Source organism: Hordeum vulgare, chromosome 4H (assembly GCF_904849725.1).
Source record: "Hordeum vulgare subsp. vulgare chromosome 4H, MorexV3_pseudomolecules_assembly, whole genome shotgun sequence".
In the NCBI taxonomy this organism is placed as follows: domain Eukaryota; kingdom Viridiplantae; phylum Streptophyta; class Magnoliopsida; order Poales; family Poaceae; genus Hordeum; species Hordeum vulgare.
The window spans coordinates 497900533-497972621 of record NC_058521.1 but is presented as its reverse complement, the minus strand read 5'-3'; the positions used below and the strand labels follow the sequence as shown (position 1 = coordinate 497972621).

At 44.5% G+C, this 72089-nt stretch overlaps 1 protein-coding gene across 1 annotated transcript; it reads right to left on the bottom strand.

Annotated features, from left to right (window-relative positions):
• Nucleotides 1–23436: 23436 nt before the first annotated feature.
• LOC123449138 (phosphomevalonate kinase, peroxisomal) lies at nucleotides 23437–29127 on the bottom strand. The gene is made up of 10 exons (XM_045126237.1): nucleotides 28994–29127; nucleotides 28717–28867; nucleotides 28540–28637; nucleotides 28307–28419; nucleotides 28170–28222; nucleotides 27023–27412; nucleotides 26664–26765; nucleotides 25815–26042; nucleotides 24484–24606; nucleotides 23437–23986 (listed from the first exon to the last, which is right to left on the bottom strand). The coding sequence occupies exons 1-10, from the start codon at nucleotides 28999–29001 to the stop codon at nucleotides 23720–23722; spliced, it is 1533 nt and encodes a 510-aa protein (XP_044982172.1). The 5' UTR covers nucleotides 29002–29127; the 3' UTR covers nucleotides 23437–23719.
• Between the last annotated feature and the right edge of the window lie 42962 nt (nucleotides 29128–72089).

Here is a 72089-nt window from a genome sequence, read left to right as displayed (position 1 = left end):
TCTTATTTTCATTAAGATAAGCATATTTCAAAGTATGAGGTAAGTTCTTTAGCTCAAAGACGAGATCTCCCTTGGGTGGAGGAGGATCCCCTAAGATTTCAATAGGCAAGTTGTGTTTAAGAATAGGTGCTTATATAAAGAATATATCATCTATTTCATTTCTTTCATTCATATGCATATCATTTTCATGGTCTAGCAGATATTATTCTAAAGGATCGGTAGGAGACACATCAATAGATGAAAGACCAATTATTTCATCTTTATTAGATAATTATTTATCATGTGGTTGTCTACTAAACTTAGAGAAATTGAATTCATCAAACACATAACCAAAGCTTACAAATTAATTTTAGCATTAATGGTATTTAAGAAAGGTCTACCAAATATACCGGGACAAACACTATCTTGTTGTGAACCAAGTATTAAGAACTCAGTTGGGTACTTTATTTTTTCACACAAGACCTGATCAACATCTCTAGCAATCCCAAGTGGTGAAATGGTGTCTTTGTTTCCAAGTTTAATAGTGACATCAATATCTTAAATTTCAGTGGGTGTTAAGTCATTCATAATTTCTTGGTATAAAGTAGAAGGTATAGCACTAACACTAGCACCCATGTCACATAAGCCATGATAACAATGATCTCCAATCCTAACAGAAACAACAGGAATGCCAAGAACTGGTTTATTTTTAACTAACTCATCCTGCTTTTTCTAACACGTTTTGCAATTCTAGCAGCTTCATCGCATAAGTAAATAGCATGTCCATCAATATTATCAACTAGGATATCTTTAATCATAGCAATATTAGGTTCACATTTATTTGTTCATAGGGTTTAGGTGTCTTAATATGACTTCTATTAACCATAGTAGTAGCTTTATCGTGTTCCTTAATCCTAACAAGAAAAGGTTGTTTCCCAATGTAAGCAGCAAGAACAACTGGATCAACATGGTTAATAATTATTTCTTCCTTAACCTTAATAAGTTCCTCATGTTATTTTTCAATAGGTGGATGGTATTCAAACCACTTATCCTTAGGGAAATCAACAGGAATATCAAATGATTCACACAAAGAAGCTACTATCTTAGAGTCAAGCCCATATATATTCCTAAACTTATGAGAAGTATCAGTTTCCATAAAATATTTAACACAATAAAACATAAGATTTATACCTGACTCTTTACCTTTGTGGAATTCCCAATCTTCAGAGTTGCATTTAATTCTTTACAGAATATCCCATTTGAATTCAATAGTCCTCTTCATGTAGGAACCAGTAGAAGAAGAATCGAGTATTAATTGATCATCATGAGAAAGTCGAGCACAAAAATTTTGTATAATCATTTCTATTGAGAGCTCATGGTTGGGGAAAGTCTTAATCATAGATTTAATCCTACCCCAAGCTTGAGTGATGCTTTCTCCTTAACGAGGCAAGAAATTATATATAAAGTTTCTATCATGATCGACTAGATGCATAGGATAAAACTTCTAATGAAATTCCAGCTTCAAGTGATTCCAATCCCATGATCCCATGTCATACAATAGCATGTACCATATCATTTATTTTCCGTCCAAATATAAAGGGAAAAAAATTCTTAACTTTTTCTCCGTGTAAACATGCAAGCTTAAATAATCCACAAATCGCATCTACATATATCAAGTGGTAATCAGGATGAGTTGTACCGTCATAATGATTAGCTAGCAGTTTCTCTACCATACCCGAAGGAATCTAATATTAAATATTTTTAGTAGGTCCAGTAAGTTTAGAGGAAACTTTCTCCACTTCCGTTCGAGGCGAAGATGCCCTGAATAAGCCACTTAAAGGGTGATCCTCCATAGTGACAAGCAACAGTAAATTTCAGCATGTACCGAGAATGTTTCCTTTCCAAGTTCCACTTACCAAAGGCGCTTCACTCCCTGGCAATGGTGCCAGAAAAGAGTCTTGATGACCCACAAGTATAGGGTATCATTTGTAGTCCTTTCTATAAGTAAGAGTGTTGAACCCAACAAGGAGTAGAAGGAAATTATAAGTAGTTTTCAGCAAGGGGTTCTCTTCAAGTGTTGTGAGTAACAGTGATAGATAGTTTTGTAGCAAGATAATTCATAACAAGTGACAAGTAACAATAGTAGAAAGTGTGCATCAAGATATCCCAATACTTTTTATAGCAAAGGACAATCCTAAAAGTACGCTTATATGAAGCAAACGCTCTCGAGGACACATGGGAATTTTTGTCTAGTCATGTTCAGCATGTTGGTTGATTCGCTTTCGTTACTTTGATAATTTGATATGTGGGTGGGACGGTTCTAAGTGTTGATCTTAATTTAAGAAACAACCAACTTATGATTACCACCTCTCACAAGCATCCACAACTATGAAAGAAGAATTAAGATAAATCTATAACCATAGCATAAAACGTGTGGATCCAAATCAGTCCCTTATGAAGTAACACATAAATTGGGGTTTAAGATTCTACCACTCTTGCAACCCATCATCAACTTATTAATCCACAATTCCTTCCCTTAGGCCCACATGGTGAAGTGTCGTGTACTCGACGTTCACATAACACCAGTAAGAGAAGCAACAACATTCACATCATCAAAATATCAAACGAATACCAAGTTCACATGATTACTTATAACAAGACTTGTCCCATGTCCTGAGGAACAAAAGTAACTACTCACACATCATAAACATGTTCAATATAAGAGGTATAATAATGGTGATCAAGTATATGAACATAATATCTTCCACCAAGTAAACCCACAAGCATCAACTACAAGATGTAATCAACCCTACTAGTAACCCACATGTACCAATGTGAGGTTTTGAGACAAAGATTGAATACAAGATATGAACTAGGGTTTGAGATGAGATAGTGCGGGTGAATATGTTGTGGAATACTGGTCCTCCCACCAACGAGGAAGCATTGGTAATGACGATGGCTTCGAACTCCCCCTCTTTGAGGGAAGTTTCCCCGAGAGAATCTCTCTGTCAGAGAGCAAAAGGGGCTTTTCCCAAGTTTCTGCCTCCAGATGGTGGTGATTTGTCCCGAAAGTATCTTCGTGGTTATTTTCTAGGTCAAAACACACCTTATAGGAGAAGAGGGGGGTCGGGAGACTTGTTGGGTCCCTACAAGCTAACAGGGCGTGCCCAGGGGGCGCACCCTGTTGGCTTGTGGCCACCAAGTGGTTTCCTCTCGTATATTTTTGGCTCAATAATTCACATATATTCCAGAAAAATTCTTCGTGAAGTTTCAAGTCATTTGGAGCATGATTATTTTCAGCCTTTTTCTTGGTTTTTAGGTCTACTGTTCTAGTTTCCAGCAATTTCCCCATTTGTGATGTACCTTGTAAATTCGGAGGGAAAGACATAAGAATTGTATAATGATGAGAAATAGTGGACAAGAATAATCATAAATATCAATAAGAATTCATGATGCAAAATGGACGTTTAAAGTAACATTCTTTAGGGATCGTATATTTTGAAAGTTGGTGATCTTGGTACTTATGTTTATGGATATTACTATGTTGATGTTTATTAGCTCATCATTTCTTAATGATCATACCTGAATAAGATTACATGTTAGGTAGCGTGTTACATCAAAAAATCTGTTTTTATCATTTACCAACTCGAGGACGAGCAAGAATTAAGCTTGGGGTGTTGATATGTCTCCAACGTATCTATACTTTTTTATTGGTCCATTATATTATATTATCAATCTTGGATACTTTATATGCATTTATATGATATTTTATATCATTTTTGGTAAGTAAAATTTTAACCAAGTGCATGGTGTCAGTTGTTGTTTTCTATGTGTTTTTGTATTTTCAGGAAATCAATACCAAACGAAGTCCAAATGTAATGAAACTTTCTCATGATTTTTTCTGGACAAAAATAAGACCTTAAAGCTTTGGAGGGAGACCGGAGGCTACACGGTGTGATTCCAAGACAACAGGGCACGCCCACGGGGCTGGTCGCGCCCTGATGGCTTGGGACCACCTCCCGCAACCTCCTGAACTAACTTCGCATTCTAAATCCTAGTATGTTGGGAAAACACCAGAGAGCCACCCGAAATACTTTTTGTGCCACCGCAAGTCTCTGTACTGCGTGATCCCATCTGGAGCCATGTTTCGGTGCCCTATCGGAGGGGTGATCAATCATGGAGGGCATCTACATCAACCTTGTTGCTCCCATGGTGATGTGTGACTAGTCTACCACAAACCTACGGGTCCATGGTTAGTATGTAGATGGCTATCCCTCTCTTTCTATGATGTTCGATGCAAAGTTCACCCCGATTCCCGCGGTGATTAATTCGATGTAATCTTCATTGTGATTTGTTTGTTAGGATCCGATGAATTGTGTGCTTACGATCAGATTATTTATGTTAATATATTAAGTCTTATCTAAATTCTTTATGCATGATTGTGATAGCTTCATATTTCTCTCTAATGTATCAGTTTGGTTTGGCCAACTAGATTGATTTATCTTCAATGCGAGTGGTGCATTGTGATGGATTCAATCTTGCGATGCTCAATCCCAGTGACAGAAGGGGTCATGACACGTATTGTATTTCTGCCATTATGCTTGAATATATGGGATTTATTCTTATTAATTGATTTTACTTTGTCTACATCATGTCATCTTGCTTCAAGCATTACTCTATTTTTACTTAATACTCTAGATGCATGTTGGATAGCGGACGATGGGTGGAGTATTAGTAGTAGATGCAGGCAGGAATCAGTCTACTTGCTTATGGATGTGATGCCTATATATATGATCATTTTCATGAATAAAAATTTCATAGCTATGTTATTTTCTATCAATTGCCCACGGTAATTTGTTTACCCACCGTATGATTTCTTCTAGAAAGAAGCCTCTAGTGACAACTATGGCCCCCAGGGTCTTCACAAATCATATTACAAAAACACAAAAATATTGCATACATTTAATTTTTGTTATTTATTTTATATTTATATTATCTACCTATCACTACTTATTTCTTGCAAGTAACGAGTTCAAGGGGCTTGACAACCCTCTTGCTCGGGTTGGGTGCAAATGTGTGATCTTTGGTGTGTAGGCGCTAAAGACGGGAATTTGCGTGGTTCTCCTATTGGTTCGATAACCTTGGTTATCACTGAGGTAAATATTTATCGCTTCTATGTTGGATATCCTCTCCCCTTCGGGGAAAATCCCAACGCAGTTTACAGGTAGCAATAAGCTTTCGAACACACTAAGTCAATAGTCAACCTACCATAAAGTTTTTGAGAGTGTTTCATCTCAAACAGACTGGGTTAGTAAAGTTACTCTACTTAGTTCACCATTGGCTTGTTTTACCAGGTCCTACTTTATGGGATCTCCGATCACACAGGTTGGTTTAGCATCATGGCAACTCATGTTGGTCTCAAAACCATCTCCCTCGATACATTATCTATCACAACACGCGATAGCCCTTTAGTAAAGGGATCTGCCAGATTCTTAGCCATTTGGATATAATCCAAAGCTATCACTCTCGAGTTTCTTAAACATATGACAACTTCCAATTTCACTCTTATATGTTTGTTGGACTTCATGTTGTCCTTTAAACTCTTACTTTGACAATAACTAACGGATTGTCACTGATCATAAGGATAGCCAGAACCGACTTCTCAACCATTGGCAAGTCCATCAAAAGATCTCAAAGATATTCTGCTTCGACACCAGACATGTCTAATGTTGTTAGTTCTACTTCCAGTGTAGATCTCGTTAAGATCGTTTGCTTGCAAGACTTCCACGAAACAGCACCACCTCCAAGAGTAAATGTGTACCCAATTGTGGCAATCATCTCATCACCATCAGAGATCCAATTTGCATCACTATAGCCTTCAAATATCGACAGGTATCCGATATAGTGAAGTAAATAGCTCATAGTACCATAGTAACTTTCAGATAGCACATAATTCTTTCAATAGCATGTCAATGTACATCACCCTGATGGGAAATAAATCGACTCAGTTTGTTCACACCAAATGCGATGTCGGGCTCATTGCGCTCTCTAGATACATGAGTGAACCAATAATTTGAGAGTATCTCAATTGATATTCTGATGTGCCTTCAAACTTTCGAATCAACACATTAGGATCATATGGTGTTTGAGAAATTTTGCACTACGAATATCAAAAATGACTCAAAATTTTCTCAACATAATGGGATTGTAGAAGCGTAATCCCACCCTCATCATCTCTCAATAACTTGATGTTCAAGATAACATTAGCCACCCCAAGGTCCTTCATATGAAAGTTCTCAGATAAGAATGACTCAACATCCTCAATCACTTTGAGATTGGTTTCAAATATCAGTATGTCATCAACATACTAGCATAGTATAACTTCTTCTCCCCCACCATGGTGATAGTATATACAGTTTTCAGCTTCATTAGCAACGAAGTCGGCATATGTCAAACTTGTATTAAACTTCTCATGCCATTACTTAGGTCCTTGTCTCGGGCCATATAAATATTTTAGTAGCTTACACACCTTTCCTTCCTAACCATGTATTACAAAGCCATCTAATGGTTGCATGTAGATTTCCTTGTCTAGCTCTCCATTCAATAAAGTCATCTTAACATCCATCTGGTGGATGAGAAGAGAATGTGAGTATGTACTATGTGTAATACTCGAATGGTGGTCAGTATGGCCACAGATGAATAAGTATCAAAGAAATCTTCCTCTTCTTTCTTGGAATAACCCTTGGCCACAAGCCTAGCCTTGTACTTTTCAATTGTATCATCGGTCCTAAACTTCTTTTTGAACACCCACTTACATCCCAATGGTTTTCAACCATAGGGACATTCACTGTTTTCTAATGTCCCGTTAGCCACGATGGAATCCATCTCACTACGGGTTGCTTTTTCCAGTAGTCGCCATCTAGAGATGCATAAGCTTTTGAAATAGAAGTGGGGGTATCATCCATAAGGTACAAAAGGAAATCATCACCAAAGTACTTTGCACACCTATGTATCTTGCCCCTACCAAGGGTTTCCTCGTCATCCTTCTCGGCACTTTCATAATGTGTTCGTTCATAATGTTCCATAGTAATAGCAAGCTCGTAAGTCTCTTCATATTCCTATATTCAAAGAATTATATCCTCAAGGAATGTAGCATCCTTAGAATCCATAATTGTACTAGACTTCACGTCATGTACCTCAGGAATCACTACTAGAAATATATAGCAAACATTATTCTTAGAGTAGCCCAAATTAACGCAGTCCACGGTCTTTGGTCTAAGTTAACGCTTTTGGGGGATCGGGACATTGAATTTCGACAAACAGCCCCAAATACGTAAGTATCATAGTGTCGCTCTTCTCTTCATCCATTACTAATAGGAAGTTATATCATTATATTTTGTCAGAACTTTAGTCAGCACATGACATGAAGTCAATATAGCCTCCCCTACCATGCCTCGGATAAACCTGATGTATCTAACATGGCGTTATTCAAATTAGTTAGAGTACGATTTTTCTGTTCCGCAACCCCATTTGAATGGAGTGAATAGGGATGGGTCCTCTTATGAATAATACAGTGTTCCACACAAAAGGAAGAAATTTCATTCGAGAAGTAGTGCCACCATGATCTGACTAGATTCGTTTAATTTTCTTTTCAAGTTGATTCTCAACTTCTACCTTATAGATTGAAAAGTAGTGTACGGGCTCGTCTTTAGTATTTAACAGATACGCATAGCAATATCTAGTGGAATCATCTATTGATGTCATGAAATATTTGTTTCCACCTTTAGTAAACACATAATTCATCTCAGAGATCAGAATGTATGAGTTCTAATGGCGCCAAGTGTCTCTACTCTATGGCCTTGTGAGGCTTGCGAGGTTTCTTTGCTTGCACACACGAATGTCACTTAGGACCTTTGGAAAAGTGAAACTCGAGATTAAATTTAACTTAGCTAGCCACGTCATAATAGCAAAACTAATGTGACAAAGACGTGAATGCCAAACTTTAGATTAATTAACACTCGAATGAATATTGTTCATGACATTCTTACAAAATTCATGAGGGAAAGGCGGAACAAACCTCTTAACTCATAACCTTTTCCAACAAATTTTGTAATACTACTTTATTAGACTCGAAGACCGACTTAAACCATTCTCTACATAGAAGGGATCCACTAATGAGATTCTTCTTGATGGGGGGACATGTTGCATGTTCTCCAGCTCCACGATCCTCCTGTGAGTAAACTTCACGTCGACCGTGCCAACACCAAGAACAAAAGCACTTGCCCCATTCCCCATCAATACACACCCATGACATGTGGCCCGATAATAAGAAAACAATGAAATCTTAGCACACACATGAATGGTTGCACATGTGTCAACCCACCCATCGGTAGACTCACAAACTTAAAATATAGTAAACAAATTATTGTACCCAGATGCACCACTCTCATTGTTTCTCACAGTCATATTCGCAGACTTGGAGTCCTATACTGGTTTCTTGTACTTGTTTGGGCACTTGTTGGCCCAATGTTCGTGTGAACCACAAGTGAAGAAGCCATCTACATTCTTGTCCTTATTGAAGTTCATCTTACCCTTATTCTTAAAGTCGGTATTCTGTTGGACACCGTTATTTCCCTTGAACGTGTGAGGGTTGGAGCCCCTATGTACCATATTGGCAGCAGAAGTTCATCACTCCCTTTTTTGTGTGAGTATTTTGCTCTCGAGTTCTGCTCAACACTCAGATGACCTAAGACATCCTCAACTGAGAATTCACATCTCTGATGTTTCAGAGTTATAGCAAAATTCCTTCAGGAATTTGGGATCTTAGCGATGATGCAACCCGTCACAAATTTGCCGAGTAAAACACACTTAAGAAGCTTGAGCACCTTAAGAATGCATTGTATCTCATGAGCTTATTCCAATACAGAATGGTTCTCGGCCATTTTATAATCGTGGCACTGCTCGATGGAAACAGCATCAGTTGCGCCGAATTTAGATCCGAGCGCCTCCCACAAGTCCTTGGCAACCTACATATGTAAATATGCATCGACCAACTTATCTCCAATCACACTAAGAACTACTCCTAGGAAGAGTATGGTGACCTCCTAGTGACCCACAAGTATAGGGGATCAATCGTAGTCCTTTTCGTAAGCAAGAGTGTCGAACCCAACGAGGAGCAGAAAGAAATGACAAGCGGTTTTCAGCAAGGTATTTTCTGCAAGTGTTGTAAGTACCAGTGATAGATAGTTTTGTAGCAAGATAATTCGTATCAAGTGACAAGTAACAATAGTAGCAAAGGTGCGGAAAGGTAGACCAATCCTTTTTGTAGCAAAGGACGGGCGTGAAAGTACTCTTATATTAAGCAAGCTCTCCCAACGACACATGGGAATTTCTGTCTAGTCATATGCATCATGTTGAGTTGATTCCCGTTTGGTACTTTTACAATTTAATATGTGGGTGGACCGGCGCTAAGGTGTTGTTATTACTTGAACAAACAACCAATTTATGATTACCCTCTCGCTTAAGCATCTGCAACTACGAAAGAAGAATTAAGATAAATCTAACCATAGCATTAAACGTGTGGATCCAAATCAGCCCCTCATGAAGCAAAGCATAAAGTGGGGTTTAAGCTTCTATCACTCCCGCAACCCATCGTCTACTTGTTAATCCACAATGACTTCCATTAGGACCATCACATGGTGAAGTGTCATGTAGTTGACGTTCACATGACACCACTAAGAGAAGTAACAACATACATATCATCAAAATATCAAACGAATACCAACTTTACATGATTACTTATAACAAGAATTGTACCATGTCCTCGGAATAATAGTAACAACTTGCACCTCATCAACATATTCAAGATCAGAGGTATAATAATAATGATTAAGGATGTGAGCACAATATCTTCCACCAAGTAAACCAACAAGCATCAGCTACAAGATGCAATCAATCCTACTAGTAACCCACAGATAATCAACCCTACTAGTAACCCACACGTACCAATCGTGGTTCCAAATGTCAGTATGTCATCAACATACTAGCACAGTATAACTTCTTCACCCCCACCATGGTGATAGTATATATATTGTCATATTCATTAACAACGAAGCCGGCATATGTCAAAGTTGTATTAAACTTCTCATGCCATTACTTAGGTCCATGTCTCGGGCCATATAAATATTTTAGAATCTTACACACCTTTCCTTCCTAACCATCTATTACAAAGCCATATAACGGTTGCATGTAAATTTCCTCGTTTAGCTCTCCATTCAATAAAGTCATCTTAACATCCATCTGGTGGATGAGAAGAGCATGTGAGGCCGCCAGCGAGAGTAATACTCAAATGGTGGTCACTATGGCCACAGGTGAATAAGTATCAAAGAGATCTTCCTCTTCTTTCTTGGAATAACCCTTGTCCACAAGCCTAGCCTTGTACTTTTCAATTATACCATTGGTCCTAAGCTTCTTTTTGAACACCCATTTACATCCAATGGTTTGCAACCATAGGTACATTCAGTGATTTCCAATGTCCCGTTAGCCATGATGGAATCCATCTCACTACGGATCGCTTTTTCCAGTAGTCACCATATGAAGATGCATAAGCTTTTGAAATATAAGTGGGGGTATCATCCATAAGGTATATAAGGAAATCATCACCAAAGTCCTTTGCAGACCTTTTCTCTTGCCCCTACCAAGGGTTTCCTCGTACACATCCTCAGGATGTTCATCATGCATTCGTTCATAATGTTCCATAGTAATGGCAAGCTCGTGAGTCTCTTCAAATTCCTATATTCGAAGAAAAATATCCTCAAAGAATGTAGCATCCTCAGAATCCATAATTGTACCAGCATTCACGTCGGGTACCTCGGGAATCACTACTAGAAATACATAGAAAGCATTGTTCTTAGAGTACCCCAAATTAACGCAGTCCACGGTTTTGGTCTAAATTCACGCTTTTGGGGGATCGAGACATTGACTTTCCCCAAACAGCCCCAAGTACGTAAGTATCAGAGTGTCGCTCTTCTCTTCGTCCATTGCTCATAGGAAGTTATATCATTATCTTTTGTTAGAATTTTAGTCAGGACATGACATGAAGTCAATATATCCTCCCTCACCATGCCTCGAATAAACCCGATGTATCTAACATGGCATTAATAAAATTAGTTAGAGTACGAATTTTCTGTTTCACAACCCCGTTTGAATGGAGTGAATAGGGAGGGGTCCTCTTATGAATAATATAGTGTTCCACACAAATGGAAGCAATTTCATTCGAGAAATACTCTCCACCATGATCTGGCTAGATTTGTTTAATTTTCTTTTCAAGTTGGTTCTCAACTTGTACCTTATAGATTTAAAAGGAGTGTATGGCCTCATCTTTAGTATTTAACAGACAGACATAGCAATATCTAGTGGAATCATCTATCGATGTCATGAAATATTTGTGTCCACCTTTAGTCGACACATAATTCATCTCACGGAGATCAGAATGTATGAGTTCTAATGGCGCCAAGTGTCTCTCCTCTGTGGCGTTGTGAGGCTTGCGAGGTTGCTTTGCTTGCACACACAAATATCACTTAGGACCTTTGGAAAAGTGAATCTCGAGATTAAATTCAACTTAGCTAGTCACATCATAATAGCAAAAATAATGTGACAAAGATGTGAATGCCAAACTTTAGATTCATTAACACTCGAATGAATATTGTTCACGACTTTCTTACAAAAATCCGTGAGGGAAAGGCGGAACAAACCTCTTCATTCATAACCTTCTCCAAAAAAAAATGTAGCAACTACTTTGTTAGACTCTAAGACCAACTTAAACCCTTCTCTACATAGAAGGGAGCCGCTAACGAGGTTGTTCATGATGGAGGGGACATGTTGCATGTTCTCTAGCTCCATGATCCTCCCCCGAGTAAACTTCAGATCGACCATGCCAACACCAAGAACATAGGCACTCGCGCCATTCCCCATCAATACAGACCCGTGACCTGTGGCCTGATAAGAAGAAAACAATGAAATGTTAGCACACACATGAATGTTTGCACATGTGTCAACCCACCAATCGTTAGCCTCACGAACTTAAAATAGAGTAAACAAATTATTGTACCTAGATGCAACACTCTCATTGTTGCTCACAATCATATTAGCAGACTTGGAGTCCTATCTTGGTTTCTTGTACTTGTTTGGGCACTTGTTGGCCAAATGTTCCTGTGAACCACAAGTGAAGCAGCCATCTATCATGTCCTAAAGTCGGTATTCTGTTGGACACCATTATTTCCCTTGAACATGTGAGGGTTGGAGCCCCTATGTACCATATTGGCAACAGAAGTTCATCACTCGCTTTTTCATATGAGTCCTTTGCTCTCGAGTTCTGCTCAACACTCAGATGACCGAAGACATCCTCAACTGAGAATTCTCATCTCTGATGTTTGAGAGTTATAGCAAAATTCCTCCAAGAATTTGGGAACTTAGCGATGATGCAACTCGTGACAAATTTCCCCGGTAAAACACACTTAAGAATCTTGAGCTCCTTAACAATGATTTTTTACTCATGAGCTTGTTACAATACAGAATGGTTCTCGACAATTTTGTAATCATGGAACTGCTCGATGGCAAACAACATCACTTGCGCCAAATTTAGATTCGAGCGCCTCCCACAAGTCCTTGGCAACCTACATATGTAAATATGCATCAACCAACTTATCTCCAATCACACTAAGAACTACTCCTAGGAAGACGATGGTGACCCAGAAGTATAGGAGATCAATCGTAGTCCTTTCTATAAGTAAGAGTGTTGAAACCAATGAGGAGTAGAAAGAAATGATAAGTGGTTTTTAGCAAGGTATTCTCTGCAAGTGTTGCAAGTAACCGTGATAGATAATTTTGTAGCGAGATAATTTGTAACAAGTGACAAGTAACAATAGTAGAAAAGGTGCAACAAGGTAGCCCAATCCTTTTTCTAGCAAAGGACGGGCCCAAAAGTAATCTTATATTAAGCAAGCGCTCCCAAGGACGCATGGGATTTTCTGTCTAGTCATATTCATCATGCTGAGTTGATTCGCGTTCGCCACTTTGACAATTTGATATATGGGTGGACCGGTGCTAAGGTGTTGTTCTTACTTGAAAAAACAACCAACTTATGATTACCCTCTCGCGCAAGCATCCGCAACCACGAAAGAAGAACTAAGATAAATCTAACCATAGCAATAAACGTGTGGATCCAAACCAGCCCCTCATGAAGCAACGCATAAACTGGGGTTTAAGCTTATGTCACTCTTGCAACCCATCATCTACTTGTTAATCCATAATGACTTCCATTAGGCCCATAACATGGTGAAGTCTCATGTATTTGATGTTCACATGACACCACTAAGAGAAGTAATAACATACATATCATCAAAATGTCGAACGAATACCAACTTTACATGATTACTTATAACAAGAATTTCACCATGTCATCAAGAACAATAGTAATTACTCACACCTCATAGCCATGTTCAATATCAGAGGTATAATAATAATGATTAAGGATCTGAACATAATATCTTCCACGAAATAATCCAACAATCATCAACTAAAAGTTGTAATCAACACAAATAGTAACCCACAGGTACCAATCTGAGGTTTTGAGGCAAAGATTGAATACAATAGATGAAACAGGGTTGGAGATGAGATGGTGCTGGTGAAGATGTTGATGAAGATTGGTCCTCCCACGAAGGAGGAAGCATTGGTGATGACGATGGCTTCGATTTCCCCCGCCCGGAGCAGAATTCCCCCGACACAATCTCTTTGCTGGAGAGAAAAAGGGCCTTTGCTCAGGTTTTCGCCTCGAGACGGCGGCGCTTCGTCCATAATGGTTTCTTATGATTTTTCTAGGTCAAAACACACCATATAGAAGAAGAAGGGCATGAGAGGGCCAGCAGGGGGCCACAAGCCATCAGGGCAAGCCGAGGGGAGTGGGCTCGCCCTGTTGGCTTGTTGCCCGCACGTGGCCCCCCTCTGGTATATTTTTGGCCCAACAATTCTTAAATATTCTAGAAAAAATCTCTGTGAAGCTTAAGGTCATTTGGAGTTTGTTGATGTTCTGCCTTTATCTTGGTTTCCCGGTCCAGAATTCGAGTGTCTAGTTATTTCCCTCTTTGTGATGTACCTTGCATATTCAAAGAGAAAGGGTATAAGAATTGTATGATGATAAGTAATAATGGAAAATAATAACGCAAATATCAATAAGGAATCATCATGTAAAATGGACATGTCACCTCCCTGAACGCCTTCTCCTTATCAAGAGCAATCGTTCCCGCGGGAGTTACACGGGGACCGAGAACATGTTCATAGTTGTGAACGATAAGGTGGTTTTGGTCAGCCAACGCTTAAAGTATGTACAGGTAAAATTATCCGGTTTTAGTGGAGAGGCAAAGCCATGGGCCAAAAATTGCCTACACAAATTGGTTTTTTGGATTGTTGAGTAAATTAGCAATTTTTTGTTCAATTTAATCCACCTATATACCATGAGCATGACGTAAAAAACAGTAAACACATATTGATATTGGATCATATTATCACGTACTAGACAAATAGTAGAAACATCTACGCAAATAGCTCGTACTGCACACAAGGAAATAAACATGAGTGGAGTAAACATGTTATACCCTTTGGTAGGCGAGTTGGTTGTAGCAGCGGCGATAGCCACGACAGTGTGCTCGGCCGCCTTCTAGTTAACAGCAGCCTTCTTTGCTTCGTTGGAGATGGTAATGATGAAGGCGAAGTGGACGTAGATCTGGACAAACGGCGGCGAGTAGTCGTGTAGGAGACACTCCCCAAAAACCTAATTGCCCCCTCCCAAACAGGATCTGGAGAGGCGGAATTTTGGAGGCCTGCTCTCCTATCATTCGTGTACGTGGTGGACGGGATAGGATCACCAGCGGCAACAGGAGCAAAAGGAATGACAATGGGCATGGAGGTAGAGCAGATGCAATCTGTTCGTGGTGGCTAGGGTTGGCCGGCACCTCCAATATATAGACGCGGCTGCGTGGAGAGACATGGGATGGACCCACATTTGAGTCATGACAACCAACGATCTGATGTCTCAGAACGTGACCCTCTTGTCAAAAACTCACTGTTCCTGACACGCAAAAATAAGTGCATAGGTGTGAGCTGGACTCGGCACATTCTTGAAACTCTCGACACGGAGCGGCGTGTCATGACGAGGTACGCGGGTGTCACGCCCAAGATGCGACCCTATCCTCAATTTGGCACGAAGGCCTCGTCAGGGATAGAAGCGCATCGCGTCGTGTCGCAAGAATGGATATCGTTACAAGTACATGTACTGAAAAGATGAGATTATATATAGAATTGGCTTACACTCTCCACAAGCTACATGAGAGTCACATCAATACATTACATAATCATCAAGAGTAAGAGCAGGGTCCGACTACGGACGAAAACAAACGAGAAAAATAAGAACGGCGTCCATCCTTGCTATCCCAGGCTGCCGGCCTGGAACCCATCCTAGATCGATGAAGAAGAAGAAGAAGCAACTCCAAATGAACAATCAACACGCTCGCGTCAAGTAACCTTTACCTGTACCTGCAACTGGTGTTGTAGTAATCTGTGAGCCACAGGGGACTCAGCAATCTCATTTCCAAAGGTAGCAAGACTAGCAAAGCTTAATGGGTGAGACATGGTTAAGTGGTGAGGTTGCAGCAGCGGCTAAGCATATATCTGGTGGCTAAACTTACGAGTACAAGAATAAAGAGGGGGGAAGATCTACGCATAGCGGACGTGACTACTGATGATCAAATGAATGATCCTGAACACCTACCTGCGTCATACGTAACCCCACCGTGTCCTCGATCGGAGAAGGAACTCACGAAAGAGACAGTCACGGTTACGCACACAGTTGGCATATTTTAATTAAGTTAACTTCAAGTTATCTAGAACCGGTGTTAAACAAAGCTTCCACGTTGCCACATAACCGCGGGCACGGCTTTCCGAAAGATTTAACCCTGCAGGGGTACTCCAACTAGTCCATCACAAATTACCACAAGCCGCATAGAAATCCTCAATCACGAAGCTCGCGATCTCGTCGGATTCCCTAGTGGAAAACCTCAACTCTGAGATTACCCAAAGCATCACCGGAATCCCGATGCACAAGATATTTCGTCAAAGGTGAAACTAATCCAGCAAGGCCGCCCGACGTGTCGACGATCCCGATAGGAGTCGCGTACCTCGTTCTCAAGACACGACGGATGGGTCACACTAGGAGAACCAAACCTCGGGTTGCCCCGCGGTGGCCCCGTAGTCTGCCAATTTGGACCAACACTCATGAGGAGCACTGGCCCGGGGGTTGATTAAATTATCCTCGGGGTCCGGAAAGTCCCTATGCAATTTTATTAGGTGTTTAGGCAAATGTAGTACCAAAGTTGGGCCTTGCCAGACCAGTCTTAATCTAAAACGAATTATCAAGGGGGTCCCCATAACAACCCCGATCGTGTTAGGAGCGCTCATTTATGGAACATAACACCGGTAGCCGAAAACTAAGGGGGCAAAGGTGGAACAACACACCAGGCTAGAAAGGCCGAGCCTTCCACCTTTTACCAAGTATATAGGTGCATTATATTAAATAGCATTTAATATGGTGATATAACAAGGAACCCATGTTTTCACATGGAAGCAACTGCACCTGCAACTAGCAACGCTAACACAGGGTTAAGCAAGCGGTAACATAGCCAATCAGTGGTTTGTTAGGTCGAACGGGTTGAAGGTTAACATGGCATTGATGAGAGGCTGATATTTAACAGGTGGTAGGGAACGCGACATAATCGATAGAAGCGATAAAACTAGCATGGCAATGATAGTAATGGTATCTGGGGAAATGATCATCTTGCATGAGATCCCGCTTGGAAGAAGAATGACTCCGTGAAGCAGACGAACCGACGTAGTCCAACGGGTCCTCACAATCCGGCACGCTGCGGAACTCTATCGAGACGAAGCAAACCGGAAACACAAATCAACACACGGAATTCACCACACGATGCACAACACAAATGATGCATGATCAGCTGAATACATGCAAGTCACGGCATGACAATTCACACAAACAGACACTACACATTAAGTGAAGTTCAATATGCAACGAGTTGCATATTGACGAAACTCCACGTTAATTATTCAGTTCTATCCCGATTAGTTACACGGCAATATTAAATGTGGTTAAACATGGCAAGAGGTGAAGCGTAATTAATCTACCTATCTAGGCATTTTAACTGAGGTCGGAAATGACATATAGCATCTCCGAAACGACCTCACATGTTAATTTACAATTCTGTCCAGATCTGAACTAACACATTTAATTAGTTGTTAAACAGCAGAACAAATAGGTTCACGTGATTCTACGCGTCAAGGAAAGCAATTTACACATAGAGAACCTCCCCAACGGAGCTACGGATCAAAAGTTACAAGCACCGCAAGATATGATGGCATGAATGCAATATGTGTGCAACGGCGGCTACGAGCACTTCAAAACATACAACCAGCAAGAGAAAATGAAACTACACAGATTTTAAGCAAGTTTCATGTAGGACACGATCCAATCGGAGCTACGGTTCAACATCTACAAGCAAAACAAGAAAACACTATAATCTGCCAAAATCAGCCACATAGCATTTTCTACACCCCACAACTACGAGCTACACAACTCCGATAAACTCAAGCAAGGCATGGCACGAAAGAGGGCAAGAAGCACTACTACAAACGACTAACAACAACTAGCATGGCATCATGGATCACTAGGGAAAGAAAACACAAAATGGCATCTCACTCACTATTTCAGACTTAGTGAAAATTACACCTCATGAAAGTGCAGTTTTCGATCTGAAGCAATATTGACAGCAGCAAAACCTATAGCTACAGGACTCCAAATGGCATGAAAATTCACATCATGCTAGAGAAACACAAGGGTTACAACTTACTCCATTGGACCAACCTCAAAAGAGCTACAGATCTAAAGATAGGAGCAAAACAAAACAGCAACAAAATATAACAGATCCCAGACTTAGAAATATTTCAGCTCCTCAAAATCAGCACTATTTCTAGCAACTTGAGGGCAATCAAAACACCCCTAAACATGCATTTCTATTGCAACTAAAAATACCAGGGGCTAGTATAAACATCTAAGAAGAACTCCCTAGTTGACAACTAATTCAAACGAGGCACGAAATAAATCCTACGAATTAATCAAAAGGGCAACATAGCAAAATATCTCGCGAACTAACTTACTCAAAAGCTAAAACTAATTGCACAGAAAAATCCCAGGGATTTTTCTACCCCGAAAACATATAAAATATATGGGGTTGCAACACAAAATATAGCCACACATAAATGCGGGAAAAATAAGCTATATACGGGGAAATAAACTAGAGGCAAATCCCTACACGCAAAAATACAAATGACCGCTCTAAAATGCATGGAAAAATGGTCCCTAAAACATGGGCATTTCTAATACGGCATACGGGCAATCTGGACACGCGCGAAAAATAAACTATGGGCAAAACATATTAGGACAGCAAGTAAAACTATGCATTCGGCACACTAAACGGTGTCAAACAAATGTGCAAGTTGCGAAAACGTGTTCTACTCGCAAAACTACCCCAAAACCATATAAAATACACCTCGATCCGACTTACGGAAATAAAACTACACGCGTTCTAATATACGGATATTTCTGGAATTTATATTAATTCCGAAAATTCCTAATATGCTACACGGGCCGAAACTAATCACTAATGGGCCACGGGGGCAAGCGCAACATAACTATACAGTGCATGGGCGAAAAAAATAGAGGGCTCGGGGCAGCTCACCTTAGCAGGCCTCGGCCTGGTCGATGGAGAGCACCGGCTTGGGCCGGCTGCGGGGGAAGGAGGAGGCCGAGGGCGCCAACTGGGCCTGCCTCGTGATGGCGCTGTTGGGCCGAAGGGGGGGCTGCGGCTGCTGCTGGGGCACGCCAGCTGGGCTGCTGCGAAGGCCGGCCCAGGCGGGGCGAGGCGGCCAGCTGGCCCACGTGCTGCGAGGAAGCGGGGTGGTTCCCGTCGGGCTCCTCCCGAGCGGGAACCAGGGCGACGGCGGCGGGGATCCCGGCGAGGCAGGGCTCCGCGATGACCTTGACGGGATCCGGTGGTGGGGATCGAGCTCTCGGCCCAGGAGCAGCGATCTGGGCAACGGGAGCCGAAGCCCCTTTCGATCTGGACTGCTGCACGTGAGTTCTGCGATGGGAAAAGGCACAACTCCGGTGACCTTTGGCCGGCGCGGCGAGCACTCCGGCTGGTCGGAGCTCTAGCGACGGGCACGAGGTCGGGGAGGCTACGCGGCTCAGGCGAAGTTGCGAGGCGTCGGCTAGGGCGCGGGGCTGTTGGCGCCATGGGAGGGATCTGAGAGGAGCTCGGCATGGGGGATCGGGAACAATGGCCTCGGCTGCAAACGGGCTCGGGCGGGCCCAACGCGGGCCCCACGGGCCCGGCAGCTGGAGGTGGGAGGAGGGAGCAGGATAGAGAGTGGGGGGATTAGGGTTAGGCACGGATTTCGAGGAGAGAGGAGAGGGGGCTGTCTAAAAATATGAGGAAGGGGTATTTATAGAGAAAAGAGGGGGCTAGGTTACCCGGAATCGCGTTCCAGATCCAACCGCGCCGTCGGAATTGGACGATTCCGCACGCGGGAACGGGTACGTGGCCGTGTAGAGGGGATATCCGGAGATGAGAGGGGTAATGGGCGGCGTGGCAACAATTTTTAAAACACCGACAGACGTCCGACGGTTGACCGAATACGGTGCCGCTACGGTCGACCGTTCGGGTACCAGACGAACCCCGATTGCGACGAAATTCGACAAGCGGCCTAGCTATATCTAATAAAGACCGCGTGTCAAATATCAACCCGATCAGAGAAAGTTTTACGCACACTTTAAAAACAGGGTTTTGACGGTGCCGCGGGCGCGTGCGTGTGCGGTCGGGCTCAGAACGGACAACGAAGCGAACCGGCAACTAACAATGGATGCAAGTTTTGAAAACGGGCGGCAACGGAGATGCCGATGCAATGCAGATGATGTGCATGATGCGATGATGATGCGACAAAAGAAAATAGACACACGACGAAAACGGAAAGAGAGGGGAATCTTCTGGAACGTCGGCATCGGGTTGTCACAGCGGGGGAGGAGGAGCGTCCGCGGACCACTTATCTTCTCAAGCTCCAATAGCATGTGGAAGAGATACCGTGATAAGGAGATCCAACTCCTCTCCAACTAGCAATGTGGGACTAAACTTTCCACCACACCCATTGCTATAAAACCCAAAGTGGCCCTCGTAGATTTTCTAACATTATTAGATGGCCCTAGGCCAACCCTCATATTTCAATGGAAATTACCCCCTTTTGCTTCAACTAGAAGTGTTGCAACCTACAAGATGAGAGTGTTGTTATGATTTTCACTCAAGGAGAACTGACCACTTTTTTCAACTAGATTCTTATGATTTCCTTCTTTATAACTATAGAACTTCCTCCTAGCACTCCGATCATATGGGATCGTTGATCGGGTGATGAGCATCGAAGCCTTTGAACCTGGACAAAATTTCATGACTCTTTGATTTATGCATGTTTTGCGAGCTCCCCATGTGCATATTGGATCGGCAATCCAACGGCCCAGGAGCTCCCATATCATGGAAGCATGGGGCTGGGAGCACTTGATATTTTTCCGTTCTGTATTTTTTTAAACACACGCAAATGATTTTCTCTATTCATTAATTAAGAAGGAGAAATATAGTGTTCACATATCAGCTCTACTCATAGTTTGTGAGTCCGTTATTACATAAACCAATTACTCTCGCGGTATGATATTGCTCAAGTGACAAGAGCCCATCGTGACCCCAAGCATGGGCTCGTCCTGAATAATCTTGAGAATGTGGAATGGCGGCGTCGATTTCTCCTGAAGACCCTAGCATTTTTCTCGTTTCATATTTACCAACTAACAAGCATGGTGAAGGACGTCATGGCATTCCGGTGAGGAATATTGGGTCTTGACATGTTTATCCATCAAGGATTTCCAAGCCAAGTTAATCTTTAACCAATCTCCAAACTCGAAAGGTCTACATTTGTTTGTTTTTACCATGAAGACTGCAGGGCTTACGCCCCACAACATTTTATTAAGATATGAAAGTGAAAAACATATGTACAAAACTCCTCAAGAGAGGGAAAAGAAAACTAGGACTAAGGCTGGACTAAAAAAGAAAGAAAGAAAAGAACATGTCTACATTTGTAGAACAGGTGGGGCACCGTTTTGTTTGGCGCACATGCAAAGGGGTGCAAAGCTCGCAATTTTCGCAACCCATCTTTTGAAGTCGGTCTTCCATCCAGTGTCTACCTTGCAAAGCCATCCATGAGAATAACTTGACCTTGGAAGGGACCCACACTTTCTAAACTTTTTTTTGAGAAATGCCCACACTTCCTAAACATAATTGTTCATGGTGGTGAGTGTGGATCCAAAGAATTGGGCCTCATAAGTCGAAGCCGCCGAGTACCCTCTGTTGGGAAGGAATTTCCCAAGTGGTGTCATCTTCAACTTCTGTGAGGAGCTGCACGTGCTCAAGATGCACCCAAAGGGCAACAAAATCGACAATGTGGACCACCATGGACACAATGAACGGATTGACGATAAAGGGTTTCCCCCCGCTTTATATTATAAAGCAACCATCCGATACATCCAGCTCACTGGGGCCGCTGCACAAACAAGCCCAAAAGAAAAAAAAACAAGAGAAAGAAAAGAGAAACAAATGTCGACACCGGCAGATCAACGAAGCCAAGAAGACCGGCAACCGTTGCACCCTCCAGAGAAATACCACCCCGATCCTAGCATTCCAAAGCGTCGCATACCAAGCAACACCTTCAGGAAGGAGTGCGATGACGATGATGTTGTTACCCGAACAAGTCCTAGGGATTCCCCGGTACGCAGAGGGCGGTGGGGAAGGGGTATACCCGACGCCCTTTAGGAAGGTCCGGCGGCGCGTCGGTGCCGGAAGAGCGGCCCAGAATTTCTCCCGACCCAAAACCACCACCACCACCCCGGACACTTCGGAATGCACCACCCAATCAGCCGCCCACCAGCCAGTGCCACCACGGTCACCTAACCAACATCGGCGTCTCACTGGAGCCGCCAACACGAGACCTGGAGTGAGGGAAAGGAGACAACGGCCACGGGAGCAACCACACCTCGACCGGAGGGAGGGGGCATGCTCCACCGCCTTTGCATAGGCAACCGGACGCAACGACAAGGACTTGCCAGACCCTGGCAGCCCGGCCGGGCCCAAATGGGCCCGGACATTCCTTGTCACCGCGCTGTAGCACGTTGGCCGACAAAGTTCTCACCGTCGCAGACCATCGATGCCTCGCCACCACCACTAGGGAGCAACGCCTCAGCGCATCGAGCCACCTGCCCTCCCAACCCAAATGGGGCCCAAACAGGTCCAGATCTTGGCCAGGCGCCACCGCACCATCACACGACCAACTGTCGCGTCGCCGCGTCGAGAGAGACTGTTTCCCACGGAAAAGCCGTCGTCGGGCCACACCATCGCTAGCCGAGGAGCATCGCCGCCAGCCGTCACCGCCTGAGCAGATGCACCACCCGCGTGGGAAATCAGGGTCGCCGCCGCCAGCACCACATGGGCAAGGCCCGATGGCGCCCGTTGGTGGCAGCGGGAAGGGGGAAGAGGGGAGGGGGCAGTGGAGGGAGGGAGGAGGGGAGCTTCCGGTCGCCTCGTTCGGGGAGGCGACGCGGGGTCGAAGGGAAGTCCTGCTCGCTTGCTTCCACAATGAACGGATTGATTATGTGGACCCAAACATTGTCCCGCATGGCCTCCCGTACAGTCCATGCATTGCGTCTGGAGGTCGCAAAAATGAGGGGGCGATCTCCTTTGGCTTCCTCCCTTCCAAGAGGCCTCCCAAAACAGTATCTTCCCTCCATTACCGACGACGGTGATGGTTGAGACGTAGAAGAGGTGCATGTCCTCTTCGTTGCATAGGCTCCCATCCAACCCATAGCTTGGTAGGATACTTTTACTCCAAGTACGACCATCTCAAAGAGAGCGACTTCCGGTGTGTCAAATAAAAAGGAGCAATTTGTTAGTGTCACTTGGTTGGTGCCGCCTCAAGTCTTGATCACTGACCTATGCAAGTAGCAAAGATCTTCATTATTATATGAACAAATTGGCCGGTGAATAATTTTTGGCCGGTGAATACTTGGCCGAAGGAAGAGTACTCTATGAAAATTCCATGACCCTGGACATTTCCGAAAAGCCAAGCCAACTTTATTAGATAGTTCCTTTGTCGTGATCCTTCCACAAGTATGTTCTCATCCTTTCCACAACAAAAGCACGCCTATCAGGAAAGAATAAAAATTACATTTGCCACAAATTACCACCATTTCCAACACATAACATGGCGAACTGTAATAACGAGTTTCAAAATGTTTCAAAATTCAACTCCCGGGTTTATTGAAAAGGCTACACACTGCACCACGTACAACAGCTTCCCATTTACCACACTCTTGCACTGTCCTCAAACTACATCGTACCATCTTGCTCCGTGCTCAGCACTTATTCTAACCATGGTAGGTTTTAAAATTTGTCTGGTAGAGCTACTCCTAAATGAATGAGATACCAAAGATACATCGTAGAAAAATTACTGAATTTATCGACAAATGGTATCAGCTAATCTGTATGGACGACACAGCAGTTGACACCTCCTCTGTTCTTGGATCACCAGCTTCCAGTGAAACACCCCGAGAGTCTTCTCGAACAAGTAGTGGGAGGACACCGACCGAGCTCCAAGCATTTGCTACAGCGCGGCTTGCTTCACCCAAGGTCACTGAGAAAACTGCGTCAAAGCCACCGGCTCCAGGAACACCAGCTAGTAGAACACCTTCCATGTTCATAGTGGCATCCAGAAGTTGCGTTTGTAACTCTGGCTCAATCTGCAAATGAGAGACATATATATACACATAAAAGAATGTACAAGTAAATCGTGGCCACTATCTACAGTTCCATGATTACAACTATGTAATCTATGTACACGTAATTATGTCATCGTCACAAGGTTACTCAGCCGTGCGTTAGTCAAGCAGCATATGGTTTGTAGATGCAACCGTTGGGAGACGGTAACACGGAATACCTACAACCGGTTTGGATGACGGTCCAACAAAAGGATAGATATATAGTCATCTAAGTCCTATTTTTGCCAGTTGTGGCAAGGGATTTTTCTGTTTAACTCATTTTGAGTTCTTGTATCGTACTACATACTTGGTGGATATTTTGGTTAATAATATGACTGCATGCATCATTTTGATGCAGAGGTCGGGGGTAATCCTCCTTTCCCAAAAAAAACATTGAAGGAACTTCTGTGAAAACACTACACTACAAGTCTACAACAGTCAAGTCTACAACGGTCATAATTTCATCAATGGAGCCTTACTGGAACACCGGCTGCCATGCCCATCTCTCGCATATGAAGCCTTATTTCAAGGAAAGCATCTCTCGCAGCCAATAATGATTTGGCAACCAATTCTTGCTGCTGATTAGTAGCCACCTCTGTCCACTGAAGAGAACACAGAAAAAACGTGTTAGCACAGAGCAGAAAAGACTGTTTTTCTCTTCCTGCGGATGCACATGATGACAAATTGATGACTAAGAATTACTCCCTCCGTTCCTTAATATAAGTCTTTTAAACGATTCTACTATAGACTACATAAGAAGCAAAATGAGTGAATCTACACTCATCTAAAGTATGTCTATATACATTCTTATGTAATCCGTAGTGAACTCTCTAAAAAGACTTATATTTAGGAACGAAGGAAGTAGTAGCATAAAATAGGTCAATCTGAAGACTACACGGTCATGTATGCCAAAAAATCCGGATAGTGCAATCTCCATTACATACAACAACAACAACAAAGCCTTTAGTTCCAAACAAGTTGGGTAGGCTAAAGGTGAAACCCATAAGATCTCGCGACCAACTAATGGTTCTGGCACATGAATAGCAAGCCTTCACACGCCCCTGTCCATGGCTAGTTCTCTGGTGATACTCCAGTCCTTCAAATCTCTCTCTACGGACTCCTCCCATGTCAGATTTGGTCTACCACGACCTCTTCTGACATTATCAACATGCTTTAGCTGTCCGCTATGCACTGGAGCTTCTGGAGGCCTGCGTTGAATATGTCCAAACCAACTCAGACGACGTTGGACAAGCTTCTCATTAATCGGCGCTACAGTCTATCTCGTATGTCATCATTCCGGACTCGGTCCTTCCTTGTGTGGCCACACATCCATCTCAACATGCGCATCTCCGCCACACCTAACTATGGCACATGTCGCCTTTTAGTCGGCCAACACTCGGCGCCATACAACATTGCGGGTCGAATCACCATCCTATAAAACTTGCCTTTTAGCTTTTGCGGCACTCTTTTGTCACAGAGAATGCCAAAAGCTTGGCGCCACTTCATACATCCGGCTTTAATTCGATGGTTCACATCTCCATTCCATAAGCGGAAACAAAAAAATGCCTTTTCTGGATTGACATTTGTTTGCAAAATTGATATGATCTTTGCTTATTCTGTACCATGACCCTTGCTCTGGTCGATCATCTTAGTCTACAACCATGATCCAGCTTATATACTCCCTCTGTCCCAAAATAAGTGTCTCAACTTTGTACTAGCTCTAGCATAAAGTTGTACTAAGCTTGAAACACTTATTTTGAGACAAAAGGAGTATATATTAGTACAACTAATGAGAAGTTACCAAGGTTACCTTCATGAATGTGAGACGACTACAGGACAGCACTACGGATTCATAGGCATCCCAATGATCTTCAGAAAGTTTGCTTAAGCTTCTCAATTGGTTCTCCAGCACTGAATTAGCCATTCCCAACTTGCTCCATGTATCTGCAGATTTCTGAGGGTCAGACTTCTGCCACTGTTTCACAGATCCAACCATTGATGGAGTAGATGATCCTCCAGTTCCAGGTTCACCCAGAAGCTAACAACAACCAACACACTATGTTAAAATTCCAAATTCAACTTTATAGAAACAAAATCCCATTAATCGACAAATAGACATAATATCAAACAATAGTATCATACGGAAAAAAGAAATTAGGTAAGCTTTTTGGTTTAAGAATCTTACAAAATAGCATTCCCAGAGTTAAAGAATATTTTTTATCACCTATAGTACATAACTCATGAGGCTAAAACAAGAAATTAGGGCAAATAAACTTAACAAATACAACATGTCATTTTAAGCGAAGGCTAAGCTAGAAAGTAAGTCAAAGTCATGACCCACTAGTGATGATGAAGAATATTTTATATCTGCAAGGTCTCATGAATATTAGCATACTCATTGCTTACAAAGAAGGGAGAGAAGCATGACTCGTGGTGTCCATGCTTACAACAGTATCGTCCACATGTTGTTACTATCATTCTACCAGTTTCAGTCATGGAAACCAAAGGTTAATAAGCATTATAGAGGTGCAACTAACTACTAATCAGACTACATATCCTATATCGTCAGTAGCAGGCCAGTAATTATGACGAGTGGTGACAACCAGTAGAATGGTATAATAACAGTTAGGAAAACCTCGTCATCAATCATCCAACTTACAAGGCACATCAGAGGAGGCAAAGAAAATTGAGTCTTCTCATGATCCCACCTCCGTGTAACAATATCTGCTACTACATCTGGCAAGCAACTCCCGCCTATAACCTGTAAAATATTTTTTAAGATTACTACTGACAAAGTCACTGGGATAGACAACTGTTGGGCACTTGCTGGGATAGACAACTACTCCCTCCGTTCCTAAATATAAGTCTTCGTAGAGATTTTACTATGGACTACATACGGATGTATATCGACATACTTTAGAGTATAAATTCACTAATTTTGCTCCGCATGTAGTCCATAGTGGAATCTCTAAAAAGACTTTACATTTAGGAACGGAGGGAGTATCTGTGAGTTCTTACCTGAGCTGAGGAGAGAATTTCTGGAGAAAACCTTGTATAGCGCTGACTCCCATAGACAGCGGCACTAACATCAAAGCCACTGCCAATTTTCCCTTGTGCTAGACAGTGTGCACTTTGAGCAACAGCATGCACAAAGTCAAAATCTTGTCCAGTTGCAGTGTCACTGGATGATTGACCCGAACACGAAAGGTTAACAGCTCCAAGATAATGAAGAAGAGCAGCGACAACTGATGCAGTCATGGCAGCTGATGACCCAAGTCCAGTTTTTGCCACTTCAGGTTTACATATTTCTCCAGTTCCATTAGCAACTTCTGAGTTAAACGTAATTGAGCAAAATGGAGGCAACGAAAGCAATACCTCTGGAGTTAGAGGCAGACCACGTGCTTCAATCTGAAGAAACAATGAAATCCACAGCTAATTATTTACCAGTGACACAATGCCTTGGGGGAAAACTATGGTTGTATCATTGTATGACTGACAATACATACATAGGTCGAATATGGGACCGATATAACTAATTATATTCGTGTGCAAAAGAATGGCATACAAAAATAAATGAAAGGAAGTAGCAACCTCCTGGATGCCTTGCAGTGGGTTCCTACTTCACATGTGCATCGAATCTTAACTCTTACACATAAAGAAATAAATTGAGCATGAAAAGAAACCAGTGGTAACTTTTCAATATCACGAACTGTTGAAGTAAATAAAAAAAACACGACATCTAGAAACGGAGAAAGAATGTGAGCACTTTATACACATCCTATGTCACACTCGCATGTGAGCATGTCACTGTGTCTGTTTGAAGTTCGCAAGTAATTTCCTCTTTTCTAGGAAGAACCACACTTTCATATTGTAAACTTATAGGCAATACCTGATGGTATAACCAATTCTACACAATTCATTACCTATCCTGATAAGTGAAGTGTAACCGCATGTGACTGAAACAATAATTTGGTCACACAATCACTCAATTCTGGTTATCTTGGATCAATTTATTCGAATCCCTTTAGAGATCTTAGATTTGGTCCTGAATACTATGTTCAAGATTAGATTAGGAAACCCAAAAGGAACAAAGACCATGTAAATCAAATATCTTGTTTTTATTTTATTTTTCGGGCTCAACTGTGATTCAAATAAGAAGCATTACCTGCTTCCTGTATGAATAGAAATCATTGGAACCCAGAATTGTGATGTTCAAACCTGCACAAATAAAGCTCAAAGAGTCAACAACGAAATAATGCTACAGCAGGACCTCGCAAGGTAACTAATGGGAAGTTGCAGGACCTCGCAACAGCAGCTTATCTAGTGCATCTTTCTTCTCCTTGTCAGCAATAGACACTTTGGCAGCAGCTATGGAGAATTGTATCGCCTGCTCCACAAAAGGATTTGCAGACTCCCTGCAACATGAGCACAATCAATAACAGTGCACTGCTGCCAAAAACTGAACTCTAACAACACTAGGGCAAATGAAGAGTGCTACGCGGCGCTTTGGTCCAAGCGAATGAACGGCGACTTGCCTTGCGGACGTCAATTGGAGCGTCGAGTTCTTGATGGATAGCTTGTAGGCGGCCTCTCGAGAGAGCTGAGGGGAGGTCACCTTCACATCCGCCCACGCCTGATACAGCACAAGGGTACAGGATAAGCAGCGATCTGGTGGCGCGGAAATCGGAGGACTGGGGAGAGCTCGGCCTCACCCATGCCCAGGAGCCGGGGCTGAGCTCGTCGTGGATCGGGCGGACGATGGCGTAGAAGCGGGCGGTGGTGCTGAGGACGAGGCCGGGGTTGGGGCGCTCCAGCACCAGGTACCCTCCCGCCACGAGCACCTTCCCCGGCGCCGACGCGACCCTGGAGACACACGACCGAGCGGGGTGAGATGACCGGATCGGGGCCCGACTGCGGAGGCAGGCACGCAGAGAGGCAGATGCAGAGTCCAGCAGAGTAGGCGAAACCTAGCAGTGTCCGAGGACTCACACTTCCATGGCCTTCCCCTTCACTGCGACTGGAGTGGAGTGCGGCGGTCGTGCGGCTCGTTTCTGCCAACGGCGGAGGAACCGAGGACGAGCGGTGGCTGGTGGACGGGGAGTCGCCGCGCGGCGTTCTGCAAAGACTTTCGACGACGACGGCAGTGCGGAGCTGCAATTTGGCCCGGGACGTGCAGTTTGGCCCAGTTCTGCAGATGGGCCTGCCCAGCACGGCACGGCCCGGTCAGGGTTAGACGGGACAGCCAGGTATGACAAGTACACGGCCCGTGCCAGGCCGGCATGCGTGCCAGCCTCCTTGGCCCAGGCACGGCCCCTATGCTTCACGGGCCAGACTGGCGGCACATTTAGGATGTGTTTAGTTTCAGTCATCAAATGAAACGAAATGATGAGGCCTTATACTTCGAAATCAATAATTGAAGAGTATTTTTTTTAAAATCACTTCCATTTTTCTAGGTCGCAACAAGTATCGTATTATATGTATGCCACTTATCATAATCTAAAAGTTTTTTCTTTTTCATAGATCCGTTATTTTAAAACATTTTATCTCTTAAACCTGTGTCCAAATTTCCATCTCTTTCACCGTTGGATTTCTTGTGTCAAGATCTTCAAAACTAGATCCTATATTGTTAGGTTTGACGAACCTTTTTTAAAAAAATCCGGACGAGGAAACTGTGTCTCTGATGAAAGGAAAAAAAATATTTTTTTCGTTTTCGAGAGCACGGTCATGCCTCTCGTGGAATCAAATAAGTGCCTCTCGTGGAATCAAATATGTGCATCTCGCGGAAGCAAAATCGTATCTCTTAAAAAAGGAAAAAACAGAAAACATGTTTTTTCGTTTCCGAAAAGCATGCCGGTGCATCTCGTAAAAGCAAATTCGTACCTATCATGGAAGAAAAATATAGAAAATAGGGCTTTTTCTGTTTTCAAGACACATGTGCCTCTCGCAGAAGCAAATCCATGTCTCTAATGAAAACAAAAACGTGTCTCCCAAGAAAAAAACATGTTTTTCATGCAAAAAAAAATCCAAAAGCTAAAAAAGACCGTTGAAAAACCAAAACACCGAAAAAACCCAAAAAAAACATTTAAAAAGATGAAAACACTTGTGCAAAATTCAAAAAAATGGCAAAATCCGGAGGAAACATCCTAAACACGACACGTGGCGACGGATGAAAACGCGCCAAATGATGACGCCTGAGAGCGATCCTTAGGAAACTCCAAAAGAAACATTTTTCTGATAGTTGCTCCCTCATAGTGCTCTTTAGATAGTTGCTTCCTCATACTTGTTTTCGGTAGTAAAATAGAACGGGAACACAATTTTCCCTCAAAACCTCCAAATCGATGGAATCACGTGGAACTGCTCACTTTCATGTCTGAGTGGCGAAACGCTAGCGTCTCTTCCTTTGTCGGTCTGCATCGCCAGGGTAGACCGAAGAGGAGCAGGTCTGGCTGGCCAACGGTTGTCGGGCGACGGCGAGGGGCTACTACCGTACTACGGCAGGCAACCAGTGGTGGTAGTAACGACTCAAGAAACTAGGTGCCACGACGGCGGAAGGAAGTGAGCTCGCCTCAAGCAGCACGGGATGGGAAAGCACACGGGGCATGGCTGGTTCTTGCCATGTGTCTATGCTAGAACACACTTCTCACTAGGCAGCTCGGTGCTTTCCTCTCCCTAAGCAAGCAAAAGATTGTTTTTATTCCTTCATTGTGGGATAAAAGAAGCACATGTGATGCAATGCTAGCTATGCTAGAGGCCCAATTTTTGGATCCATACATTCAATTTATGCATGATGTTTACGCGGTGAAGCATGTGCAAATTGTTATTGCTGCAAAAACTAAGAAACACGGCTGAAAATTTAGGCAATATGCTTCCTGAAATTTCCAAAGTTATATTTGTTTAGATTGTGCAACATATACATACTGAGATAACCTCACTATTCCTTAGCAAGAGGTGAGTGCAATCAAATTTACGGTTCTGTCTCTTCAACCAAACAAATGAATGAAACCATTTTATTTCTGTTTTTGGCTCCGACCAAACATAATCAATCCATTTCACCGGAATGTAATGGAATGAAACCATTCCATTTCATTTCATTTGGTTCTTCAACCAAACATACTCTTAGCATACATGACCGCATTCTATTAGTCCTAATGGGTTGCTTTTTGGGCTATATGGGTTGAAATTTGTTGTATAAAAAATAATAATATAAAAAACTAAACGTGTTCAGCCGGACCAGCATGCATACCTAGCCTCACGGGCCAGGCACAGCCCTAACCAAGCCACGTGTCACCCACGGCCCATTAAGCCGCATGTGAGGCCGCCCCATGACTAGCGAGGCACACGGGCTATCGGAAAGCACCCCTAGGTAGGCCCATTTGGCCACGTTTGTGTCTATCACACACATCCCTCAGCCAGACTTGGCCAGATGGGCGGCCCTGGCATGGCCTAAGTTATACACGCATGGTTGGTCCGTGAAAGTTATTCCTCGCTTTAAGCGAGACAATAGCTTGCTCTTGCTGGAGGAATTTTGCTCTCGCATACAAATCAGCCCGACCCACTTTGCTCTCCTCCCTCGCTCACTCGGAACGCTCGGATCATTATGTTGCCGCTCGCTCATTTGGTCTTTTTTTTTCATTTTTTTTTCTTTTTTGATTTCTTCAGCTTTCTGTTTTCTCTCTTTTTTGCATCCGTTTTCACCTTATTACGCTGTACGTACCGGTCTTCTTTTCTTCTTCATGGATTTCTTAATTTTTTCGATTTTCTTCCTTTAATTCTTGGTTTTAATATGTTTTTTTTTCTTTTCCTAAGCTTATTATTTTTTATCTTTTTCTTGTTTCTTTTTTTTCATGTTCTTTTTCTGCATTGGTTTTCTCTGTTTTTTCTTGTTTGCTTTTCTATTTTTCTTGGTGTTTCTTCATCTGCTCATGGATTTCTGCGATTTTCTTTAGGTTTCGGTTGTTCTTTGTTTCTAAGGTGATTTTTTATTTATTTCTTCAGTTTCTTTGATTCTCACCACTTTCAATACATGGTTAACATTTTTTACATACATTTAACTTTTTAATGCTTTCAAATACAAGTTTAACATTCGATAATACATGGCCAACATATTTTCTATACACATTAAAAAAATCAAATGCTACATAAACAATTTTGAATATGTGATAAACAATTCTATACAGATTTTGACATTTTCAAACCCTTGATTAACATTTTTAAAATACAAGATTAACAGTTTTTGAATAAATGGTGAACATTTTTTGTATAAAATTGAACATTTTTAAAATGCTTGATTAACATTTTACAAATATTTGCTTACCCTTTTTAAAATGCTTGACTAACATTTATATATACATGATCAAGATTTTCCATCAAATTTTTAATACATGGTTGATACTGTTTTATTACATATTAAATATTTTCCAAATGCTTGATTAACATTTTTCAAATACTTATTCAACATTTTCTAAATTCATGAGTACATGAATAAAGTTTTTCCATCATTTCTTTAATACATGGTCAATATTTTTTAGTACACATTTAATTTTCCAAATGTTTGATTAACATTTTACAAAAACTTGGTAAAAAAATTCAAATTATTGATTAATATTTGTAAAATACGTGGTCAAATTGTTTCATACATATTTTATTTTGTTATGTACATCTTTTGCATACATGATAACATTTTATTTATACACATTTAACATTTTTCAAATGATTGGTCAACATTGTTTAAATGTTTTATATAAAGTTATTTTTGTAATATATTTTATTTACAATATTTGGAAGTATAAAAAGGTAAAAAGCAAAAAACAAAAATGAAAACCCAAAGTAAAAAATATGTGGCACTTGTTCCCGCACACCTGGGCTGGCCCAACACGTGCGTCGTGCAGCGATGGCTCGTACCGTCTCACTAAATGCAAGACTAGGGCATCCCCCGAAAATCCTATTTGGCACCACACGCATCCGTTGAAGTGCAATTCTGCTAACGGACGCGTGCAGCGACCCGCGCTGGGCCGGCCCATTGCAACATTTGTTCTTTCTGTTCTGATTACAAAAAAGGAAGACGCGTCGCAGGGAATCGAACCCTCGATCTCCAGCTCGAGTTAACAAGAGGTAACCACTACGCCAGTGACCCACACCTGGCTAGCCCAACACGCGCGTCGTGCAGCGATGGCCCGTTGCAGTGCAATTCTGCTAACGGGCGCCTGCAGCGACCCGAACTGGGCCGGCCATTTCCAGCATTTGTTCTTTCTGTTCTGAATACAAAAAAGAAGACGCGTAGGGAATCGAACCCTCGATCTCCAGCTCGAGTTAACAAGAGGTAACCACTACGCTAGTGACCCACACCTGGGCTAGCCCAACACGCGCGTCGTGCAACGATGGTTCGTTGTAGTGCAATTCTGCTAACGGGCGCCTGCAACGACCCGCGCTGGGCCGGCCCATTCCAGCATTTGTTCTTTCTGTTCTGAATACAAAAAAGAAGACGCGCCGCAGGGAATCGAACCCTCGATCTCAAGCTCGAGTTAACAAGAGGTAACCACTATGCCAGTGACCCCGATCTCATGACTAATTTTATTCTATTCTTTTCTTATTATACTTTCTTTGGTTTTCGTTTTTTGCTTCTGTTTTTCGCTTTTTCTTCTCTTTTTTCGTTTTCGTTTTCCCTTTTTTTCTCCATGGCTCGATGATATTTTTATTGTTCGTGAATTCTTCAAATCAATGAATTTTTTTCCCAAATTCACCATACTTTTGTCAAAAATGATGAACTTTTTCCAAATCAAATGAACATTTTTTAAAATTTTATGAACTCTTTCTCAAATTCAATGAACTTTTTAAAAAAAGTTGATGATCTTTTTCCACATTTGATGACCTTTTTTAAAATCTGATGAACTTTTTAAAATTCGATTATTATTTTTCAAAATTAATGAACTCCTTTTTAATACGGTGAACTTTTTAAAAAATTTGATGATTTTTTTTCAAATTCAATGAATTTTTTTAAATTTTGATGAACTTTTCCAAATTTGTTGTACTTTTTTTCGAAAACCGACTATCTTTGTTAAAATTTTGATGAACTTTTTTCAAATTCGATGAACTTCTTTCTTTTTTATGATTTTTTCTTCTTCTTTAATATTAAAGTCAACGGTTAACTAGTCAATTGGTCAACCGCGATCGTATAAAACAGTCGTCGCTCGAGCTAGCGATCGATCAGGCGGGGCGAGTGTAGCGCTCGCCACATGGGCCGGCCCACTCGGTGTTTCAGCGGGCGCCGGTTGGCTTCCGCGGCGCTGAACGCGTGGATTAGGAGCTCCCAGCACCCCCGGCACGGCCAGCTACGCACACTGACTACATGGGACGTGTGGGGCCGGCACACGTGCTCGACTCCCCAGCCGTGGCATGACACAGTGAGAAACAGGCCGACCAATCGACATGTTTAGCCCATCAACACGTATGATTTTGGCTATTTTGAGGCTATTTTGATTGTTTTAGGTTAATATATATATATATATATATATATATATATATATATATATATATTAAATATATACAAAAATAAAATGGGTTGTGCCTTGCCAGCACTCGTGCCCGGCCTACGACCAAGGCACATCCCTAGGCGAGCCATGTGCTGGCATGGACCATTTATAAATGTATCGGGCCAGACCCACCACAGGCCACGCATGCGGGTCATCGGTTCGGCACACTAATACCAGACCATTTGGCTAGATTTGCCCTTTCGTCCTCTTTCTTTTCTCTTAGGCAGGTTCAATCTTGTTGATGGGCAACGAAAAGAGGCCACAAACATGGGCTAAGCCCAAACGACTTTAGTTTTGAGCAGTGATGGACTGATTGGCCGTAAGGGTAGGCCCGCACTGGAAGCTATCAATGCCACATGGGGTGGGTGTGCTAAAACCCCTAAAAAAGATGGGTGTGCTCAAAAAACATGGGTGAGTCTTTGCAGCTAGTCTCTAGTTTTTCATAGACGGCAAGGACTGTTGGGGAACGTCGCATGGGAAACAAAAAATTTCCTACGCGCACGAAGACCTATCATGGTGATGTCCATCTACGAGAGGGGATGAGTGATCTACATACCCTTGTAGATCGTACAGCAGAAGCGTTAGAGAACGCGGTTGATGTAGTGGAACGTCCTCACGTCCCTCGATGCGCCCCGCGAACAATCCCGCGATCAGTCCCACGATCTAGTACCGAACGGACGGCACCTCCGCGTTCAGCACACGTACAGCTCGACGATGATCTCGGCCTTCTTGATCCAGCAAGAGAGACGGAGAGGTAGAAGAGTTCTCCGGCAGCGTGACGGCGCTCCGGAGGTTGGTGATGATCTCGTCTCAGCAGGGCTCCGCCCGAGCTCCGCAGAAACGCGATCTAGAGGAAAAACTATGGAGGTATGTGGTCGGTCAGCCGTGAGAAAGTCGTCCCAAATCTGCCCTAAAAGCCCCATATATATAGGAGGAGGGAGGGGGACCTTGCCTTGGGGTCTAAGGGACTCCCAAGGGGTCGGCCGAGCCAAGGGGGGGAGGACTCCCCCCCAAACCGAGTTGGACTTGGTTTGGTGGGAGGAGTCCCCCTCCCTTCCCACTTCTTCCCCCTTTTTTTTTTCTTTTCCTTTGATTTTCTTCTCTTGGCGCATAGGCCCCCTTGGGGCTGTCCCACCAGCCCACTAAGGGCTGGTGTGCCTCCCCAAAGCCTATGGGCTTCCCCGGGGTGGGTTGCCCCCCCCGGTGAACTCCCGGAACCCATTCGTCATTCCCGGTACATTCCCGGTAACTCCGAAAACCTTCCGGTAATCAAATGAGGTCATCCTATATATCAATCTTCGTTTCCGGACCATTCCGGAAACCCTCGTGACGTCCGTGATCTCATCCGGGACTCCGAACAACATTCGGTAACCAACCATATAACTCAAATACGCATAAAACAACGTCGAACCTTAAGTGTGCAGACCCTGCGGGTTCGAGAACTATGTAGACATGACCCGAGAGACTCCTCGGTCAATATCCAATAGCGGGACCTGGATGCCCATATTGGATCCTACATATTCTACGAAGATCTTATCGTTTGAACCTCAGTGCCAAGGATTCGTATAATCCCGTATGTCATTCCCTTTGTCCTTCGGTATGTTACTTGCCCGAGATTCGATCGTCAGTATCCGCATACCTATTTCAATCTCGTTTACTGGCAAGTCTCTTTACTCGTTCCGCAATACAAGATCCCGCAACTTACACTAAGTTACATTGCTTGCAAGGCTTGTGTGTGATGTTGTATTACCGAGTGGGCCCCGAGATACCTCTCCGTCACACGGAGTGACAAATCCCAGTCTTGATCCATACTAATTCAACTAACACCTTCGGAGATACCTGTAGAGCATCTTTATAGTCACCCAGTTACGTTGCGACGTTTGATACACACAAAGCATTCCTCCGGTGTCAGTGAGTTATATGATCTCATGGTCATAGGAATAAATACTTGACACGCAGAAAACAGTAGCAACAAAATGACACGATCAACATGCTACGTCTATTAGTTTGGGTCTAGTCCATCACGTGATTCTCCCAATGACGTGATCCAGTTATCAAGCAACAACACCTTGTTCATAATCAGAAGACACTGACTATCATCGATCAACTAGCTAGTCAACTAGAGGCATGCTAGGGACGGTGTTTTGTCTATGTATCCACACATGTAAATGAGTCTTCATTCAATACAATTATAGCATGGATAATAAACTATTATCTTGATACAGGAATTATAATAATAACTATACATTTATTATTGCCTCTAGGGCATAATTCCAACCGTCTCCCACTTGCACTAGAGTCAATAATCTAGCCCTCACATCACTATGTGATTTACATTGTAATAAATCTAACACCCATACAGTTCTGGTGTCGATCATGTTTTGGCCGTGGAAGAGGTTTAGTCAGCGGGTCTGCTACATTCAGATCCGTGTGCACTTTGCATATATTTACGTCCTCCTCCTCGACGTAGTCGCGGATGAGGTTGAAGCGTCGTTTGATGTGTCTGGTCTTCTTGTGAAACCTTGGTTCCTTTGCTAGGGCAATGGCACCAGTGTTGTCACAGAACAAGATTATTGGATCCAGTGCACTTGGCACCACTCCAAGATCCGTCATGAACTGCTTCATCCAGACACCCTCCTTAGCCGCCTCCGAGGCAGCCATGTACTCTGCTTCACATGTAGAATCTGCTACGACGCTTTGCTTGGAACTGCACCAGCTTACTGCACCCCCATTAAGAATAAATACGTATCCGGTTTGCGACTTAGAGTCGTCCGGATCTGTGTCAAAGCTTGCATCGACGTAACCTTTTACGGCGAGCTCTTCGTCACCTCCATACACGAGAAACATCTCCTTAGTCCTTTTCAGGTACTTCAGGATATTCTTGACCGCTGTCCAGTGATCCACTCCTGGATTACTCTGGAACCTACCTGCCATACTTATGGCCAGGCTAACATCCGGTCTAGTGCACAGCATTGCATACATGATAGAGCCTATGGCTGAAGCATAGGGGACGGAGCGCATATGCTCTCTATCTTCATCAGTTGCTGGGCACTGAGTCTTACTCAATCTCGTACCTTGTAACACTGGCAAGAACCCTTTCTTCGACTGTTCCATTTTGAACCTCTTCAAAACTTTATCAAGGTATGTGCTTTGTGAAAGTCCTATCAAGCGTTTTGATCTATCCCTATAGATCTTAATGCCTAGTATGTAAGCAGCTTCTCCTAGGTCCTTCATAGAGAAACTTTTATTCAAGTAACCTTTTATGCTCTCCAAAAGCTCTACGTTGTTTCCAATCAGCAATATGTCATCCACATATAATATTAGAAACGCCACAGAGCTCCCACTCACTTTCTTGTAAATACAAGATTCTCCAACCACTTGTATAAACCCAAATGCTTTGATCACCTCATCAAAGCGTTTGTTCCAACTCCGAGATGCTTGCACCAGTCCATAAATGGATCGCTGGAGCTTGCACACCTTGTCAGCATTCTTAGGATCGACAAAACCTTCGGGTTGCATCATATACAACTCTTCCTTAAGGAAACCGTTAAGGAACGCCGTTTTGACATCCATCTGCCAGATTTCATAATCGAAAAATGCAGCTATTGCTAACATGATTCTGGTGGACTTAAGCATCGCTACGGGTGAGAAGGTCTCATCGTAGTCAACTCCTGGAACTTGTGAAAAACCCTTTGCCACAAGTCGAGCTTTATAAACGGTCACATTACCGTCAGCGTCCGTCTTCTTCTTAAAGATCCATTTGTTCTGAATAGCCTTGCGGCCCTCAGGTAGTATCTCCAAAGTCCACACTTTGTTCTCATACATGGATCCTATCTCGGATTTCATGGCTTCTAGCCATTTGTTAGAATCTGGGCCCACCATTGCTTCTTCATAATTCGCTGGTTCATTGTTGTCTAACAACATGATTGATAAGACGGGATTACCGTACCACTCTGGAGCAGCACGTGATCTCGTCGACCTGCGTGGTTCAACAGAAACTTGAACTGGAGTTTCATGATCATCATCATTAACTTCTTCCTCAACCGGTGTTGCAGTGACAGAGGTACCCCTTGCCCTGCGCCACCATCCAGAGGGATGAGAGGTTCGACAACCTCGTCAAGTTCTATGTTCCTCCCACTCAATTCTCTCGAGAGAAACTCCTTCTCGAGAAAAGTTCCGTTCTTAGCAACAAACACTTTGCCCTCGGATTTGAGATAGAAGGTGTACCCAACCGTCTCTTTTGGGTAACCTATGAAGACGCACTTTTCCGCTTTGGGTTCCAGCTTTTCAGGCTGAAGCTTTTTGACATAAGCATCACATCCCCAAACCTTAAGAAACGACAACTTCGGCCTTTTGCCATACCACAGTTCGTATGGTGTCGTCTCAACGGATTTCGATGGTGCCCTATTTAAAGTGAATGGAGCTGTTTCTAATGCATAACCCCAAAAAGATAACGGCAAATCAGTAAGAGACATCATAGATCGCACCATCTCTAATAAAGTACGATTACGACGTTCGGACACACCATTACGCTGTGGTGTTCCAGGCGGTGTTAACTGTGAAACAATTCCACATTGTCTTAAGTGAGTACCAAACTCGAAACTCAGATATTCACCCCCACGATCAGACCGTAGGAACTTGATCTTCTTGTTACGATGATTTTCCACTTCACTCTGAAATTGCTTGAACTTTTCAAATGTTTCAGATTTGTGCTTCATCAAGTAGACATAACCATATCTACTTAAATCGTCAGTGAAGGTGAGAAAATAACGATATCCGCCGCGTGCCTCCACGCTCATTGGACCACACACATCGGCATGTATGATTTCCAACAAGTCACTTGCACGCTCCATTGTTCCGGAGAACGGAGTCTTAGTCATCTTGCCCATGAGGCACGGTTCGCACGTGTCAAGTGAATCAAAGTCAAGTGACTCCAAAAGTCCATCAGCATGGAGTTTCTTCATGCGCTTTACACCAATATGACCCAAGCGGCAGTGCCACAAAAATATGGCGCTATCAATTTTTACTCTAACTCTTTTGGTCTCATTGTTATGTATATGTGTATCGCTATCAAGATTCAATATGAACAATCCTCTCACATTCGGTGCATGACCATAAAAGATGTTACTCATAGAAATAGAACAACCATTATTCTCAGACTTAAAAGAGTAACCGTCTCGCAATAAACAAGATCCAGATATAATGTTCATGCTCAACGCAGGCACTAAATAACAATGATTTAAGTTGATCACTAATCCCGATGGTAGTTGAAGTGACACTGTGCCGATGGCGATTGCATCAACCTTGGAACCGTTTCCTACGCGCATCGTCACTTCGTCTTTCGCCAGCCTTCGTCTATTCCGCAGTTCCTGCTTCGAGTTGCAAATGTGAGCAACAGAACCGGTATCAAATACCCAGGCACTACTACGAGAGCCGGTTAAGTACACATCAATAACATGTATATCAAATATACCTGATTTTTCTTTGCCCGCCTTCTTATGATACTTGGGGCAATTGCGCTTCCAGTGACCCATACCCTTGCAATAGAAGCACTCTGTTTCAGGCTTTGGTCCAGCTTTGGGTTTCTTCGGCGGATTGGCAACAGGCTTGCCGCTCTTCTTCGAATTGCCCTTCTTTCCTTTGCCGTTTCTCTTGAAACTAGTGGTCTTGCTCACCATCAACACTTGATGCTCTTTACGGAGTTCAGACTCTGCGACTTTCAGCATCGCAAACAACTCGCCGGGAGACTTGTTCATCCCTTGCATGTTGTAGTTCAACACAAAGCCTTTATAGCTTGGCGGCAGTGATTGAAGGATTCTGTCAGTGATAGCTTCTTGCGGGAGTTCAATCCCCAGTTCAGCTAGACGGTTTGAGTACCCAGACATTTTGAGCACATGTTCACTGACAGACGAGTTTTCCTCCATCTTGCAAGCATAGAATTTATCGGAGGTCTCATACCTCTCGATCCGGGCGTTCTTCTGAAAGATAAACTTCAACTCCTGGAACATCTCAAATGCTCCATGACGCTCAAAGCGACGTTGAAGTCCCGGTTCCAAGCCATACAAGACTGCACATTGAACTATTGAGTAGTCCTCCTTACGTGCTAACCAAGCGTTCTTAACATCCTGATCAGCCGTAGCGGGTGGTTCATCTCCTAGCGCGGCATTAAGGACATAATCCTTCTTACCAGCTTGTAAGATTAGCTTAAGATTACGAGCCCAGTCTACAAAGTTGCTTCCATCATCTTTCAACTTAGCTTTCTCTAGGAACGTATTAAAATTCAGGATGACACTTGCGTGAGCCATGATCTACAACACAAATATATTCAAAGTGGACTTAGACTATGTTCAAGATAATTAGAGTTCAACTTAATCAAATTATATGCTAAACTCCCACTCAAAAAGTACATCTCTCTAGTCATTTGAGTGGTTCATGATCCACTTACACTATCCCAAGTCCGATCATCACGTGAGTTGAGTATAGTTTCAGTGGTAAGCATCCCTATGCTACTCATATCAACTATATGATTCATGATCGACCTTTCGGTCTCATGTGTTCCAAGGCCATGTCTGCACATGCTAGGCTCGTCAAGCTTAACCCGAGTGTTCTGCGTGCGCAACTGTTTTGCACCCGTTGTATGTGAACGTTGAGTCTATCACACCCGATCATCACGAGGTGTCTCGAAACGACGAACTGTAGCAACGGTGCACAGTCGGGGAGAACACAATTTCGTCTTGAAATTTTAGTGAGAGATCACCTCATAATGCTACCGTCGTTCTAAGCAAAATAAGGTGCATAAAAGGATTAACATCACATGCAATTCATAAGTGACATGATATGGCCATCATCACGTGCTTCTTGATCTCCATCGCCAAAGCACCGACACGATCTTCTTGTCACCGGCGCCACACCATGATCATCCATCAACGTGTTGCCATTGTGGTTGTCGTGCTACTAATGCTATCACTACTAAAGCTACATCCTAGCAAAATAGTAAACGCATCTGCAAGCACATATGTTAGTATAAAGACAACCCTATGGCTCCTGCCGGTTGCCGTACCATCGACGTGCAAGTCGATATTTCTATTACAACATGATCATCTCATACATCCAATATATCACATCACATCGTTGGCCATATCACATCACAATCATACCCTGCAAAAACAAGTTAGACGTCCTCTAATTTTGTTGTTGCATGTTTTACGTGGTGACCAAGGGTATCTAGTAGGATCGCATCTTACTTACGCAAACACCACAACGGAGATATATGAGTTGCTATTTAACCTCATCCAAGGACCTCCTCGGTCAAATCCGATTCAACTAAAGTTGGAGAAACCGACACTTGCCAGTCATCTTTGAGCAAAGGGGGTTACTCGTAACGATGAAACCAGTCTCTCGTAAGCGTACGAGTAATGTCGGTCCAAGCCGCTTCAATCCAACAATACCGCAGAATCAAGAAAATACTAAGGAGGGCAGCAAAACGCACATCACCGCCCACAAAACCTTTTGTGTTCTACTCGAGAAGACATCTACGCATGAACCTAGCTCATGATGCCACTGTTGGGGAACGTCGCATGGGAAACAAAAAATTTCCTACGCGCACGAAGACCTATCATGGTGATGTCCATCTACGAGAGGGGATGAGTGATCTACGTACCCTTGTAGATCGTACAGCAGAAGCGTTAGAGAACGCGGTTGATGTAGTGGAACGTCCTCACATCCCTCGATCCGCCCCGCGAACAATCCCGCGATCAGTCCCACGATCTAGTACCGAACGGACGGCACCTCCGCGTTCAGCACACGTACAGCTCGACGATGATCTCGGCCTTCTTGATCCAGCAAGAGAGACGGAGAGGTAGAAGAGTTATCCGGCAGCGTGACGGCGCTCCGGAGGTTGGTGATGATCTCGTCTCAGCAGGGCTCCGCCCGAGCTCCGCAGAAACGCGATCTAGAGGAAAAACTATGGAGGTATGTGGTCGGGCAGCCGTGAGAAAGTCGTCTCAAATCTGCCCTAAAAGCCCCATATATATAGGAGGAGGGAGGGGGACCTTGCCTTGGGGTCCAAGGGACTCCCAAGGGGTCGGCCGAGCCAAGGGGGGGAGGACTCCCCCCCCCAAACCGAGTTGGACTTGGTTTGGTGGGAGGAGTCCCCCTCCCTTCCCACTTCTTCCCCCCTTTTTCTTTTCTTTTCCTTTGATTTTCTTCTCTTGGCGCATAGGCCCCCTTGGGGCTGTCCCACCAGCCCACTAAGGGCTGGTGTGCCTCCCCAAAGCCTATGGGCTTCCCCGGGGTGGGTTGCCCCCCCCGGTGAACTCCCGGAACCCATTCGTCATTCCCGGTACATTCCCGGTAACTCCGAAAACCTTCCGGTAATCAAATGAGGTCATCCTATATATCAATCTTCGTTTCCGGACCATTCCGGAAACCCTCGTGACGTCCGTGATCTCATCCGGGACTCCGAACAACATTCGGTAACCAACCATATAACTCAAATACGCATAAAGCAACGTCGAACCTTAAGTGTGCAGACCCTGCGGGTTCGAGAACTATGTAGACATGACCCGAGAGACTCCTCGGTCAATATCCAATAGCGGGACCTGGATGCCCATATTGGATCCTACATATTCTACGAAGATCTTATCGTTTGAACCTCAGTGCCAAGGATTCGTATAATCCCGTATGTCATTCCCTTTGTCCTTCGGTATGTTACTTGCCCGAGATTCGATCGTCAGTATCCGCATACCTATTTCAATCTCGTTTACTGGCAAGTCTCTTTACTCGTTCCGCAATACAAGATCCCGCAACTTACACTAAGTTACATTGCTTGCAAGGCTTGTGTGTGATGTTGTATTACCGAGTGGGCCCCGAGATACCTCTCCGTCACACGGAGTGACAAATCCCAGTCTTGATCCATACTAATTCAACTAACACCTTCGGAGATACCTGTAGAGCATCTTTATAGTCACCCAGTTACGTTGCGACGTTTGATACACACAAAGCATTCCTCCGGTGTCAGTGAGTTATATGATCTCATGGTCATAGGAATAAATACTTGACACGCAGAAAACAGTAGCAACAAAATGACACGATCAACATGCTACGTCTATTAGTTTGGGTCTAGTCCATCACGTGATTCTCCCAATGACGTGATCCAGTTATCAAGCAACAACACCTTGTTCATAATCAGAAGACACTGACTATCATCGATCAACTGGCTAGCCAACTAGAGGCATGCTAGGGACGGTGTTTTGTCTATGTATCCACACATGTAAATGAGTCTTCATTCAATACAATTATAGCATGGATAATAAACTATTATCTTGATACAGGAATTATAATAATAACTATACATTTATTATTGCCTCTAGGGCATAATTCCAACAAGGACATGGCATGTAAATTAAACTTACAACCAGTATTAGAAATTTCTCAGAAAAACAACCACTCTTAAAAGAAAACTTATCACCACACGATCTCCAAAACTCAAACATGAAAAAAAATGCAATCATGTTCTTTGATGTGATAAAAAAATGATATGGACATTATAGCATACCTCTCGAGCACACAGAACTGAAACATTGATACCACCATTTATTCGTCCCCACAAAATCCGCCATGGCTCCCCGCCATAAAAAAACGCGACGGCATTCCACCATTTCTTCGAACGGAGGGGAATAGTAGGCTATAGCTAACTACCCCTCACAAGATGTTTTTTTGCACAAAAACTAAGAGCATCTCCAACACGCGCCGAACGCGCCGCGCGCAAAAAACTGGTTTGCCGCGCGCCCATCGCCTGGTTTGGCGCGGCGCGCAGCGCTGACTCCAGCAACCGCGCTAAAATGCAGCGCGCGCCGCTCCAGCAACGCACAAAAATACAACGCGCGCGACTCGCCGGGCATTTTAACATATATGGCATTTTGGACACAAAATGAGTTTGAAACATTCATCAAAATGCAATGAACATGTGAAATTTGACACAAACAAGTTGATGAATAAAAGTTCATGCCCACAAGTTCATCCAACCAAGTTCAAAATGCAAACTAAAGTTCAAGACATAAATGAAAGACACATCAATCATCTTCCTCGTCTTCGTCCTCATCTTTTGAAGACGATTCTTCCGCCTCCGAAGATGAATCTTCCTCCCTAACCTCATCGCGCACCGCATCACGTGAAGCTCCGACGGTGTTGGCAAGATCTTCAACGGCATCTTCATGGGGAATGTGTGTGAGGAGGCACATCGAAAGACATTCCACCCATGGTCGGAGGTGCACCCATGCCTCCCATGAGAGAAGCAAAACTCATGCCTCCCATGGCAGCCATAGCATCGGAGGGTGCTCCAAAGCCACCCATGCCTCCCATGGCGGCCGGAGGTGCACCCATGCCTCCCATGGCTCCGAAGCCACCCATGCCTCCCATGCACTGAGGCCACCGTCACCCATGCCGCCGAGGCCACCGCCACCCATGGCGTCGAGGCCACCGCCACCCATGCCGCCGAGGCCACCGCCACCCATTGTGCGGATCATGTCTCTTTTTTGGATCAAGACTTCTTCACGGGCAAGGTTGACATAATCCTTTTGCGCATCATTGAACAAAGATGTGTCCAAGAAGAACAAGTGCTTCTCCCATTCCAACAACTTAGCTCGCTCCTCCATGCCCACCTTCCTCTCCTCCAATGCCACTTTCCTCTCCTCGGCGGCCACCCTCCTCTCCTCGGCCGCGGCATCTTGGTTCCTTGCCATTTTCCTCACATCGTTGGCTTCTTTTCTTGCCTTCACAATAGCTTCCATAGCATTTGTGAGCTCATCATCTCCTTTCCTCTTCTTCTTTTCGGTTTTGTCTTTCTTGCACCCATCCGATCGTTTTGGCTTCGAGTATGAAACCGAGTTGGGTGTGGGGCTTTGTCACGCCCAAGATGGGACCCTATCCTCAATTTGGCACGAGGGCCTCATCAGGGATGGAAGCGCATCTCGTCGTGTCGCAAGAATGGATATCGTTACAAGTACATGTACTGAAAAGAAGAGATATATAAAGAGTTGGCTTACACTCGCCACAAGCTACATCAGAGTCACATCAGTACATTACATAATCATCAAGAGTAAGAGCAGGGTCCGAATACGGACGAAAACAAACGAGAAAATAAGAAAGACGTCCATCCTTGCTATCCCAGGCTGTCGGCCTGGAACCCATCCTAGATCGATGAAGAAGAAGAAGAAGAAGCAACTCCAAATGAACAATCAACGCGCTCGCGTCAAGTAACCTTTACCTGTACCTGCAACTGGTGTTGTAGTAACCTGTGAGCCATAGGGGACTCAGCAATCTCATTTCCAAAGGTATCAAGACTAGCAAAGCTTAATGGGTGAGGCATGGTTAAGTGGTGAGGTTGCAGCAGCGGCTAAGCATATATTTGGTGACTAAACTTACGAGTACAAGAAATAAGAGGGGGAAGATCTACGCATAACAGGCGTGAACTACTGATGATCAAATGAATGATCCTGAACACCTACCTACGTCAGACATAACCCCACCGTGTCCTCGATCGGAGAAGGAACTCACGAAAGACATAGTCACGGTTACGCACACAGTTGGCATATTTTAATTAAGTTAACTTCAAGTTATCTAGAACCAGTGTTAAACAAAGTGTCCACGTTGCCACGTAACCGCGGGCACGGCTTTCCGAAAGATTTAACCCCGCAGGGGTGCTCCAACTAGTCCATCACAAATTTCCACCAGCCGCATAGAAATCCTCAATCACGAAGCTCGCGATCTCGTCGGATTCCCTAGTGGAAAACCTCAGCTCTGAGATTACCCAAAGCATCACCGGAATCCCGATGCACAAGATATCTCGTCAAAGGTAAAACTAATCCAGCAAGGCAGCCCGACGTGTCGACGATCCCGATAGAAGTCGCGTACCTCGTTCTCAGGACACGACGGATAAGCGAAGCGTACGGGTGCCAAACCTCGAGTTTCCTCGGGGTGGCCCCGCACGGTGCTCTGTTTTGGACCAACACTCATGAGGAGCACTGGCCCGGGGGTTGATTAAATTATCCTCGGGGTCCGGAAAGTCCCTATGCAAGTTTATTAGGTGATTAGGCAAATGTAGTACCAAAGTTGGGCCTTGCCAGACCTACTTTAATCTAAAACGAATTATCAAGGGGGTCCCCATAACAACCCCGATCGTGTTAGGAGCGCTCGTTTATGGAACATAACACCGGTAGCCGAAACTAAGGGGGCAAAGGTGGAACAAAACACCAGGCTAGAAAGGCCGAGCCTTCCACCTTTTACCAAGTATATAGGTGCATTAAATTAAATAGCATTTAATATGGTGATATAACAAGGAACCCATGTTTTCACATGGAAGCAACTGCACCTGCAACTAGCAACACTAACACATGGTTAAGCAAGCAGTAACATAGCCAATCAGCGGTTTGCTAGGTCGAACAGGTTGAAGGTTAACATGGCATTGTTGAGAGGCTGATATTTAACAGGCGGTAGGCAACGAGACATAATCGATAGAAGCGGTAAAACTAGCATGGCAATGATAGTAATGGTATCTGAGGAAATGGTCATCTTGCCTGAGATCCCGCTTGGAAGAAGAACAACTCCGAGAGGTCGGCGAACCAACGTAGTCGAACGGGTCCTCACATTCCGACACGCTTGCGGAACTCTATCGAGACGGAGCAAACCGGAAACAAACATCAACACAATATTCACCACACAATGCACAACATGATGCAAAACCTACCATGATGCATGATCAGATCAAAATGCAAGGGATGGCATGGCAATTCACCTCACGCAAACACTACACATTAAATGAAGCTCGATATGCAACGGGTTACATATCGACGAAACTCCACGATTAGTTATTTAATTCACTCCCGTTTATTTACACCGCAATATTTAATTTTTGTTAACATGGTAAGGGGTGAAGCAGAAATATAACTACCTATCTATGCATTTTAAATGAGGCCGGAAACAACTTATAGCATCTCCGAAATGACACCACGCGTTAAATCTTAGTTCTGTCCAGATTTGTCCTAATCACATTTTAGGTTTACTAAACGGCAAAACAAAGTGGTTCACATGATTCTACTCGTCGTTCTGGTCCATTTACATATATGGCACATCTCCAACGGAGCTACGGACAAACATATGTGCGACACAAGATATTATGCCATGAATGCGACATGCATGCAAAAGAAATAATAAATAAATACACACAGTGAAAATAAAAGAGAGACCACAGAGATTTGATCCACAGAGCCAGCTCCCCAATGAACATGACTGAAACAAAGGCCGACCTAGCTGTGCAAAAAAAATATAGGGGATTCTGGGATTCGAACCCCAAATCCGTTGGATGGACACTGGTAGTTCTACCACGAGACTAATAAGTACTTGACTAAATTGACTACACAACCATTAAACATGGCAAAAGTTGTTGTGCTAGAAAGGAAAAATTCCCAAAAAAATACTATGCAACGATCGGGATTCGATCCAGGACCTCTGGTGTGCAAAGCTGTTGTGCTAGCCAATTGGGCTACTAACATTCTCATGGTAAACTATAGCATCCACCTAAAATAACCAAAACAAGCAGACCAGAGCTGGTCAAACAGAAACAGATTTCAGACCGGTGCTTACAACAGGGAAAACAGAGACGCGACATGGAGTTTCTCGGAATGCGAGAGGGAGGTCGGGGTCTGGGGCATCAGGGCCGGATTCGGTGCCGAGAAGGTCACACGCGAGGCTTTGGAGATGGGGGCTTCTAAGGGCGCCATGGCAGAGAGGTCCTTTGCGCGTCCCTGACGATGGCCATGGAAGAGCTGCTGCACCAGATGAGACCATGGCGGAGGCGCAGGGCAATGGGTCTCCAGCAACGCGAGGAAGAGGAGGGAGCCAGATCCGCGACGGCGCCTATAGGGTCCTTCTGTTCCCGGCGGTTGGCGAGAGTCCTCATGCCACGAAGGCGAGCTCCTTCTGCGGCCATGGAGGTCCTGCTCGAGGGAGAGGAGAGAGAGAGAAGTTACGGGAGGAAGAGAACTAGAGAAGGAGAGGGGGGCGATGCAGGGCACGGGATCGACCTGGACGGGCGGGGCTGGGGCACTCTAGCTGCTGGATCGAAGCTCCATGGGGCGGCTCGGCTGCTCCTGGATCGAACGAGAGAGGAGATGGGGATTGGGCAGAGGTGCTCGATCGCTAGGGCTAGCGGGGGTAGGTGGGCCTTGGGCCGGCTGGAGGTCCAAGTGGCCGACTGGGCTACTCTCTCTCCCGCTTAAAATAAAAACGGAAAGGCTTCGCGAGAAATAAAACTAAAGCTGAAATAGAAGAAAAAATATGCGAGAGGCAAAGGAAAAGGAAAAAAACAAAATAGAAATACTTTTGGGCTCCTTAAAACATGCTCCACTTTATAAAAATAGATTGGAATCTTTTGAAGAAAAAGAATAAAACCCTTCTATATAAAATTAGGCGCTGGTTTTAAATAAAACAAAAGGAAAAAATATAAAGTGAAAACCAGAGGGTTGCCCCAAATAATAGGAATATTTTTTAGAATAGGGGGGACATTTTATTTAGGCAAAATCAGAAACTGGAATTGCCTCAAAATAATTAGGAGAGGAGAGAAGAGTTTCCTATTGCACTAAAGACTCTGAAAGCACTTGAAGCACTCACAACTCAAAACACACACACGCAAAAGATGATGCAAGATGCCATGATGCAAACTAAATGATGATGCAATTGGGATCAGCCACGAACTCATTACCAACACAATGTTGCCAAACAAGGAAATAATAGCAAAAGGGGGAAGAATTGCATTGGGGCCGTCACAAATCTCCTACACTACAAGAGGATCTCGCCCCGAGATCCAAGAATGAAAGGGGAAGAGGATGAGAAGGCAAGAGGTAAAAAAAATAGTTGCTTCTTTGACAACCGAGTGAAACCACGATCCTCGAAGGTTGCAAAGAGATGAGGACTGATATGAGAAACAAGCAAGAATTCACGGAAAATTTCGGCAACACTTCGGTAGGAAAATGGGACAAAAAAAATTCGATAAGAAGATAGAATTAGACAATATACACACCCAACAACTAAATAGAACAAGGGAACACCATGATCTTGAAAGAACAACATAATAGACCCAAAAGAGCAACAACACAAAGCCTCCGGAACAAGAGAATAAGAACTAGCTCAAGCGGAAGAAGAGAATGAAGAAAAGAATGACAACTACCATCACAATAGAATAGAAGAGCCTCCGGTCATAGAATTGACGTAGTGGTTGGAAAACCATCAACGAAAAACAAGATAGTAGTGGGCTTATGGAAATCATCTCAACAAATATGAGGTGACAACCAACCACTAAAAGAAACGAGGATAGCTTGGGAGCAAAAAGAAATGAACACTTCTTGCACCAAAAGGATACCTTGAGAACTAGGGTTAATGAGAAGCACCATGATAGCACAATCCATAGGAAAAGCTTTAGGTGAAGTCCAAACCAAGATAGCTCAAAGAAGAAATCATGGGTTGAAAATATCTCATGATCGTAGAATTGGTGGGTTTAATGTAACGCCCAAGATGCGGTCCTTTCCGATCTGGGGGTCGAGGCCCCCGAATAGGAAAGAAGCGCATCTAAGTGTTTCGCAAGCAAGTAAACATAGCACATAATAATATTTACAGTAGACAATCTGGGATTCAACTGTCTTCTTATTAATAATACAGAGTACAACGCAGATACAAACAAGGTAGTTCCGGTACGGACTACAAAACAAGGAAAATGCTATGCTACCCGCTGCAGGCCCACGATCACGACCACGGCTCAGTTCTCTGGATAGTTCACGTAAAGGCGATATGTCTCCTCGTCGTACTGCCACGTCAGCTGGGTGCCGTCGGGATCATCTGACTCTGGGGTACCTGTACCTGCTGGAAGTTTCGGAGGAATCCGTGAGCCACGGGGACTCAGCAATCTAAGACCTTGGTGCCAGAACTAGTCATGTTATTGGGTAAGGAAGGGGTGAAGTGTTTCAGGCTGCTGCACCCTATGACTGAACAAGTGGCTAACTTACGCGAGAAGGAAGTGAAAGTGGTCTACGCTAACGATCGGGAAGACTTGATCAGGAAGTGATCCTGAACACCTACCTACGGCAGTCATAACCCCACCGTGTTCCCGATCGAAGAGAGATCTTCGAAGGGACAGTCACGGTTACGCACACAGTTGGCATTTTTATTAGTTTATGTTTAAGTTCTCTAATGCCGGATGTTAACAAAATATTCCAAGTTGCCACATAACCGTGGGCACGGCTTTTTGAAAGATTAAACCCTGCAGGGGTGCTCCAACTAGTCCATCACAAACGAACACAGGCTGCAAAGGCATCCTCTATCACGAATTTCGTGATCTCGTCGGATTCCTTAGAGGAAAACCTCAACTCTGGGGAAAACCAAAGCCTCACCGGGATTCCTATACGCAAGATATACCGCTAAGGTAAGACACGACCAGCAGGACCTCCCGTCGTGTCGACGACCCTGATAAGAGCCGCGTATCTCAGTCTCAGGACACGACAGATGAGCTAGACGTCGGGATGGCTAAACCTCTGGGTGACCAGTGGGGCCCCGGACATCGCTCAGGTGGGGCCAACACTCATGAGGAGCACTGGCCCGGGTTGTTGATTAAATTCCTCGGGGTAGCTATTCCCTATGCAGATTATTTTGTGATTAGCAGATTAAAACCAAAGTTGGGTCCTGCCGGACAAGCCTTACCTCTACGCGATTTATCAAGGGGGTCCCCATAACCACCCCGAACGTGTTAGGAGTGATCATTATGGAATCAAACACCGGTAACCTGTAACTAAGGCGACAATGACGGAACAAGACACCCGGCAAAAGGCTAGGCCTCCCGTCATTTACCAAGTATATAGATACATTAATTAAATAATAGAAATTAATATAATGATATCAAGATCATGTCATAACATGAGGTGATTGACACCACTATGGTGTTGAGTACAAACCCCTACTACTAACACACAAAGATCCATGCCCTTGGGCTCCATCTATACCATGGAAACAAGCCCAAACTTTCAACAAAGTGCAAATGCAATTCCACAAGGTATTCTTCTAAGATGACAATTACATAGGTGAATCTTATGTGCACAAGGACAAAGGGACATGGGGGTTTTAACCCCATGTTTGTGTCATGCACATCAACAACACCAACACACACAATACCTCACTAGCACTAGCATCAAGCTCAACACAAAAGTAACTCTAAGCTAACAAGAGAGTATGCACACCCCCACATATGGGCATGTGATGGTGCACACTCTCACAAGCATCACTAGGATCTTCCTAGGAATCATGTCTTCCTCAAAGTGCAACCCCCACAACAATCTACCCAAGCTTAGCTAGGAACCACACCTACACATGCTAACATAGATAGTCACCTAGAACATCACATCACATCAAAACATGTGGGGAGGGGGAAGGCATCCACTCCCCACTAAATCCATGCCAACAAAAGAAACTACAAGATCAACTTAGACCCACTTAAGCTCAAAAGATGTGCCCAAACATGTATAGCTAGTGCTTCTATCCCCCCTTAAGAACATCACTCACAAGAAAAACACATCACAAGCACACACCTCTACCAAGTGTTCTTCACACCACTAGATGTAACCCACAAAGGTTTACAAAGCTAGCAATACAACCTCTATCATCTTGCAAGTGTGCAACACACACACAAAGGAACCTGCTCCTAACTACACTAGCAGGGAAAAGATTTTTAATTCCATCTTGCTGCCCAAACACAAGGGAGGGGAAGAACAAATAAAGAGGCAGCAAAGAAAGATAGCAAAACAAATGTCAGGGGTCCTGGGATTCGAACCCAGTACCCCCTGGTACACAAGGCACCACCTAGCCACTGCACCAGCACCACTATTTCGACAGAAAGGGGGAAGAGAACAGGGAAACATGTCCCTGCTGCTCTTGCACAGGAATAACAGGGAAAAAAAATCTGACAAAAATATACTCAGCGCCGAGGGGGGAATCGAACCCACAAACTCTCATCAGGCGCACACATGGAACAACCACTGGGCTACGAAGTGTTACCTGACAGAGGGGTAATCCCACACAGGAAAAGCTACAGAAACCAACCTCTGACTACTGCGAATGCCAGTGACAGAGAACTGACGGCTACTCGCTTGCCGGCGTTGCTGTGCTGCGCTACCGACGACGAGAAGGTCCTGCACCTGCCGAACGCCTATCTACGCGGGAAAGGATCCCCGCTGCTGCTAATGAACGCCCGCATGGCGCCCTAGACCGAAGGAGAACCCGCACAACTCTACGTTGTTGCTCTGCTTCTACCGCGAACGAGGCGACAAGGAGCTACAGCTACCGGCGACGAGGAGGTCCCCGCTGCTGCTGTCGCGAGGGGGGAGGTAGCCCTCCTCTGCGCAGCACCCCCATGAACTCTACACTACGCAGAACAAACCTGGTACTACTGCATACTTCCATGCTGCTGCTAGGGAACAGAGAAGCACGCGCCACGACAGGAACGAGCCGATCCGCGGTGGAGGAAGGAAGGGGGAAGCGCGGCCTCACCTTGGGGGGAAAGATGGGGCGCCGAACGGGGAGGAGGAGCGCCGGTCTAGGGAAGAAGACGCCGAAGAAGATCCTCCGACTGCAGAACCGACGGGGAGCTGGAGGACACCGCGGGCACGACCTAGACGAGCTCGGGGTCGTCGGCGTGGCCGTCCTCCGGGGCTTCTAGCGCCGGGAATGGATCGCAGGGATCCATCCCGAGCGCCTGGACATGGCATCGGCGACGAACGGAGGCGGGGCGCGGCGTTCACCGGCGATGGCCTACTGCTCTCTATCTACTGTCACCACTACCTTACCTGACAGAGAAGAGAGGAAGAGAGATGGGAACGAGATGGTGGCGGCGGTGGCTGAGGGGGGAAGGGGAACCCTAGGCTACTGGCACGGACGTCAACGCGTTTTATAGGGGTCCTCGACGTTGCTGCTCACGACGCCGTCAATTCTCTCTCTCTCACACGTGCTGATGGAAAGAAGAAAGCGGGGGAAGGAGAAGGACGCCGTCAGGGGAAAGAAAGGAGGGAGGGGAGGCCTCGCCTGGGCTCCTCGCGCTGGGTTGGAGACCTACTGGGCCAACACGGGAGGAAGACTTAATGGGCGAGGGAATGAAATAATTACACGGGAGGTTTTTCCATTAGATAAACAGAAAAAAATGCACCCAGGGAAGAAAATATTACCCAAAATAAGCTACTGGGATAAAAACTAAAAGGAAAATCCTGCTGGTCATGAGGAATTATGGCCCAAAAGAAAAAAATAGGAAAGCAATATTTGGAGCTGTTTGAAATAAATGCAAAATAGTAATTAATTTGCTGTTTTGGATTTATTTGCACCTTTTAAAACAAATAACAAGTCAGCAAAAAATACTCCTCCTCATAACCACATTTTTATCTAACCACCAGACATTTTAGAATCATTTTTGGGAAGAAGGAATTTTGACATGGAAAAATAGGAGGGAAAAGGAGTTTAAAAAGCAAGAGCTTAAAATGACTAGCACTCACTCCTACATTACACACACCATTACCACATTCATCACAAGATAGTGCAATACCACCACTTAACCCTAGCAAGAACACATGCACTCACAACACCACAACACTACTCTTAGTAAGAACAAATGCAACATGATCATGGCATGCAATCATAAGGTATGGCAAGGAATGATATGTTATGCATGCATGCAAGGGAAGTAAGTACTAAGGAACACACATGAAATCATGGCACAAAAAGATATCATCACAATCTCTGACAAGGTGGCCCCACATGGAAGGTTACAAAAAGGGAAAGTCCTACACTTGGGGCATTACAAACTCTCCCACACTACAAAGAAGATCTCGACCCCGAGATCTAAGACTGAAAGAAATCGGGGAATTCGGAATGGAGGTGATCCTCGCGTTCCCACGTAGCCTCTTTATCGGAATGGTGTGACCACTGCACTTTGAGAAACTTGACAGACTTGTTACGGGTCTTCCGCTCAGTCGCCTCGAGAACCGCAACTGGATGCTCGCGATAAGAGAGGTCAAGCTGGAGATCGATATCTTGAAGATGCACAGTGCGCTCGGGGTTCTTGAAACACCTCCGAAGCTGAGAAACATGGAACACATCATGGACATTTGCAAAGGTTGACAGAAGCTCGAGCTGGTACGCGAGGTGGCCTCTCTTGCCAACCACTCTGAACGGACCAACAAAACGAGGCGCAAGCTTGCCTTTGATGCCAAAACGCTGCATACCCTTCATAGGCGACACCTTGAGATAGACAAAATCATCAAGCTCATACGACATGTCACGGTGCTTGCTATCGTAATAGCTCTTCTAACGGGACTGAGCTGCTCTGAGGTTGTCGCGAATGATCCAACACATCTCCTCAGCTTCTTCTATCATATCATTGCCAAGGATCTGACGCTCGCCTGTCTGGGACCAGTTGAGCGGAGTACGGCACTTCCTGCCATAGAGAATTTCAAACGGAGCCTTGCCAGAGCTAGCTTGATAACTGTTGTTATATGAGAACTCCGCGAAAGGCAGACAGTCCTCCCACTTCATGCCAAACGAGATAACACAGGCTCTCAGCATGTCCTCAAGAACTTGATTCACCCTCTCCACTTGACCACTATTCTGAGGATGGAACGCTGTGCTGAAGCGGATCTTCGTGCCCATAGCAGACTGAAAAGAGTCCCAGAACTTGGAAGTGAAGATACTCCCACGATCTGATGAGATCATCATAGGTACACCGTGCAACGAGACAATCCTCGAGGTGTACAACTCTGCCAGCTGAGCTGCTGAAATGGACTCCTTGACTGGAAGGAAATGCGCCACCTTACTCAATTTGTCGATGACGACGAAGATAGCGTCATTGCCCTTCTTGGACTTCGGAAACCCTGTGACGAAGTCCATCTCAATGTGATCAAACTTCCACTCGGGAATCGGCAAAGGCTGCAAGAGGCCCACTGGTCTTTGATGTTCTGCTTTCACCCTTCGACATACATCACACTCATTGACGAATTGTGCAATTTCACGCTTCATACGGGTCCACCAGAACGACTGCTTCAAGTCATGGTACATCTTGCAACTTCCCGGATGAATAGAAAGCAGAGAATTATGAGCCTCTTCCATGATCACCTTCCTGAGATCACCTTTCGGGACGACAAGACGGTCCTCGAAAAACAAAGTGTCCCTGGCATCCACAGTGAAACACTTATACTTGGGAAGGCTCTTTCCCACACCAATCTTGACCTTCTTCACCATAGTATCAAGTAGCTGAGCTGCTCTGACCTGATCTTCCAAGGTAGGAGAGATCTGAAGGTTCGCAAGAAAACCCTGAGGAACCAGCTGAAGATTGAGCTTTCTGAAAGACTCAGAAAGACCCGGCTGGAGAGGTTGCAGAATCAGACTGTTGCAATATGTTTTCCTGCTCAATGCATCTGCCACAACATTTGCCTTGCCTGGCGTATACTCAACACTCGGATTAAAATCCTAGAGCATTTCCACCCAACGTGTTTGCCGAAGATTCAAGTTAGGCTGAGTGAAGATATACTTGAGGCTCTTGTGATCAGTGAAAACTTCAACCTTACGTTCCAACAAGAGATGTCTCCAAGTCATCAAGGCGTGCACAACAGCTGCTAGCTCGAGATCGTGCACAGGATAGTTCTTCTCCGCAGGCTTCAGCTGCCTGGAGGTATAAGCAACCACCTTCCTATCTTGCATCAAGACTGCACCAAAACCCTGGAGAGAAGCATCGCAAAAGACATGGTACGGCTTGGAATCATCCGGGGGAGCCAATACCGGAGTAGAGGTAAGCTTCTCTTTGAGTGTATCGAAAGCCAGTTGACACTCTGGAGACCACACATACTTGACACCCTTCTGAAGAAGACTAGAGAGCGGCTTGGCGATTTTGGAGAAGTTCTCAACGAATCTTCTGCAATATCCGGCAAGACCGAGAAAGCTTCGAAGCTGCTTCACATTCTGCGGAGGTTCCCATTCAACAATGGCTTGAACCTTGGACGGGTCAACCTTAATGCCCTCGGCAGAGATAATATGCCCAAGATACACCACTTCTTTCAGCCAGAACTCGCACTTGGAAAACTTGGCATACAGCTTGTATTCTCTCAGTTTATCAAGCACCAACCTGAGATGTTTCTCATGTTCTTCCTCATCCTCAGAAAAGACCAGAATGTCATCGAGATAGAGCAAGACAAACTCATTCTTGAATGGCGAGAAAATATAGTTCATCAATCGGCAAAAAATCGGAGGAGCATTAGCCAGACCAAAAGACATGACCGTATACTCATATGAGCCAAACTGGTCCTGAATGCCGTCTTTGGAATGTCTTCCTCACGAATGCGAATCTGATGATAGCCCATTCTGAGATCAAGCTTGGAGAATACTTTAGCACCTTTCAGCTGCTCGAACAACTCATTTATGTTCGGAAGCGGATATTTGTTCTTGATTGTTTTCTTATTCAATGGGCGGTAATCGACACACAGCCGTTCTGTACCATCCTTCTTCTTGACAAACAAAACACCACATCCCCACGGAGACGAGCTTGGTCTGATCAAACCCAAACGTTCCTGCTCATCGAGTTGCCTCTTGAGTTCCTTCAACTCCTCTGGACCCAGCTTGTACGGCCGCTTGCACACTGGCTCTGTGCCTGGCTCAAGCTCAATGACGAACTCCACTTCACGGTGTGGAGGCATCCCTGGCAACTCTTCAGGAAACACGTCCTGATATTCGCAGACTACTGGAACTTGCTCAATGGGATTGATCTCACCCTTTTCATTCAAGGAGAACAAGCGGATTGTGTCATCGCGCGCCGCAAATGTAATCACATCCTCCGAAGAGTGGGTCAGTTTCACTTCTTTAGCTGCGCAATCAATTGATGCCTTATTCATGGCCAACCAGTCCATACCAAGGATCAAATCAATGTCGGACTTGCCCAAGACATACGGAGAGGCCAGAAAAGCATAATTGTCCAACTTGATAGAAACATCCGGAGCATGGGTACTAGCATGCATGAACTTGCCTGCAGAAACTACTGACAACGGACTAGGAAGCTCTTCAACAGGAACACTATGCTTGGATGCAAATGGAATGGAGAGGAACGAATGCGAAGCACCAGAATCAAACAAGACTTTAGCAGGAAAATCATTGACTAAGATATTACCCATGATCACATCCGAAGAATTTTCTGCCTCAGCTGCATTCACCATGTTGACTCGAGCTGATCTGGGGTTGAACTTCACAAGAGCATTACTAGGAGGTTTGCCTGGAGGAGGAGGCGGCAGACGGAGCTGAGAAGTGCATTTGTTGGCATAGTGACCCTTCTGCCCACATTTGTGACAAGTGACCTCTGCTGGCTGCCGGAACTGAATCTGAGGAGGCCCTTGCTTCTGATGCTGATATCTCTGCTGGAATCCAGGGTTGGGTGGGCGGGAAGAACCACGTCCACCTGAGTGCTTCGGCTGCTGAGAGTGCCGAGGAGGAGGAGGAGGAGAAACCCAAAACCTCTGTTGCTTCTGAACCACCTGAGTCGAGGAAGAGCTGGAATCTCTGAAACGTTTCTTGGAGTTCTCCACCCTGAGCAAGGCTGCCTCTGCTCTGAGAGCTAAGTTATAGAATTTGTCAAACTCCTCAGGATCGTGCAAAGCGAGTGCTAACTGCAAATCCTCCTTCAAGCCACCCCTGAACTGGTATATCTTGCTCTTCTGATCCGGAACATCCTGCAACGCGTAACGGGCCAGCTCGTGGAACTCAACATTGTACTTGTACACAGAATTGCTGCCCTGCTTCAAGCGCCTGAACTTCTCGCGCATCTCCTCAACAAAACTGGAAGGGATGTAGTGGGACCTGAAGTCACGACAAAACTCGTCCCAAGTCATCACCCTGCCACCTCTGGAGTCCTTAAGCTGCTGCCACCAAATAGAAGCCTGCCCCTTCAACTGGAATGTTGCGAACTTGACATAATCCTCTGGACGCACATTGCTACACTCGAAATGCTTGTTCATATCGCGGATCCAATCTTCCGCATCAAATGGCTGGTCGCAAGAAGTGAACGTCCTAGGCTGGTTTGACAGGAACTGACTCAGACTGGCGAAGTGATTGCCACCCTGTTGGAAATTGCCTTGTTGATGATTGGCTCTCTCCTGGATCAACTGCAACATCATCTGAGTATTTGCATTGGTAGCTGCCATCATCGCCTGCCAGGCCTCTGTAGGAGGAGGCGGCGGCGGTGGCGGAGGAGGAGGTGGAGGCGACATATCCTCACGCGCTGGGGTCTGACGAGTTGGTGGAGCCATCCCGAAGACGGACAGCAAATTAGTCCACAGAATAATTGAAGATAAGCTGAATCAAAAGACAGAATATCTGAATAGAATTAGCATTGCACTCGAACAACATAGCAAGAGTGCATTCTCCAAGTAACAGACGAAAAAATTCCGATAAGGGCCACATCAAACCAGTGTGAGCTAGAACTGCTCGGAACAAACATATGATCGAGATTTCCCAAACCTCAATCAAGCGTCTGTAGGAAGATAGTCCTATAAGATACTACCAGATATCCTACCTATGAATTCCCGAAATAACTGGTCATGCAATCAGGCACCCGTATACAAGGAGTATTTCACACAACTCCTAAACTAACCCGTCACCTGTATCACACCCTTCAACACATGACCAGCATCTCGGACCTTCGTCTACCACAGATCCTCGTGATCACCACGATACAAAGTGTGGTGGTACCCCCGAACAATCTACACTAGTACTGGGGACGTCGGGGTTATCTCACCACTACCCGTATTGAAGCAATAACGAACACCCTCCGTTCTTAGGTACTCAGAAATCTGAATGATGGCGATGTGCGCGATAATCCCTGGAGCTCGACTCCCCTGATACTTAGAGCAGATAGGAGGCACCAGGACACGATTCCGTCACATCGAAATCATAAAGATTTCGCAAACACCCGCGTGATCCTGAAAAAATTTTGAGCGAGAAAAGGAGTAGAGTTAAAGATTTCCTAAGACGGAAGCCTCACCAGAGCAAAGAAGAGGAGAAAAATGAAACCTACTCTCCGATATAACTAAGACTCAAAACATTTACTAGACTCGACTCGGCCAAATACGATCACACAAAGGCTCTTATGGTCGTAAGGCTCTGATTACCAACTTGTAACGCCCAAGATGCGGTCCTTTCCGATCTGGGGGTCGAGGCCCCCGAATAGGAAAGAAGCGCATCTAAGTGTTTCGCAAGCAAGTAAACATAGCACATAATAATATTTACAGTAGACAATCTGGGATTCAACTGTCTTCTTATTAATAATACAGAGTACAACGCAGATACAAACAAGGTAGTTCCGGTACGGACTACAAAACAAGGAAAATGCTATGCTACCCGCTGCAGGCCCACGATCACGACCACGGCTCAGTCCTCTGGATAGTTCACGTAAAGGCGATCTGTCTCCTCGTCGTACTGCCACGCCAGCTGGGTGCCGTCGGGATCATCTGACTCTGGGGTACCTGTACCTGCTGGAAGTTTCGGAGGAATTCGTGAGCCACGGGGACTCAGCAATCTAAGACCTTGGTGCCAGAACTAGTCATGTTATTGGGTAAGGAAGGGGTGAAGTGTTTCAGGCTGCTGCACCCTATGACTGAACAAGTGGCTAACTTACGCGAGAAGGAAGTGAAAGTGGTCTACGCTAACGATCGGGAAGACTTGATCAGGAAGTGATCCTGAACACCTACCTACGGCAATCATAACCCCACCGTGTTCCCGATCGAAGAGAGATCTTTAAAGGGACAGTCACGGTTACGCACACAGTTGGCATTTTTATTAGTTTATGTTTAAAAGTTCTCTAATGCCGGATGTTAACAAAATATTCCAAGTTGCCACATAACCGCGGGCACGGCTTTCCGAAAGATTAAACCCTGCAGGGGTGCTCCAACTAGTCCATCACAAACGAACACAGGCCGCAAAGGCATCCTCGATCACAAATCTCGTGATCTCGTCGGATTCCTTAGAGGAAAACCTCAACTCTGGGGAAAACCAAAGCCTCACCGGGATTCCTATACGCAAGATATACCGCTAAGGTAAGACACGACCAGCAGGACCTCCCGTCGTGTCGACGACCCTGATAAGAGCCGCGTATCTCAGTCTCAGGACACGACAGATGAGCTAGACGTCGGGACGGCTAAACCTGTGGGTGACCAGTGGGGCCCCGGACATCGCTCAGGTGGGGCCAACACTCATGAGGAGCACTGGCCCGGGTTGTTGATTAAATTCCTCGGGGTAGCTATTCCCTATGCAGATTATTTTGTGATTAGCAGATTAAAACCAAAGTTGGGTCGTGCCGGACAAGCCTTAGCTCTACGCGATTTATCAAGGGGGTCCCCATAACCACCCCGAACGTGTTAGGAGCGATCATTATGGAATCAAACACCGGTAACCGGTAACTAAGGCGACAATGACGGAACAAGACACCCGGCAAAAGGCTAGACCTCCCGTCATTTACCAAGTATATAGATACATTAATTAAATAACATAAATTAATATAATGATATCAAGCTCATGTCATCACATGAGTTTAAAACACCTGCAACTAACAATGCTAACATTAGTAGCTGAGCAAGCCAACCTAGCCATGCAAGTTTGCTAGGAAAGAGTAAGGTGTTTAGGCTCATGGCATATGAAAAGGCAATATATTTTCAGTGGTAGGCAGCGAGCAATTTGACATGGAATCGAAACTAATATAACAAGTCTAGATATGGGATCAAGGTCATGTCATCTTGCCTGTGATATCCTCAGCTTGGAATGGTTCTGGATCGTCCTGCACGTACTCTCCTGACTCCACGTATTCGTTCTCCGCTCCCGGTGCTACCCAACACAAGAATAACAGCCAATGAACAGCAGCACCACAAAATGCAACAATCACATGATGCATGAGACGAAAGTTGAGCATGCACTACTATTTCCATCACTAGCACAAGCACAATAAACTACAACAAGTTTCTGGACAGAACTTTGCACTATCTATCTGGACATGCATGGGAATGATATGAACAGATGCATCTCGTAAAAACGGTGCAAAACCATATAAAGAACTTTGCAAACGGAGCTACGGATCAACGGGAATCGACGAAACACGATACGAAGCCCTACGTGAAAGATTCAACACCTCACACACATTTGGCACAAATCTGGTGTTCCCAGGTTACCAAGACATATATTAACCCAACATGAATGAAATGGAGCAAGGTAGAACACCACAACAACAATTAAGCACAAACTTTGAACAAAATGGCAAAACTACGCAATCTGCCAGTTTTTGCATCTTAGCTGTTTGTGAGCAACATGCAACATAGCTACAGGTCTTCAAAGGTGAAAAATAATATATGTGGCTGTTGCCAACCAAGAACACTACAAGTCCCAGCAAGAATCACAGCAAAAGGAATTAAACTCTAGAAGATACAAGGCCACAAACTTTCCCAAAACCATCAGTCCTCAGGGACTTAGTGAAAATTCCTGCACCTGAGTTTCTGTTTCTGTTCTGAAGCTTTTTGACAGCAATCAAAACACAAGCTACTGGACTCCTAATGACTTCAAAATTGACAGGAAGCTTCACAAACATACCAGTTTCAAAACACTAGCACTGAACTAAGTCCAGTTCTCAACAGAATGACCAGCACATCCTCATCTACAGGGGAAGAAAATGTTTCCAGCGTTCCAGACTTAGTGAAATTTTCAGAGTTCAAAAATCTGGAATTTTCCAGCCACATGCCCACTTTGTCTAGGCATAGTTTGCACACACATGTCACCAAGAGGTGATTGACACCACTATGGTGTTGAGTACAAACCCCTACTACTAACACACAAAGATCCATGCCCTTGGGCTCCATCTATACCATGGAAACAAGCCCAAACTTTCAACAAAGTGCAAATGCAATTCCACAAGGTATTCTTCTAAGATGACAATTACATAGGTGAATCTTATGTGCACACGGACAAAGGGACATGGGGGTTTTAACCCCATGTTTGTGTCATGCACATCAACAACACCAACACACACAATACCTCACTAGCACTAGCATCAAGCTCAACACAAAAGTAACTCTAAGCTAACAAGAGAGTATGCACACCCCCACATATGGGCATGTGATGGTGCACACTCTCACAAGCATCACTAGGATCTTCCTAGGAATCATGTCTTCCTCAAAGTGCAACCCCCACAACAATCTACCCAAGCTTAGCTAGGAACCACACCTACACATGCTAACATAGATAGTCACCTAGAACATCACATCACATCAAAACATGTGGGGAGGGGGAAGGCATCCACTCCCCACTAAATCCACGCCAACAAAAGAAACTACAAGATCAAGTTAGACCCACTTAAGCTCAAAAGATGTGCCCAAACATGTATAGCTAGTGCTTCTATCCCCCCTTAAGAACATCACTCACAAGAAAAACACATCACAAGCACACACCTCTACCAAGTGTTCTTCACACCACTAGATGTAACCCACAAAGGTTTACAAAGCTAGCAATACAACCTCTATCATCTTGCAAGTGTGCAACACACACACAAAGGAACCTGCTCCTAACTACACTAGCAGAGAAAAGATTTTTAATTCCATCTTGCTGCCCAAACACAAGGGAGGGGAAGAACAAATAAAAAGGCAGCAAAGAAAGATAGCAAAACAAATGTCAGGCGTCCTGGGATTCGAACCCAGTACCCCCTGGTACACAAGGCACCACCTAGCCACTGCACCAGCACCACTATTTCGACAGAAAGGGGGAAGAGAACAGGGAAACATGTCCCTGCTGCTCTTGCACAGGAATAACAGGGAAAAAAATCTGACAAAAATATACTCAGCGCCGAGGGGGGAATCGAACCCACAACCTCTCATCAGGCGCACACATGGAACAACCACTGGGCTACGAAGTGTTACCTGACAGAGGGGTAATCCCACACAGGAAAAGCTACAGAAACCAACCTCTGACTACTGCGAATGCCAGCGATAGAGAACTGACGGCTACTCGCTTGCTGGCGTTGCTGTGCTGCGCTACCGACGACGGGAAGGTCCTGCACCTGCCGAACGCCTATCTACGCGGGAAAGGATCCCCGCTGCTGCTAATGAACGCCCGCATGGCGCCCTAGACTGAAGGAGAACCCGCACAACTCTACGGTGTTGCTCTGCTTCTACCGCGAACGAGGCGACAGGGAGCTACAGCTACCGGCGACGAGGAGGTCCCCGCTGCTGCTGTCGCGAGGGGGGAGGTAGCCCTCCTCTGCGCAGCACCCCCATGAACTCTACACTACGCAGAACAAACCTGATACTACTGCATACTTCCATGTTGCTGCTAGGGAACAGAGAAGCACGCGCCACGACGGGAACGAGCCGATCCGCGGTGGAGGAAGGAAGGGGGAAGCGCGGCCTCACCTTGGGGGGAAAGATGGGGCGCCGAACGGGGAGGAGGAGCGCCGGTCCAGGGAAGAAGACACCGAAGAAGATCCTCCGACTGCAGAACCGACGGGGAGCTGGAGGACACCGCGGGCACGACCTAGACGAGCTCGGGGTCGTCGGCGTGGCCGTCCTCCGGGGCTTCTAGCGCCGGGAATGGATCACAGGGATCCATCCCGAGCGCCTGGACATGGCAACGACGGCGAACGGAGGCGGGGCGCGGCGTTCACCGGCGATGGCCTACTGCTCTCTGTCTACTGTCACCACTACCTTACCTGACAGAGAAGAGAGGAAGAGATATGGGAACGAGATGGTGGCGGCGGCGGCTGAGGGGGGAAGGGGAACCCTAGGCTACTGGCACGGACGCCAACGCGTTTTATAGGGGTCCTCGACGTTGCTGCTCACGGCGCCGTCAGTTCTCTCTCTCTCACACGTGCTGACGGAAAGAAGAAAGCGGGGGAAGGAGAAGGACGCCGTCAGGGGAAAGAAAGGAGGGAGGGGAGGCCTCGCCTGGGCTCCTCGCGCTGGGTTGGAGACCTACTGGGCCAGCACGGGAGGAAGACTTAATGGGCCAGGGAATGAAATAATTACACAGGAGGTTTTTCCAATTAGATTAACAGAAAAAAAAATGCACCCAGGGAAGAAAATATTACCCAAAATAAGCTACTGGGATAAAAACTAAAAGGAAAATCCTGCTGGTCATGAGGAATTATGGCCCAAAATAAAAAAATAGGAAAGCAATATTTGGAGCTGTTTGAAATAAATGCAAAACAGGAATTAATTTGTTGTTTTGGATTTATTTGCACCTTTTAAAAAAAATAACAAGTCAGCAAAAAATACTCCTCCTCATAACCACATTTTTATCTAACCACCAGACATTTTAGAATCATTTTTGGGAAGAAGGAATTTTGACATGGAAAAATAGGAGGGAAAAGGAGTTTAAAAAGCAAGAGCTTAAAATGACTAGCACTCACTCCTACATTACACACACCATTACCACATTCATCACAAGATAGTGCAATACCACCACTTAACCCTAGCAAGAACACATGCACTCACAACACCACAACACTACTCCTAGTAAGAACAAATGCAACATGATCATGGCATGCAATCATAAGGTATGGCAAGGAATGATATGTTATGCATGCATGCAAGGGAAGTAAGTACTAAGGAACACAGATGAAATCATGGCACAAAAAGATATCATCACAATCTCTGACAAGGTGGCCCCACATGGAAGGTTACAAAAAGGGAAAGTCCTACACTTGAGGCATTACATTTAATTATCTCATTCTTCAAAGGAAAACTCTTCGAAACTCCTACACTAACAAGAATGCCATAATACCACCTCAAAGGATAAAGGAAGAACAAATGCACTGAAATGCAAGGGAAAGAATGTTTGAGGTTCTCCAACAAGAATCTTGAAGAACAATTGAGAATGGACTGAAACCTTGATGAACCACCATGAAGGACCTCCGTATACGAATGAATGATGCAAAGATAACAAGGTAGAAAAGAATAAGATTATGACCTTGCCAAGATTTAGATGAAGCTTCACAAAGAGATACTTGATAAAACTTGGAACTCCGGAAAAGAAAAGATAAGGACACTTGAGAAAAGGAATTGATATCATGAGCCACTCCGGAAGAAGAATTGGAATCTCTTGGAAGAAGGAAGAACAAGAATAAGAATTATGTTATGCTCATCCCTCATCAAATTAAATTGATGACAAGCAACGGATCTAGCATACAACTTATTATTCTTGAAAGAAACTAGAAGAGATAGAGAGATAAGCACCACTTGAGGCAAAAATTGAAGGAAGAACCGGTAAGAATTCACAATTGAATGGGAACACCACGAATTAATGGAGATACATGAGAATGGAGAGATCATAAGACACCTAAGAGAAAACTTGAACAAGGCACTGGATAATCGAGAGACGAACGAAGAGACAACAATGGAGAAGAATTGAGGGTGAAAGCTGCAAGCTGAGAACGAAGAAGTCTTCTAAAATGATGGCCTTCGGAGGAACGAGAAATAAAAACAACTCAGAGAAGCACCGGATAGCACGAAAGGGATTACTCATGATTGGAGCAAATAAGATAATGCCACGAAGCTGAAATGACAATCTTCACAAGAATGGAAAAAGACTGAGAGAAACACTCCTTCGAATTTGCAAACTGAGAATGATGACGAGGAACAACACCAAGAATAGCTGAGACACTCCGGAATAAAGAAGAATGAAAGGTTGAGCCAATATGAGAATTAATATAAATGGATCTTGAAGAAGGGATATGACTGATGAAATTGATACCTACGTCATAGTTAAAAGAATTAATGATCTCCGGGAAAAGATTAAAAGAGCCACGAAAGATTCTGGGAAAGAACATGTGGGTTATGGGTCCACTCAAAGAAATCACCGTTGAAACAATTGCTAGAACGAGAGATATTGCACCGGTATAAGAAAACTAGATGAGGTTAGAACCTCGAAATAATTAAAAGAATTGAAAACGAGAAACTACTGAAATATCTTTAACACTCCGGATAGAAAGAGAGAGGAATTAATAAACAAGATAGGCTGAAAGAATTTCCAACGTCGGAAAGAATTTAATGGTTGAAAAGGATATGATGACCATGGGTAACTGAAATGAATTCACCGGTAAGGATGACAAAAATGAATAAAGATGAACATGAAGCTCCTAAGAATCTTCACAACGAATCACCGGGTAAGAGAGAAAAGAACAGACAGCGGAAGCACAATGAAAAGAAAACACTTGGATGAAAATTGAATGACTGAAGCAAAGGGTGGGAGGGTGGGGAAAAACAAAGACAACTTGGGCTAGATGAGACAACTCCGGAAATAATTGGGAGAATGATCTACAAAAATAGGAGAGGATGGAATTCACTTGAAGAGAAGCACACCGGTTGAATGGAATTGATACGATGACTCCGGTTGACAAGAATTGATATGACAATTGATTGAACAAAAAAAATTAGCATTCACATAAAAATATGAGAACACCTCTTAGGAAAGATCTAAAATCACCACTTGACATCGAAGCAACTCGAATTACCATATTCCAAGAAAACAAAGAGTGAGGCTTATGAAACAAGCCAGAACAAACTCATGAGAAAGATTTCGTCCGATATTTTCGTGGACAGGAATCCACTAGATGTCGAACCCCAACCTAACATCATGCATTTGTTGGAAGATTGTCCTATAAGCAACTACTTGAATTCCCACCTATGAATTCTCGAAATATCTGGCCATGCAATCTGGTACACGGATACAAGGAGTAATAACACACAACTCCTATACTAACCCGTCACCTGTATCACATCCGTCAACACACAACCAGCATCTCGGACCTTCATCTACAATAGACCCTCGTGATCACAACGATACAAAGTATGACAGTACTCCCAAACAATCTGCACCAGTACTGGGGACATCGGGGTTATCTCGCCACTACCAGTATTGAAGCAATTACGAACATCCTTCGTTCTGAGATACTAAGAAACCTGAATGATAACGATGTGCTCAAGAATCCCCTGGAGCTCAACTCCCCTGAGACTCAAAGCAGATAGGAGGCACCAAGACAGAACTCCGTCACATCGGCATCATATAGATTCCAAAAATATCCGCGTGATCCTAAAAAAAAATTGAGTGAGAAGAGGAGTAGAATTAAAATATACGTCAATATTCCTCACCAGAGCATAGAAGAGGAGAAAAAAGAATACTACACTCCAATATATAACTAGAATCAAAGTATTTTTTTCACTAGACTCGACTCGGCCAAGTTCGATCAATCAAGGGGGCTCTTAGGTCGGTACTGCTCCGATACCAACTTCTCACGCCCAAGATGCGACCCTATCCTCAATTTGGCACGAGGGCCTCGTCAGGGATAGAAGCGCATCTCGTCGTGTCGCAAGAATGGATATCGTTACAAGTACATGTACTGAAAAGAAGAGATATATAAAGAGTTGGCTTACACTCGCCACAAGCTACATCAGAGTCACATCAGTACATTACATAATCATCAAGAGTAAGAGCAGGGTCCGACTACGGACGAAAACAAACGAGAAAATAAGAACGACGTCCATCCTTGCTATCCCAGGCTGCCGGCCTGGAACCCATCCTAGATCGATGAAGAAGAAGAAGAAGAAGCAACTCCAAATGAACAATCAACGCGCTCGCGTCTAGTAACCTTTACCTGTACCTGCAACTGGCGTTGTAGTAACCTGTGAGCCACAGGGGACTCAACAATCTCATTTCCAAAGGTATCAAGACTAGCAAAGCTTAATGGGTGAGGCATGCTTAAGTGGTGAGGTTGCAGCAGCGGCTAAGCATATATTTGGTGACTAAACTTACGAGTACAAGAAATAAGAGGGGGAAGATCTACGCATAACGGACGTGAACTACTGATGATCAAATGAATGATCCTGAACACCTACCTACGTCAGACATAACCCCACCGTGTCCTCGATCGGAGAAGGAACTCACGAAAGACATAGTCACGGTTACGCACCCAGTTGGCATATTTTAATTAAGTTAACTTCAAGTTATCTAGAACCAGTGTTAAACAAAGTTTCCACGTTGCCACATAACCGCGGGCACGGCTTTCCGAAAGATTTAACCCTGCAGGGGTGCTCCAACTAGTCCATCACAAATTTTCACAAGCCGCATAGAAATCCTCAATCACGAAGCTCGCGATCTCGTCGGATTCCCTAGTGGAAAACCTCAGCTCTGAGATTACCCAAAGCATCACCGGAATCCCGATGCACAAGATATCTTGTCAAGGGTAAAACTAATCCAGCAAGGCCGCCCGACGTGTCGACGATCCCGATAGGAGTCGCGTACCTCGTTCTCAGGACACGACGGATAAGCGAAGCGTACGGGTGCCAAACCTCGAGTTTCCTTGCGGTGGCCCCGCACGGTGCTCTGTTTTGGACCAACACTCATGAGGAGCACTGGCCCGGGGGTTGATTAAATTATCCTCGGGGTCCGAAAAGTCCCTATGCAAGTTTATTAGGTGATTAGGCAAATGTAGTAGCAAAGTTGGGCCTTTCCAGACCAGCTTTAATCTAAAACGAATTATCAAGGGGGTCCCCATAACAACCCCGATCGTGTTAGGAGCGCTCGTTTATGGAACATAACACTGGTAGCCAAAACTAAGGGGGCATAGGTGGAACAAAACACCAGGGTAGAAAGGCCGAGCCTTCCACCTTTTACCAAGTATATATGTGCATTAAATTAAATAGCATTTAATATGGTGATATAACAAGGAACCCATGTTTTCACATGGAAGCAACTGCACCTGCAACTAGCAACGCTAACACATGGTTAAGCAAGTAGTAACATAGCCAATCAGTGGTTTGCTAGGTCGAACAGGTTGAAGGTTAACATGGCATTGTTGAGAGGCTGATATTTAACAGGTGGTAGGCAACGAGACATAATCGATAGAAGCGATAAAACTAGCATGGCAATGATAGTAATGGTATCTGAGGAAATGGTCATCTTGCCTGAGATCCCGCTTGGAAGAAGAACAACTCCGAGAGGTCGGCGAACCAACGTAGTCGAACGGGTCCTCACATTCTGACACGCTTGCGGAACTCTATCGAGACAGAGCAAACCGGAAACAAACATCAACACAATATTCGCCACAAAATGCACAACATGATGCAAAACCTACCATGATGCATGATCAAATCAAAATGCAAGGGATGGCATGGCAATTCACCTCACGCAAACACTACACATTAAATGAAGCTCGATATGCAACGGGTTAAATATCGACAAAACTCCACGATTAATTATTTAATTCACTCCCGTTTATTTACACCGCAATATTTAATTGTTGTTAACATGGTAAGGGGTGAAGCAGAAATATAACTACCTATCTATGCATTTTAAATGAGGCCGGAAACAACTTATAGCATCTCCGAAATGACCCCACGCGTTAAATCTTAATTCTGTCCAGATTTGTCCTAATCACATTTTTAGGTTTACTAAACGGCAAAACAAAGTGGTTCACATGATTCTACTCGTCGTTCTGGTCCATTTACATATATGGCACATCTCCAACGGAGCTACGGACAAACATACGTGCGACACAAGATATTATGCCATGAATGCGACATGCATGCAAAAGAAAAAATAAATAAATACACACAGTGAAAATAAAAGAGAGACCACGGAGATTTGATCCACAGAGTCAGCTCCCCAATGAACATGACTGAAACAAAGGCCGACCTGGCTGTGCAAAAATATATAGGGGATTCTGGGATTCGAACCTCAAATCCGTTGGATGGACACTGGTAGTTCTACCACGAGACTAATAAGTACTTGACTAAATTGACTACACAACCATTAATCATGGCAAAAGTTGTTGTGCTAGAAAGGCAAAATTCCTAGAAAAATACTATGCAACGATCGGGATTCGATCCAGGACCTATGGTGTGCAAAGCTGTTGTGCTAGCCAACTGGGCTACTAACGTTCTCATGGTAAACTATAGCATCCAGCTAAAATAACCAAAACAAGCAGACCAGAGCTGGTCAAACAGAAACAGATTTCAGACCGGTGCTTACAACAGGGAAAACAGAGACGCGGCATGGAGTTGCTCGGAATGCGAGAGGGAGGTCGGGGTCTGGGCATCCCGACCGGATTCGGTGCCGAGAAGGTCACACGCGAGGCACTGGAGATGGGGGCTTCCGAGGGCGCCATGGCAGAGAGCTCCTTTGCGCGTCCCTGACGATGGCCATGGCAGAGCTGCTGCACCAGATGAGACCATGGTGGCAGCGCAGGGCAATGGGTCTCCAGCAACGCGAGGAAGAGGAGGGAGCCAGATCCTCGACGGCGCCTATAGGGTCCTTCTGTTCCCGGCGGTTGGCGAGAGTCCTCATGCCACGACGGCGAGCTCCTTCTGTGGCCATGGAGGTCCTGCTCGAGGGAGAGGAGAGAGAGAGAAGTTACGGGAGGAAGAGAACTAGAGAAGGAGAGGGAGGCGATGCAGGCCACGGGATCGACCTGGACGGGCGGGGCTGGGGCACTCTAGCTGCTGGATCGAAGCTCCATGGGGCGGCTCAGCTGCTCCTAGATTGAACGAGAGAGGAGATGGGGATCGGGCAGAGCTGCTCGATCGCTAGGGCTAGCGGGGGTAGGTGGGCCTTGGGCCGGCTGGAGGCCCAAGTGGCCGACTGGGCTACTCTCTCTCCCGCTTAAAATAAAAACGGAAAGGCTTCGCGAGAAATAAAACTAAAGCTGAAATAGAAAAAAATATATGCGAGAGGCAAAGGAAAAGGAAAAAAAACAAAATAGAAATACTTTTGGGCTCCTTAAAACATGCTCCACTTTATAAAAATAGATTGGAATCTTTTGAAGAAAAAGAATAAAACCCTTCTATATAAAATTAGGCGCTGGTTTTAAATAAAACAAAAGGAAAAAAATATAAAGTTAAAACCAGAGGGTTGCCCCAAATAATAGGAATATTTTTTTAGAATAGGGGAAACATTTTACTTAGGCAAAATCAGAAACTGGAATTGCCTCAAAAGAATTAGGAGAGGAGAGAAGAGTTTCCTATTGCACTAAAGACTCTGAAAGCACTTGAAGCACTCACAACTCAAAGCACACACACGCAAAAGATGATGCAAGATGCCATGATGCAAACTAAATGATGATGCAATTGGGATCAGCCACGAACTCATTACCAACACAATGTTGCCAAACAAGGAAATAATAGCAAAAGGGGGAAGAATTGCGTTGGGGTCGTCACAGGCTTCTCTTGCCGTCATCACTTGATGCATCATCCTCCTCATCATCATCATTCAACTCAATTGTTCGCTTGCGTTTGTTGCTCAAATGCAAATCATCCAAATCTTCACGCTTCTTTCATTTTTCATCATCCTTTAACACTTCATAGTAATGAGGCAAGGTAAAGATCCTTCCTTTCTTGATCTTCCCCTTCTTGGTTGTCCTCGTCTCTTCTTTGAACAAGTTTTGTGCAATGTTGTACTACAAGAAAAACAAAACA

Bases quoted from the DNA above. Each gene is read 5' to 3' on its own strand.
- LOC123449138 (XM_045126237.1), bottom strand. The intron at 26,766-27,022 runs GTAAGAACTCAC...AATATTTTACAG, and splicing joins AAATTCTCTCCTCAGCTCAG to GTTATAGGCGGGAGTTGCTT. The intron at 24,607-25,814 runs GTAACCTTGGTA...TGTTCTCTTCAG, and splicing joins GTCGTCTCACATTCATGAAG to TGGACAGAGGTGGCTACTAA.